Genomic DNA, 72,089 nt, shown 5'->3' on the forward strand with positions numbered 1-72,089 from the left:
CTGTGGGATTTAATTATTTCAATTTGACTTTACCATTACGTTTAAATTATTTTATTTAACTTGTGGTTTTAAAATCATCTCCGTTGGATCATTTTTGTGACCCAAGTTATGAGGATTGGACCTCATTTCTTTTTCCTCCATTTTTCTTTCCTTCCTTTTTCTTTTCTTTCTTTTCTTTTTCTCCTTTATTTTTTCCTCCCCGCGCAACTCCCTCTCCCTCCTTCTCTCTCCGTCCGTTCTTCCTCTCCCCCAGCCCGCCGCCGTCGCGCCGCCGTGCGTGACACTCCCCGGCCGACCAGCTCCCCCTCCCTCCGGCGACCTCACCTCCCAAATCTCAGCCCCTACCTCGCCGCCGGTAGCCCACACGCACCCCAGGAAGCCGCGGGCCACCTTCACGCCAGCGCCGCCGTGAGCCGGCCGTGGCCTTCACCGCCCAGCCCGCTAGCTTCCCCAGCCGCCGGCGACCTCACCCCACCAACCTCACCTCCATCCGTGCCGCCGTTAATCACCAGTAGCCCTTCGAAGCCGCGGCACTCTTTCCGCCGTTGCGCCGCCGTCGCACCACCATTGGCCACCATCTTCCTACCACTTCATCCCCGACCTCTTGGCAACCCATTGGACCCAACCCCAGCTTCGATCCGTCACCGGTGAAGCTCCACCGTCTACATTTTCGATTTGGGCATTTTGGTCTTCTACCGCCCATTTCGCCGCCACCCACGGCAAACCACCACCACCATTGACTTCACCGACCTCCCTAGGCCCTACCCTACCATTTTTGGGTCTTCATTTGTCCTCGTTGAAAAGTGGGTATCTGTGACCCACGGCCACAGTGTATTTTACACTGTAGTGTTGCTCAGACATCACCACTTGCAACTTCGTGATCCTTCGGAAATTGTTATATTGCACTGTAAGTATTTTCCTTAAAGAACTTTCGTGATTTAAATATATTTTTACACTAACACATATTATCTGTGAATTGGTTTGTTTTGCCGGACTGAGTCCGAGGAGTTTCGGGGGTCGGATGGATTGTGGATGGAGTTGTGTGTTTGTTTGCATTGTGAATTGTGGTTGTTGGTTGTTGGTTATGGCTTGTTCATGTACATAGCATATTGCATGCATGATCATGTTTGTAAAGAAAACTGGGTTTTCGCATGATTGCATACATGTTCATGTGTTTATTGGAATTGGATTTTCATGTGAGTAAAAGGAAAAGAGACTGTAGGGATGGTGGTAAGCAGGGATGGTGGTTGTGTCCCGCCTGTGATTCCCGCCTACAGTGCTCTGTTAAGTATTCATTGTGTGTAAAGGAACTGTAGGGATGGTGGTAAGCAGGGATGGTGGTAGAGTCCCGCCTACGGTGCACGCGATAGGGATGGTGGTAAGCAGGGATGGTGGTTGTGTCCCGCCTGTGATTCCCGCCTACGGTGCACGCGGTAGGGATGGTGGTAAGCAGGGACGGTGGTAGAGTCCCGCCTGTGATTCCCGCCTACAGTGTCCGATAAATGGGTTGTTTGTGTGAATCATTTTATGGGAAAATGTTTTACGGATATTTTGGGCCAAAATGGGATTTTTGGCGTGTGTTGGAAATAATCATTTTTCTGGGAAAAAATGGTATTTTATGGCTAAATGTATTTTGCTATATTGTTGGTTGCATTAATGTATTTTTATCCCGAGAGTTGTTTGGTTTATACTTACCTGTGGTACCATTTTATGGTATCGCAGATTTTGATGCAGATGATGATGACGAGCCTTAGCTTGGCTCCGTTGGAGGAGTGATCTGGGATTGCTCCTGTTTAGTGAGTTATGTTTTTATCAATTTATGTATTTACCTTTTGTATTATATTTGGGATGACTGTATAATTTTTAAAGATAAATTGTGTTGAATATTTGTATTTAAATTTCTGGTACTTAGTTGACTTATTTATACTATCCGCTGCGTTATTTTACACTGTTGCATGTACACACACACTGGCACTTCGTTGGGATGTGTGACCGTGTTGTCACCATCCTGACGTCTCGATTCCCTTGTTTTTGTACGTGGGAGTCGAGGCGTCACAATATTTATACATTCGAAGGTATAATATTAATTTCGGTACGAAACTCAAAATATAAAAAATATATATATATCATATATACAAATTCATTAATTAATTTTATGTAATTAATTTAAAAATATTTTAATGATTTCTTTTATGTTAAATAAGATTTTTAGTTAAATAAATATTATCAACCACACACCACATAATATAAATCAATAATTACTCCAGAAAAGATTTTATATTTAATTTACAAATAAAATAAATTATCAAAACACCATATATATTGTTCATAACTATAACAAAAGAAAATATAAATAAAAAATAGAAACTACTGTGATGCGAGGTCTCTACACACATCCTCGACTGTAGCTAATTGTGTCTCTACTTGTGTCAGTCGAGTACTGAGCGTGACCTGAGTTGTATTATTGGCATTAATCATTGTACGTAACTCATTAACCTCTGTACGTAACTCAGAGACGGCAGTCATAATATCTGTACGCAACTCAGACATGACAGTATGCACTGCATCAATCATTGCTGATGTGTGTATGCCGAGCTCAGCATGCAATATGTCAACCATCTCCTCGCGAATAGATGTGTGTGATGGCTTAGCATGTGCAGATGTCTTACCAGCCGATACTCCAATATCTCCCGGCTGTGCTTCTCTTTGAATCTCAGCCCTGTCAGGAACAGCCCCACGAAAATGAAATCTCGAGTGTCCCGTGCTCCGTGACAGTGTGGTGCTATTGATCAGTGCCATCGAAAATCGGGAACGCTCGGCAGGTTCGGACACGACCTCGGCATGTAGCAAAAATCGAGTGATGAGGATCCCAAATGGCCGTATATCTATCGTAATGAACCGTGCCTCTGATCGGATCCTCTCAAATATATAATCAACAAGGTCGATCGGGATGCCACGAGCGACCCGTATCATAAATCTCACTTGATTCATGCCGACCTCGATTTTGTGCTGCTGTTGGTCAATATTGTTGGCAATGATCAAATTCATTATCTTGAAGAAAGAAGATAAATCTGCCTGCCTAATACTCTTTGTCCCATTGTACACTGGAGCATCTGGACTAACAATCATGTCTCTGACCTCATGATCAGCAAGTGTATCAATCTCATCTGTGTAATCTGGTCCCTCGTCCTGAGACATAGTTGCATCACCTGAAGGATCAGACTCTCTAGGCGGCAGGTTTGGATAGACATCAAGAAGCCTAGGAATACCCAGATATGCAGCGAGTCTGTCTGCTGAAAATATAACAGGAGCTCTTCGGACACAGATCCTGTATGCCCCTCCATCATCTGGGCTGGCAGCACCGAGCTCTTTATAGAACTCAGTAACGATCTCAATGAAGGAAACGAGCTCAATTCCTTCTTCTCACTGATCTAAGATTGGTGCCCAACCACGATCATTGAATACTGATGGGAGGGAATGACCCTCCCATATAAGAGCTACAAAATCAGACAGTTTTACCTGTCGCTCAAGTAAAACAGTTCGCTCTAGAATTGTTTGGATGGAAGGCTCTCTTGATCTACTACGTTTACAACCCCGATAAGACATTATTATGAATCTGAAATTTTAAAAATAAAATATATATTAAACATTAGTGATAAAATCTAATTACGACGAAAATATTTACAAAATTATATACTTTAATAAATTAATTGATAGAACAATTCAATAAAACGATGAAAACAATTTAATAATCTAATATAAACAAAATGGTTCGAATTTAATATAAAACGTTCGAACGAATATAATATATGGTCGAACGGAAACTGAAAACCGTTCAAACTGTTAATATATGGTTCGATCGTAAAGGTTAAATCGTTCGAACGCGTTCGAACGGAAACCAGATCTAACTCGGCCATAGCTGAGTCAACTCAGCGGCCATGAAAACACCTAAAATAGCATCGATTCTGTGGTTTCTTCGACAAAATACATAATACTCTTCATTTCTAAACATCCTACGGTAGATTTATGGTGTTCTACGGTGACTATTGATGAAAAAATCTAATTTAAAAAAAAATGAATAAAACCATAAAATTATAAAATAAACGGTAAAATGAGTTTGAAAATGCATACGTTCACTTGGGAGGAAGAGTGTTTGACGTAGGTGCTGATTACGGCGGCAGACGGCGGCGATTGTAATACGTTCAAATGTTTCTTACTTTTTCAAACGGTGGGGATGGCGGCGTGAGAGAAATCTCTGTCCGAGATAACTTATATGTGCATAACCGTTCGAACGTTAAATATTAACGTTTAACGTTCGAACTGTAATATAAAACCTAATATTTTACGTTCGAACGGTAATATAAAACCGTTCGACAGTTAATATTTCACGTTCGAATGTAATTTGTTTTAAGTTTAGTAAAAATTATATTAAATGTATATTATATTTATAATCCTATAAATTAATATAATATATATACTATTATAGTAGATTATATATACTGTAATATATATGTAATATTATAATATATATTATGATAGTAGAATACTTTAAATGAAAACATAATAACTTATATGCATTTTTTTATAGTATAATAGTAATATATCATAATACTTTACTATCAAAGTGTTATATATGAGGTTGTAATATATATATATATATATATATATATGATAGCATATAGAACTATATGGTATGAGTTTATACTTAACTAATATATATCATACTATATATTCTATTATACTTTACTATATAAGTTATATATATACAACATGTATATATAGAGTATAGATTACTAATATACTATTATTTTATAAATTTCTCTATACTTTATTATGTGACCTTAGTATATTTGAGGCTATATATATGTTCTCCGGATATATTTCTAATACATATGATTTTATATTTTTCACTATACTTTAGTATATGATAATATATATGATACGATATATATCATATATAGTATAGATTATTATATATCATATCGTAATCATTACTAATATATTTTCCTTTATACTAATTTAGTATAGTATAATATATATGATACTATATATATGTTTTATATAGTATATATTACTAATATATATCATAGTATATATTACTAATAGATATCATCTTACATGTTTATAGTATACTCTAGTATACTATACTATATTGGAAGATATTTAGTATAGATTACTATATATATGATAACTAATAAATATGATCTTATAGTACTTTTCATTTAATGATGAAAAAAATTATATTTAAACATAAAGGTGATGTGTTCGAACGTCACTCGTAAACCGTTCGAACACATATTTGGCGTTTGAACATATAAAAAAACATTCGAACGGATTATTGTTATGGTGCGAAAACATCCCTCCAATTAAAGACTGCTGGACTACCATTCGAATGTAATTTGTTATAGTTCGAACGGATTATTGTAGTGGTGGAAAAATATCCCGCCAATTAAAGACTGCTGGATTACCATTCGAACGGAATTTTTAGTCAATCGAACGGTAATGCAGAAATTTGTGCGGCGAGAAATTGGTGCGCTGAAAAATTTCGCATTCGACCGAACTTTATGTACGTTTGAACGGTTGGTCAGAACTTATATCATTTCCGCACGCCGTCAGTCCCTCATTTTTCTCTCCTCTCTTTCACTCTTCTGCGTTTTCTCTCGAAAATTTTACATTTTCTTCACAAACTCCTTCATTCTATCATCATTCAAAGAGGATTGCTTAGTATATTTTGCTTAAAGGTATGATTTTCTTTATCATTTTACTTCTAAATCTATCATTTTTTATTATTGATTTTGTGGTTTATATATATATTGTATAGGTGTTTCTTAGTTTAAACACAAAATATATTTGTTAGAGGATTGCTATTGGACGTTCAACGGTTGTATGTTTGTTAGAGGGTGCCATTCGAAGTATATTTGTAGTGTTTTCTGAATATAAGTTTGTGAGATACTAATACTCGTCTGAACTGGCTGGAGTTTGTAATCAGGGTTGAGACCGTTCGAACGTGGTTATATACCGTTCGAATGGTATAAACATGTTTGAACATGATATTACCTTGTTCGAACGGTTGTAAAAACTATCTTAGATATCATATAAATATGTAATATTGTAGTAGATTATATATAGTATATATATGTAAGAATTAATAATATTTAAACTTATATTAAAATTTAAAAGATAATAGTTGTAAAAATTATTTTACAACTAATTACTTAATATGTCTTAAAATTATATTATAATTACATAAGGATTAATAATACTTAAACTCATATTAATATTTAAAAGAGAATAGTTGTAAAATTTATTTTACAACTAATTACTTAATATGTCTTAAAATTATATTATAATTACATAAGGATTTAAAAAAAAAAAAAAAAAAGCGTTAGGGTCACCTGTCCAAAAGTGACCCCTCCCAAGTTTATTAATAACCCTCACTTATGAGGGAAGAAAACCGTGGTTACAAGACAAGCATCTAGGATACAAACTAAAAAAGCCAGCATGCAGGAAAAAACCAAGCCAGGAAAACTAAAAATAACCAAGGAAAACAAAAAGGATACACAGACCGAAACTAACTAACACGAAATGAAGGCAACCCGGAGTAGTCCACACGGACAAGACCACGTAGCGCTCGGGGAGTCTCCATCAATTGAGAGACAATTAAGTCATTACCAGAAATCCCATGTTTGGCTAACCAATCTGCAGCCTTATTACCCTCACGAAAAACATGATGAATCGAACAAGTCATGGAGTTCATAATGTCTATAATTTCTTCCCAAAAATCCTCCAGGTACCACACCCCACATCTTTTGCTCCTCCACTAGGAAATAACAGTCATAGAATCAATTTCAATATCTACATAATTGAGAGATAAGCATTTACAAACCTGGAGTCCATGAAGAAGAGCTAAAAGTTTTGCCCGATTATTAAAACATGTACCAATGAACTCAGAAAAAGCATGAATTAGTTTACCATGATGATTTCTAATAATCTCCCCTATACCTGAGGCACCCGGATTACCCAAGTTACTGCCATCGGTGTTAAGCTTAACCCATCCCGCCGAAGGTTGTTGCCAAGCAATAACTTTGCAACGCCGAATTGGGGGAAGAACGGGCTGGACATGCAAACTTTCAAGTACCTGCAAATCAAAACTGGATACGTGAGAACTAGCATGCATATCTCGACAAATAAGACTAATCCACCGGTGAACAGAGTGAATAATGTTAGAGACAGGTTCAAAGCGACCCTCCATACGCGCCAAACAGCGCCTTCGCCAGATTCTCTAAGTGATAATCATCGGGAGAATTCCCACAATATTTAAAAGATTAATAAGGATTAATAATACTTAAACTCATATTAATATTTAAAAGAGAATAGTTGTAAAAATTATTTTACAACTAATTACTTAATATGTCTTAAAATTATATTATAATTACATAAGGATTAATAATACTTAAACTCATATTAATATTTAAAAGAGAATAGTTGTAAAAATTATCTTACAACTAATTATTTAATATGTCTTAAAATTATATTATAAAAACATAAGGATTATTAATACTTAAACTCATGTTAATATTTAAAAGAGAATAGTTGTAAAAATTATCTTACAACTAATTATTTAATATGTCTTAAAATTATATTATAAAAACATAAGGATTATTAATACTTAAACTCATATTAATAGTTAAACTCATAATAGCTATTGTAAAAACTATCTTACAACACACTTATAATGGATAGGATTATATTAGAAAAGATAATTAAACTATGAGGACTAACTTAATAAATAATAGCTGGGTGCATTAATATTAAACTATGAGGATTAACTTAACAAATAATAAAAGAGAATTAATATTAAATTATGAGGACTAAGTTAACAAATATTAAAAATAAATTGTTGTGTTTTAATATATGTTAGGATACTTGGCATATATGTTAGGATACTGAATATATATTGTATGTTTGTTGTGTTTTAATATCATATCTTCTACTTGGCATTGAAATAAACTTTAGACCCGTTCGAGAGTTATCAATCATGTTGAACGGTTGATTGATAACTCTTGAATTGTCCAAAGTGGACAGTTTGAGATTGTACGATCATTCTCGCAAACTATGAAACTATATCTGTTGCATCCGACATTATGATTTTGGTAGAGTCATCCCTTATGATTCTCCGAATATGCAGTTTCGGTGAATGTGCATTGATGTATTACTCGTCGATGTGCACGACCAACGAGCATATTTGGAGAATTATAGGGAGATGCTGCCGAAATCTTGTTGGAAGTGATCGATAATAGTTGGTAGGTTGTTGATTATGATCTTACAATCCCGAATGGGATAGGACCAACTACCCGGTGAAATGAAGAAATTGCACTACATGTTAGATAATTGATTGTTTGTTTATGCACGTGACTGTTTGCAATAGGATATTAGACATGAATAAGAGTTGGATGTGAGTAAGAGATCGGTTGGGTGAGGATTACAATGTATATGCTGAAGGAGTTAAGAAATTTTTGGAGTTCGCATCCTGTACAATTGGCAGTGACGGTCGTATTAGATGCCCATGTCTACTTTGCAAGAATTTACGTTCTCATAAGATAGAGTTAGTGAGAGAGCATCTGTTTGTCAAAGGTATTGACCAAAGTTATACCGATTGGGTCTTACATGGAGAACCGTATCCAACGTCATTTGAACTTCAAGATGAAGAAGAAGATATCGATGAAGATGTACATCCTGAGGTTGTTGGTGATGAGGCCGAAGAGGATATGGAACAAATGCTGGGCGACATTGGTGCGGGAATGTTTATGGATGAAAGTGGAACAGATCCATCAAATTCAAATGATTTGTGCCATGACACTTTTACCTGCTTGTGGAATAATTCACAGCGTGAGTTATATCCAGGGTGTAGAAGGCACAGTAAGTTGTCATTTACAGTTAGACTACTTCATATATGTGCCGAATATCTATTAAGGCTGTCAATATGTTGCTTGAGCTGTTTAAAGAGGCACTTCGATCAGATAATATTTTACCTCGCAACTTTTACGAAGCAAAACAGTTGAAAAAAGGACTGGGGTTTGATTACAATGTAATACATGCATGTAAGAATGATTGTGTGTTATTTTGGCAAGAGAATGAGCAGTTGAACGAGTGTCCCTTTTGCCATGAATCAAGATGGACAACTGAGAAGCAGAATGTGCCGCGGAAGGTTGTACGTCACTTTCCATTGATACCTAAATTACAACGGTTATTTATGTCACGTTCAACGGCTGTGGATATGACATGACACTCATTATCTAGAGTCAAGAATGATAATGTTTTGTCACATCCTGCAGACTCACAAGTTTGGAAGGAATTTGACTTGGAACACCCATGGTTTGCTGAAGAATCTCGTAATGTTCGACTTGGGTTAGCAACAGATGGATTTAATCCGTTTGGGAACATGAGTACTAGTCATAGTACTTGGCCAGTTGTACTTATGCCATACAATCTTCCACCGTGGAAGTGTATGAAAGATCCATATTTCATAATGAGTTTGGTCATTCCAAGTCTGAGATCACCAGGAAATGATATAGACATACACTTGCAGCCACTGATAGCAGAATTGAAAGATTTGTGGGAGAATGAGGTTTTAACATTTGATTCATCAACATGCAAGTCGTTCAAGATGCATGCTGCGGTGTTATGGACAATAAATAATTTTTCCGCTTATGGAAACTTGTTAGGTTGGAGCACTAAGGGGAAATTGGCATGTCCGACTTGTAACAAACATACCCAATCTGAATGGCTTACGTATGGGAGGAAACTATGCTTCATGGGTCATCGTCGATTTTTACCTAGTGACCATAGATGGCGTGGAAATGGTAGGATGTTTAAAGGCACTGTTGAATGGGAGCACCCTCCACCATTATTGTCTGGCAAAGGTATTATTGCACAGTTTGTGAATGTCGGAAGTAATGATTTTGGTAAGAAACAACAGAAGAGAAAACGAAGTGCGAATGAGTTCAATTGGACAAAAAAAAGTATATTTTTTGAAATCCCCCTACTGATCGATGTTAAAATTGCGACATAGTCTCGATATTATGCATATTGAAAAAAATATATGCGAGTCCGTGTTAGGAACATTGATGTCAATTGAAGGTAAAACGAAGGATAATATAAACTCACGGAAAGATCTAAAGCAGTTGGGAATGAGACCTGAAATGCACTTGCAATAAAGTTGTTCGTCTGTTTACATGGCAATTGGGTGGTATACATTGTCAAGGAACGAAAGGGCTACATTTTGCGAGTGGTTGCAGAAGATTAAATTATCGGACGGATATGATTCGAATTTAACAAGGTGTGTGCGAACAAATGACTGAAAAATTACTGGACTAAAAAGCTATGATTGTCATGTATTTTTACAACGTATCTTGTCTGTTGGGGTTGCATTAATTGAGCTAGGTGCATTTCTTAAAGATTTATGTGCTAGAACATTGAATGTAGAATCTTTGGATCGTATGAAACGAGAAATTGCAATTATATTGTGTAAGTTGGAAAGTATTTACCCACCGTCATTTTTCGACATCATGGTTCATTTAGCCGTTCATTTGCCTCGTGAGGCTCGACTTGCAGGACCAGTCCAATATAGATGGATGTATCCCATTGAACAGTTTCTTGGAAAGTTGAAACGCACAGTGGGTAATAAGGCCCGTCCAAAAAGATCAATTGCAGAAACATATATTGATGATGAGTGACATACATTCTGTTCCAAATACTTCCATGGTGTTGACACAAGGTTTGATTGGCCGGAAAGAAACTTTGATGTTGACTAAGCAAGACAACGGAACGGATTTTCTATATTTTCCCAACAAGTACGTCCACTTGGTGCTCAGCGTGGTTATGATTTGTGTGAAAGAGAGTTCAAGAAAGTTCAGTGGTACGTGCTAAATAATTGCCCAGAGATAGAGAGTCACTTGAAGTAAGTTCAAATTAATTGTTATTTAATCATTGAATTTACTTATTAAACAAACATACCGAATATGCTTATTGTTGATAATTTTTAATTTCAGTGATCATATTAACGTACTAAAAGAACTGGGAGTAAATGATATAGACCAGAGACATGAACAGGAGTTCCCAAAATGGTACGAACAACAGGTAATGAATATAATGCAGATGGAATTTTGCACTAACATATTTTTAATGTAGAGGATTGTTAACGGTTGAATGTTTATACTTTATTTAATATGTAGGTTGTACAAATGCATACGAGTAATCCGAACGATACATCAGACGAACTATATGCACTGGCGCGTGGCCCTTCGAGGCGCGCTGCTCGATATTCTGCATGTATTCCTTGAGGAAGTAGATATCACACAATTAATCGAGAACTTTATAGGAAAATACAAAATAGTGGTGTCTTTGTTGAAGGGAGTCATGATGGAGAGAATGTTGATTTCTACGGAGTTATCGTAGATATAATTGGAATGAGATATGTGGGGGAGCTTATGGTTTATATATTTAAGTGTGATTGGTGGGATTTAAGCAATCCTCGAACGGGAAAATGTCAGGATGAATATTTTTTGAGTATTAATACATCAAAAAAATGGTATGAAGATGATCCTTTTATTTTGGCTTCCCAAGTATCTCAAGTATTCTATTTAGACAATCCTCTGTTAAGAAATCAATGGCAAGTAGTACAAAAGTTTTCTCCTAGAAATATTTTTGACGTTATCCCTAAGGCGGAGGGACAAGATGAAGAAGAAGATGATCCCTCTACTCAAGAAGCATACCAAGAGAGTCAACCTGCTATTAACTTATTTGTGGTTTGAGTCAGAATGAGATGATCTCATTACATAGGGAAGATATTGAGGCTGAAATTGTTGAAGCTACAGTTGATCAAAGTGTTGACTCATCTAAAGTATCTACAGATGATGAGAGCGAATTTATAAATGAAACTGATACAGATGATTGATTGGTTTTGTGTTCACATGATATAGTATCTCGCAATTATGCCACCAAAGAGGAAAGAAATTACTTGTTCCTAGCTCTCTGTCTGACTCACCATTAGAGACTGACTCTACAGAACAAGGTAAATAGCTAATACTCATTTTTTAAATTAAGATATATGATAATTGATACAAGGTAAATAAGTAATATTATTTTATAGAGATAACAGTACAATCTCGTCATGGAAGAGGCACTACTAGAGGCGTGACATTGGAGAAATATTGTAAAGTAAGTAAGATTAAGGTTAACATTCCTGACGAACATACCGGATGAGAGAGACAACAAGCAGCTTGGCTTGCTTCGTATGTGGGTGCTCTTACATGGACTTATGCACCTTTGGCTACGAGTTCATGGCATAAAGTCCCGCAAGATGTGAAAGAGCTTATAAAGAAGCGTTGTTTGGTACGTAATATTTAAATAAATTTTTTTTTTCATATTATTTAATATTCTAAATGATCTTTGTGTATATACTTTTTTAAGGATGACTTCGAACTAAGTTTTGGTCGGAGAGAGGAGCGTAGGACTGTCGAAGAGCTTATGTCTAATGCATTCCACAAGTATAAGGCAAGATGTCACGAGCATTACAAGAAGTACGAGAACAAGGAAGATGCACGCCAGCATCCTTTTCAGGATGTTCGAGCTGAAGAATGGGGAACACTTTGCGACATGTTTGAGAATCCATCATATAACGTAAATTAAATGAATTCTTTATGTGTCATATTTGTAATTTTTCACTTACTAACTTTTACAACTTCTATGTAGGAGCGAAGTTCTATAAACAAAATGAATAGATCAAAGTTAAAGATTCATCATCATGCAGGCTCAAGATCTTTCCATCCACTATCTCAGAAATTGGTAATGTACTTTTTTTTAATTTTTTTTATTCTATGTAGTTTGTTTTTAATATAGACTTTATATCTTAACAATGTCTCTTGTAGGAAGAGTCAGACATCAATTATGATTTGACAAAATTATATGCTGCATCACATACTGATAGTAATGAAGAGTGGACTCATCCCGATACTCGTGAGAATTATGTAAGTATTATAATTTCTTTTAATTAATCATATTTAAATTATTGTGTCAATATTAATTTTATATGTTGTGTGTAGGATAAAATGGTTGCCATTCGTGCTGAAACTGCATTAGATCATAATTCATCAACAAGTGATGTTGAAATTTTTACACAAGTTCTGGGTCAATGTTCTGGCTACTTGAGGGGTTTGGGTCGCTGTGTAAAGTCTTCAGGCTCTTCATCAACATCAAGCACTACTGCCATTGCATTAGAGAATACAAATTCTAGGATCGAAGAAATGATGGCAAAACAGCAGGAGTTAGAAGCTCAATTGACGAAACAAGCAGACATGGAAATGCACATAAAACAACAAGAAGATCAACAAAGAGAGATGCAACCCCAAATGCAAGAACAACAAAGATAGATGCAGCTTTAAATGCAGATGCTTATGCAACAATTCAGGCCTCCAAACAATTGAATTTCATTATAAGTGTTTTTGCATATTGAACAATTATGTATAATGTACTGATAATTTTATTAGTATTATTAGTATTTTATTTATTTAGTTCTGAATTGTTAGATTAGTTTTATTTATATTGAACAATTTGTAATGTATTTTTAAAATATAAATATCTATTTGGTTTTAAATTCGTATTATTATCCAAGAAAATAATAACCGTTCGAACTCTTATCAAACATTCGAACATATAAAAATGGACACAACCGTTCAAACATTGAAAGTTAGAGTTCGAACGGTAAAAAATTCTGAGCCGTTCGAACAGGAAATTCACTATTTGCGTTCGATCGATAATTTTTTTGTTCGAATGTTTCTTTATGTGTATTTGGTCGAACATATTTGTATTGATCGACCGGCCATAAAATACCCGTTCGAACGTTATTTAAGGCGTTGGAACAAATTTTTGAGACGAATTTAAATCTTCCCAGAAAAAAATTCCGTTCGAATGCGATCTAACAGGCCAGCTTAATTTCATCCCAAAAGATATTTTTTGGGACGAATTTTTCATTTCATCCCAAAATACCTTTTGGGGCAGTTTTATAGGGACGAACTTGGGATGGTTTTTTTCGTCTCAAAAAATATTTTGGGACGAAATACTAGTCTTTTGGGACGAAAATTTTCATTCCAAAAGACCTAATTTGTTGTAGTGGTGTGTCGTGTGTGTGTGTGTGTTTTTTTTTTTTAAAGAGTTAGGGTCCCATGTCCAAGAGAGATCCCTCTCCAAATTTATTGAGAACCCTCACTTTTTGAGGAAGAAAACCTTGATTATTACAAAAAGACACTTGGGGTTACTAACTAAACTAAAAAGACCACCTAAGTATCCAAAAAAAAAAAAAGAATAAACAAAGCAAACAAATGATCCTAACAACCAGAACCCAAAAAAAACGTAGCACCAAACAAATAAAAAGATAATGAACGCTGCATTCACAACGCATCAGAACTCTACAACAAAAAATTCCTCAACATCTCAAATAAGGTAGACCCGATCTATCTATTCTCAAAATTCCTTTGAGCAAGTGGGGTACTTCATTAAAATGTCGCCACACTCTTGAACAATTTTTAGCAACCATCCGAGCAAGAAAATTTGCCCCAGAGTTACCCTCTCTGAAAGTATGTTTAAACTTCACCTGCATTTCGGCAATCATATCAACAATATCATCCCAATAATCCTCCAAATACCAAATACCACCATCTCCACTTCTCAAACCATTTTATTATGAGAAGCAAATCCATCTCCACTTCTACCGTAAGGATTTTCCAAATCTTTGCAATGCTTTAAACCATAATAAAGTGCGAAAAATTTAGCCGAGTTATTCGTCCCTTGTTCTAAATTTTATTATGTGTGTCTTTTTATATATAATGTTTTTTTATTATTTAGTTGTTAATTTCAAATTACTCATAATTAATGTTTTTTACATGCGATCTGTCCATGGAATTAATTTTCATAACCTATATATACATAGGTGGGTTCACCTTTCATGTATAAAGAAAAAGGGCGAACACGGGATCCACTTTTACAAGAAAAATAAATATCACATTTCAAATATTAATAAGAGTGGTGCTAGAACCACATTTCAAATATATATAGTTAGGAATTAATGCTTGTATTTTCTTGGCATGCTTGCAAGTACTGATAAATACATACATGTCTTGCTTAATTTATGTTTCAAGCAAGTATTAATATTTAATATTATTCAAGCTGCATGTGGTAGAACTCAGTTTCGGTAATCAGTATTCCCCAAGAGCCAATGCATAAGGGAGAAATGTCTCTAAATGCTGCGCAGTTTAGTCCACAATACCTATTACGCCTAGGGGGATTCTCGCTGAGGCTCCTGTGTTGGGAAACCACCATTTTCACTCTATAGTGCCAATTGAAAGAGAGTCGACTACTCATCAAGGAAGCCTTTTAAAGATGAAAACATGTAAAATACAGAATATATATATAGGTGGGCAATAGTACTTCTACTCAATGAGTGAGCCTCGCATGTTGAATATTTAATTAAATGAGGTAAAATATAGAGTCAGGATTCGAATTTAGAACCTCTATTTTGATACTATGTGAAATTGTTATATTTATTATAAATTGTGATATTAAATATGTAAACTTATTAAATGTGGGTTATTATTTATTTTTGTGAACAACTATCTCAAAACAATGCATGGTTGAGTGGTAAGGGTGTTTTGTTTCAAAAGATAGGGTATGGGTTCAAACCACCATAACTACACGATGCTTTAATTTTAACAAGGCATAAAATTAGCCCTGGGCCAAGCCCAAAGAGGTACCACGCATGGGCCGAAGAGGCACCATACATGGGCTGAACCGGCTCGTTTGAAGACCCACTTGGATGGGTGCAATGCTTCAAAATAAATTCAACAGAGTTGATAATCACTCATACCTAACATGCTTTACTAAGCAACAAAAGTTAGCTTATACATCAAATGAGACTCGACTTGCATAGAAAACATAAACCTGAAACATAGCATGCTTGGCCTTGAACATAAAGACTAAATCGTTGATTTACATGCAATAAAATCTTGAAAATATGCTATAAATCAAACCATAAACTTATACAAAAATCATTTCAAGACATCATGGAACCGAGATTTACAAAACTTTTCATCAAATCAATAAAAACTTCCAAGCTTAACACCAGACTCTCAAAACCGACCCCCATCACACCAAAATACGAACAATCAACCTCCAAACCTCCAATAAAATTAACCCACACTCTCTCACACATTAAAGACTTAAAGCTTAACAAAATATAACAACTTTGGGCCAGGCAAGGAGACTTACAAAGCTGGAACACAAAGAAAACAGCACTAGAAATTTTTTCTCCATAGCTCTCTCTATCTCAGTTTGCTCTCTTGGAAGGAAAAGAAAAAAGCTAAGTGTGGGAAAGATGGAGGGAGGCGTGGGGCATAAGGAGAGATGAGATGGGGGCTGACCTTGGGTAGTTGGTGGTGTGACGAATTGATGGGAGGGTTGCTTGATTGGTTGGACAAAACCCATGGTGGATGAGACTTGAAGCTTGATCGATTGAGTGGTGATGGGAGTGGGTGGCGCTCTTAGGTGTGATGGCCACTATTTGGCGGCTAGGGTACAAAGTTGGCCATGAGAGTGGTCATTCAAGTGGCGGTTTTTTGTGAGAAAGGTTTAGTGCAAGGGAGGCCATTCGAAGGACTAAAAATCTCTATACCCGATTGCCTCATTTTGGAGTTTAGTTTGGGTTTCATTCGGGGTTTCAAGTCTAATCCTAATTGGGCTTGTCAATTGTGTGTAACATGGTGTAAGAAGGTGGATGAGGGTGTAAGATGAAGTACATGAGTGGTTGGTTGCTTGTAGAATTGGTTTAGACCAATGAGAGAAGCTTGCTTAATCAAACCGAGTAGCATTACTCATGGGGTTTGGAAGTTTTGGGGTTTCATTAGTGTTGCAGACCTTCTTTGATGGTTGTCCATAGTTGTAATTGCGTGGTTGGAATAGTGTAGTGGTGTAAGAAAGTCATGGAGTTGTGAGAAGACATGTAGGTAGCTTAATTTTCACTTCTCCCACCCTACACATTTCTTCTCCACTTGACAAGTGTAAAGTGTTCTCTAAATGAAGGGTTGTGATGGTGCCATGTGTTAAAAGAAAATTCCTAGTGATCGTTGGCTGATTTGGACATCCAACATGGTGATTTGATGGCTGTTTGAACCAGATGTCATGTGGCGCTCTCCCGATGGTCTACTATTTACCAAAATAGATCAAAATTTTTTAGTGCACCATAAAATTCTAGATATTCATACGAGTCTAATAGTGCAATTCATTATGTTAAATTATACTCCTAAGTGCCTCAAATAAATAAAAAAGCAATCTATCTCCGTACCAAATCATAATCTGATTACATTAATGGACTAAAACCTAACTGATGGCTTGATTCATGAAATCCTTTCTGGTTTTCATGATGTTTCTAAGGTCTAAATAAATTATTTTCCATTGAATTTCTTTTGGGTCATTACATTTATTGTAGTTTGTGAGATTAAATATGTGGTTTTATTGAATGTCACTTATTATTTATTTTCGTGGAATTATTACCACGAGTAGTTGCATTGTCTCAGTGGTAAGGGTATGTTGAACCTGCTTGATTTGGATGCAACAAGTCTTGGCCCAAGGGGCGTCTGCTTGGCCCATTCGAACTGTTGGCATGGGCACACAACACTTCAAAAATTAATTCAACGAAAAGAGTTGTCGGGAGACTCTAGTTGCTAGTCTCCCTTGGGTTAGGGAGACACCTAACCAATTGACCAGGCATGCCATTTGGTCTTTAATTGAAACGTTATACCCTTGATACTAATAATTGTCAGTTGAAAAGTCACAAGTTATGGGTTGTGATCTTTCATAATGTGTCACTTCATTCTCTATGAATAGAGGATATAACTCACGAATTTAAACATTATATTCTCCCATTATTTTTAGTCACATGCAATTTTGTAAAAAAACTCTAAGGAAAAAATTTCAGAATTTCTATTTGTTGTTTCTCCAGTAGGTGAATTGCTTATAACCCGGTATCAAACTATTTTGAGTAGGGGCAAATATCATCTTAAAGATAGTATTCTACATATATCAAAGTCGCATTTAATTTTTTAGATTACTGTGTCCGCTCAACTTTCTTCAACAATTATGCCGGTAATAGAACTCGGTTTCGGTATTCCCCAAGAGCCCATAAGGGAAAAATGTCTCTAAATGCTGCGTAATTTAGTCCACCATACCAATAAAACACTCCTATAATTTCCTGCACATTGGCATAATAAATATAACATCCATTAGGAGAGATAAAACAGTTAATTAAGTAAATGTACGTGCTGAATGTTAAATAAAACATGAAAGTGTTAATACCTGTTGAGGAAAGTCACCGTCTTTAGTTTGGGAACCGATCAATATACCCTTACTCCACGATGAATTGGTGCTGGATCTGTCTCGTCCTGAGTTTAAATAATTAAAAAAATATTCACAATCTAAGAGACAAAGGGGTGAAAATATTTGTTTTTCCAAGAGCATGCACAGTTGCCATAATATCAATACCTCTCAAACTTCGAGTGATTCAATATGAACTTACATACTTCAGACTATGCTCACTGACATTTTTTTTAAAAGAAAGAAATTCAAAATCTGAAAACTTTTTGTGCTGATTGTCAACGCCAAAATTGTTCATACCTTGTACTTGTGGCTTGATAGGAAACTCTCTCCCCATTGGCCAACATGATTTGGTAACTGCTTTGATATAAAAAACTCACAAGCTTTTCGAAGTGCTGCACAATTTTTGTAGTTTCTTCCGCAAGCAACCAATCTTGCTATAGCAAACCATGTACCATACATGTGTACTTGCTTAAAGAGTCAATACATCATATATATATATATATATATATTTATAATAGAGCAGTTCTTTTTTTTTATTATATACATAGAGAAATATAATTTGGGAAAAAAGTATGATTAATTACCATAATCCATCAGTTTCTTGCACATCTGCAATGTATTGAGCCGCCTTTGAAATGCTACTGTCTATCTCTGTCATTCGGTGCTTGGGATAGAGTTTTCTAAAGAGTGCAAGTGCTTGAAGTGCTGATGAAGTGCACTCTACATACCTATATATAAGGGTGAAAACTCTGACGTAAGGATGAAAATACGTACGACAAATACTAAGGAAACCTATAATTACTTTTTCTTCTTGTAGTGCAATTGTATATATAATTACTTCTTAGGTTTAACATTTTTTGTAGGCCCAAGGTTTTGTTTTGTTTGGCAACAGAGATCTTCTTATCTCATCTCAAAACTTCTCATATTTTTCTTATCAAACATTACTAAACATAAAATACTTTTCAATTCTAAATTTTTAAATTTTTCATCCAATCATTATCTAATCATTCTCCAAACACAAAACCCTTTACAAAATTTTCAAATTTCAAAACAAAACACAAAAAATAATACAACTTTTTCAATTTCAAACAAAAATAACATTAAAAAATATAACCAAACAATTTTTTAACTTTACAATATTTTTACTCAAAATGTTCTCTCCCATTTCTCAAAATCATTAAAGCATCTTAACTCAAGTCATTTCATTACTATTTACAAAACTCTCACAATTTCTAATCTCATCTCACTACTCTTAAAAATAAAATTAGGCATCGTTCATTTTTTAAAAAAAATTAAGGATAACTTTGAAAAATATTCCAACCTATGAAGCCTTTATAAAATCGTGCGCTTTATGCAGTTCTTTCCCGTACTCCTCGTTTAGATCACAAGCTAGAATAGCTTGAATAGCAAAAACAACAACCCATGTCTGACAGTCCAAGCTCTGCATCACACAAGTCAAGCATCATTCCTTACATTTCGTGTAGAAGATAAAATCTTCAAATGAATCAAAGTTTTGGGTTCAGGGTGGAGTACTATTGAGCAATGATTTAAGTATATAATAATTGTAAAGGACGTGTTTCACAACACCAACCACTTGAACAACTTGCAAAGTTAGAGAACTAATGTCAATATATAATATCTCAATAATACTTAAGAGAACATTTGTTACCTTTGTGTACCATTTATAGAGATGCACAATGGAGTGTCCAGGAAGTCGATAACCATCTGTTCCCTGCATTTATCTCTAATTATCCCTTAACAAAGGAGGATGAAATAACTACTTTTAGGGTTATCCATCTCAGGATAACTGCCTTCATCTTTGCATAATCACCTTGCGAATGATGTTGCCCCTTGTTGATATCATGCTCCCGTGGGCCCTTGGGTTGTAGGCCTTGTAGGTCAAAATGGCAATCCGGGCCTGCTTATGGTCCTGGTAACAAGATGACCCGAATATCCCCTCCAGTTACTCTGTAATTCTTTTTTTTTTTTTTTTTTGGTGCCAGCACATAGGAAATTCACTAGTTTTGCTCCTTATATGCCTACGTGATATTCCAATCCCCCCCCCCTCGGACTTGAAATACGTAATTAGATAGCCAGGTTTTGACCTTTCCTACCCCACCTGAGGGTCCATGAGTGATAATGTATGGGCTTAAGTTCAAACCTATTCTTCGAAACGTAACCCATGTCAGCCATAGATGTATGGGCTTAATTTAATGTCTTTTATTTGAAAGAAATGGAAACTGTCAGCGTAGCCAACCATTTGGATTCCCAAGAACCCTCATGATTATTATTGCCCATACTCCTTTTTGCACTTCATCTTCCTTCTATCTTTTCTTATCCCTGCTCAAGCCCTCTGTTAGTGTCATCTTCAAGAACGCATTTTTCTTGCAATGGCTAGTTGTGGTTCTTCTCATACTCTAATCCATTCTTTCGTTCCAACTCCAGCGAGGGGTTCTCCTTCCCCTATCATTGAATTTTCCCTTAGTCGAATCCCTACCTCTTTTGAGGGTTATTCTTGGCGTTCCACCCTGTCTAAGCGGGATTTGGTGAAGCTTAAGTCCACTTATCGAATCCCAGATTCGGTGAAGCTTTCCATTCCAGGGGCGAGATGTACTGGCGAAGAAGGGTTCACCGGCGATGTCGCCCTTACAGTGAGTGTCGTGACGCACGGGCTGCAATTCCCTTTTTGTTCATGACGTTTTGGATTTCTTGGGGTTAGCCCCCGTCCATCTTCACACGCATGCTTGTGTTCTTATGTGTTTGTGCGTAGTTTTTGCATGGTTTCGGAGCCCTTGGGGGATACTTACCCAAATTTGACAGCGAAAGAATTTCTATCATTCTACAGGGTGAAGCCATTGCCGAGCAATGTCTGCAGTTTTCAATGCCAAGCAGTGGCAAAACAAATTATTTTTTGTTTCTAGTAGTAACTGGGAGTATCCCATCAACGAGATGAATCTTCGGGACTACCTAGTCCGTGCTAATTGGGGAAGGGTCAAGCTTCTCCGGTAAGGGAAGACCTTCACGCCCGTTTGTTTGCACTGCGGGTTAGACTTGACACTAGTGGCTAACTGTTGGGGGTGGTGGGGTTGTTTTACCTCCATGCTCCTTTTTTTGTACTGTGAGTTAAAATCGACTCTGGTGGCTAACTGTTGGGGGGTCGTGGGGTCTTTTGACCACTATGCCCGTTTGTTTGTACCGTGAGTTAGACTCGACACTGGAGGCTAACTGCTAGGAGATCGTAGGGTCTTTTGACTTGCACACCCGTTTTTTTGAACTACGAGTTAGACTCGACACTGGTGACTAACTACTGGAGGGTTGTGGGGTCTTTTGAACTCCACGCTCATTTGTTTGCACCATGAGTTAGACTTGACACTAGTGGCTGAATGCTAAGGGGTTGTGGGGTCTTTTGACCTCTACGCTCATTTGTTTGCATTGCAAGTTAGACTCAACACTGGTTGCTAACTGTTGGGGGGTCTGGGTCTTTTGACCTCCATGCCCATTTGTTTGCACCGCGAGTTAGACTCGACACTGGTTGCTAACTACTGGGGGGTCGTGGGATCTTTTGACCTCCACACTCGTTTGTTTGCACGCGAGTTAGGCTTGACACTAGTGGCCAATTGTTGGGGGGTCGTGGGGTCTTTTGACCTCCACACCCTTTTATTTGCACGATGAGTTAGACTTGACATTGGTGGCCAACTGCTGGGGGTGGTGGCGACTTTTGACCTCCACGCCCATTTGTTTGCACCACGAGTTAGACTTGACACTAGTGGCTAATTGTTAGGGGTCATGGGGGTCTTTTGATCTCTACGCTCATTTGTTTGCACCACGAGTTAGACTTGACACTAGTGGCTAATTGTTGGGGGTCGTGGGGTCTTTTGATCTTTATGCCCATTTGTTTGCACCACGAGTTAGACTCGACATTGGTGGCTAACTGTTGGAGGGTCATGGGTTCATTTGACCTCCACGCTAGTTTGTTTGCACCGTGAGTTAGACTCAACACTTGTGGCTATCTACTGGGGGTGGTGGCATCTTTTGACCTCCACGCCCATTTGTTTGCACCACGAGTTAGACTTGACACTGCTGGCTAACTGTTGGGGGGTCGTGGGGGTCTTTTGACCTCTACACCTATTTGTTTGCACCACGAGTTAGACTCGACACTAGTGGCTAACTCTTGGAGGGTTGTGGGGTCTTTTGACCTTCACGCCCATTTGTTTTCACTGCGAGTTAGACTCGACACTGGTGGCCACTTGTTAGGGCGTCATGGGGTCTTTTCACCTCTGTGCCCTTTTGTGTGCACCGCGAGTTAGACTCGATACTAATGGCTAACTACTGAGGGGTCGTGGGGTCTTTTGACCTCTGTACCCATTTGTTTGCACCGCGAGTTAGACTCGACACTGGTGGCCAATTGTCGGGGGTCGTGAGGTCTTTTCACCTCCACGCCCTTTTGTTTGCACTACGAGTTAGACTCGACACTGGTGGCTAACTGTTGGGGGGTGATGGCGTCTTTTGACCTTCACGCCCATTTGTTTGCATGACAAGTTAGACTCGACACTGGTGGCTAACTGCTGGGGGGTCGTGGGGTTCTTTTGACCTCTACGCCCATTTGTTTGCACCACGTGTTAGGCTCGACAGTGGTGGCTAACTGTTGGAGGGTTGTGGAGTCTTTTGACCTCCACACCCATTTGTTTGTACCGCAAGTTAGACTCGACACTGGTGGCTTACTACTGGCGGGTCGTGGGGTCTTTTGAGCTCCACACCCTTTTGTTTGCACAACGAGTTAAACTCGACACTGGTGACCAATTGTTGGGGCGCCGTGGGGTCTTTTCGCCTCGACGCCCTTTTGTTTGCACCACGAGTTAGACTCGACACTGGTGGCTAACTGTTGGGGGTCGTGGGGTCTTTTGACCTCCACGCTTGTTTCTTTGCATTACGGGTAAGACTCGACATTGGTGGCTAACTGCTAGGGGTTCTGGGGTCTTTTGATCTCCATGCTTGTTTGTTTGCACCACGAGTTAGACGAGACACTGGTGGCTAATTGTTGGGGTCGTGGGGTTTTTGGACCTTTACGCCTGTTTCTTTGCACTGCGAGTAAGACTTGACATTGGTGGCTAACTGTTGGGGTTTGTGGGGTCTTTTGACCTCTACACCTTTTTTTACACCACGAGTTAGACTCGACACTAGTTGCTAACTGTTAGGGTGTCTGGGGTCTTTTGACCTCCACGCTCATTTTTTTGCACCGCAAGTTAGACTCGACAATGGTGGCTAACTGCTGCAGGGTCGTGGGGTGTTTTGTCCTCCATGTCTGTTTGTTTGCACTACGAGTTAGACTCGACACTGGTGGCCAACTGTTGGGAGGTCGTGGGGTCTTTTCACCTCCATGCGCATTTGTTTATATCGTGTGTTAGACTCGACACTGGTGGCTAAATGCTGGGGGGTTGTGGCGTCTTTTGACCTCCATGCTCGTTTGTTTGTGCCACGAGTTAGACTCGATACTGGTGGCTAACTCGGATCTACATCTGCTTTATGATTTGTATTTTGTTAAAAACGTACATTCTTGAAAAGACAAAAATAAATGCTTTAAAATAACCTCCCAGGGATAAAACTTCTTCAAGTGTTATGTGTTTCATGGGTGCTACTATTCATTTCCCTGACTGTCCTTGAGGTGGTTGGAGCCTGGCTTGTTGCATGCTACCACTATGTAGGCTCCTTCCCTTCGTGGGCCAAGCTTTCACTCACCCTGGGTTGTCATGCATGTCTCCCTAAGCACTAGGTCGCCGACTCTAAAAGATCTGGGCTTGACCCATTAGTTGAAGTAGTGCTCGGCCTTCCTTTTGTTGAGGATATTTTAGACTTCCGCCTCCTCTCTCACTTCCTCTAATAGGTCGAGATGTTCTTCAAGCATTTCTTGTTGTTTGCTAGGTTGAAGTGATTGGTTCGGGGTGTTTGCAAGCCAACTTCTACCGGGACGACCGCTTCACTCCTAAATGCCAAAGTGAACGGAGTTTCTCCCGTTGGGGTTTATCAACCCATTCTCCTTTCTTGTCGCCGAGTTTCTTTTTTAATATTCCCAGCAAGGATTTGTTCATTGATTCTGCTTGTCCGTTTGCCTGTGGGTGCCCAGGTGACGAGTATTTTACTTGGATGCCCAACTCTCAGCACCATTCTCTATAATAATATGAATTGTATTACTTCCTATTGTCAAAGATTATGTTGTTGGGGATGTCAAACCAACACACGACATTCTTCCACAGGAACTTTGTCACGACCTTCGCTGTGATAGTCATGAGGGGCTCTATTTCTGCCCATTTCTTGAAATAGCTTACCGCCATGATTATGTGCTTTACCCCGCCCTTCCCTGATGGGAAGGGTCCTACCAAGTCGACTTCCTATTGGGCGAAGGGCCACAGGACAGTGATATAGGCTAGTTTTTCTAGCAAATAGTGTGGGACCGGGGCGTAGATTTGGCGTTGTGTATACTTCTTTGCAAAAGTCTTAGCATCTCTTAAGACGTTGGACCAATAGTATCTTGCCCTAAGAGCTTTCGTTGCCAAGACCTTCCCGCCCAAGTGGTTGTTACAGATGCCTTCGTGCATCTTCGACAAGACATACTATGCTTCCTCAGATGAGATGCACCTTAGTAAGGGAGCCGAAAAACCCTTCTTATGAACCGTGCCACATTCCTTCTCACTTTCCTTGCTGCCTCCTTCCCTTGCCGAAGCTTGCCGGCTTCTAAGTATTCCAATATCTCTTTGGCCCACTTTGGCCCTGATGGGCCTACATGATTCACATGGTTTCCAATCGCTGGAACTTCAATCACCTTCTTCTGTACTTCCCACGACAACTCTACGTCCTCCTATGCAGAGGTGGCCTTGGCCAGCCTATCGATTATCGTGTTATTCGCCCTCGGGACTTGTTCCAGTTTGAAGTAAGTAAACTGGTCGCGGATCGCTAATACTTGGTTTAAGTACTTTTTTTAATTTTTCCCATTTCGTGGCGTAGGCTCTAGTCACTTGGTTCATGACTATCTGGGAGCCGACTTTTGCTTCGACCTCATTGGCACCAAGAATCTTGGCGATTGAAAGTTTTGCTATTAAGGCCTCGTACTCTGCTTCGTTGTTAGTAGTCTTGAATCAAGTGTGGTTATATAGTAGTGATCCTGTCCTGTCTCCCCAATGATATAAATCCCAATACTTTGTCCATTTTGGTAGGCTGACCCGTTGATGAATACCATCCAGGGTCAGGCTGTAGGTGCTACTTCAACATTTGTTGGAAAATTGGTGAACTCAATGACAAAGTCCGCTAATGCTTGCCCTTTAACTGCACTCTTGGGCATGTAGTCAAGGTCGAATTTTCTGAGCTCCATCGACCATGCGACTAGTCTTCCTGAGCTATCCAGCTTCTATTGTATCTTCCCAAGGTGGTGCTCCGTCAGTACCCTTATAGGGTGGGCTTGGAAATATGATTGCAACCTCTTGGAGGCTGTTACAAGTGCAAATGCTAACATTTCCATTCGTGGATACTTGGCCTTGGTGTCTTTCAGCACATGACTCGTGCAGTAGATTGGAGCCTGTGTTGTGCCCTCATCCTTGCATAATACAGCTGAGATGGCGTGATGTGATACTGTGAAACACACGTGTAGGATGTCCCCTAAGCCCCAAGTAGGGCTGTTTTAGTAAAGGGGGATTGGCCAGGTACTGCTTCAATTCCTCGAAGGCTCAGTCGCAATACTCATTCAACGGATGTGTCTTACTCAAGACCCTAAAGAAAGGGAGGCACTTGTCCGTGGACCCTGATACGAACCTATTTAAGGGGCTACCCTTCTAGCCAGTCGTTGGGCGTCATTGATACTCCGTGGCGGCACCATATTCAAGATGGTGTTAATCTTCTCTGTGTTTTCCTTAATGCTTCTCTTCGACACTACAAATCCCAAAAACTTGCCCGAGTTGACCCTGAAAGGGCACTTAGTTGGGTTCAACTTCATTTTGTACTTGCATAGCACTGCGGAAGATTCTCTAAGGTTCGCTAAGAGCTACGTAGGCTCCTTGCTTTTCACTAGCAAGTCGTCAATGTATCTTGCCAATCTGGCACTTGAACATTTGATTTACCAACCTTTAATATGTTGCCCCAATATTTTTCAACCCAAAGGGCATTACTCGGTAATAGTAAAGGCCTCTGTCGGTGATGAATGTGGTTGTAACACCCCGTATTTTAGTGTATTTTCACTGAAGGATTATTTTTAATAATTCAAAAATTTATTCTCTTCTTTTATAATTATCAGATATTTTAAATGGGTTACTTTATGATCTTTAAATTGTAAAAATTAAATTGTTATGTTTTCTTAATATTTATTTACTGTTGTACATTTAAATTGTTTTCCTTTTAAATTAATTGATTGTGGGATTTAATTATTTTATTTTCATTGTATCATTACGTTTAATTTAATTTAATTGATTTGCTGTTTTAAAATCATTTTCGTTGGATCATTTTCTGTGACCCAAGATGTGAGGATTGGACCTCATTTCTTTCCTTTCATTTTTCTTTTTCTCCTTTTTCTTTTCTTTCTTTTCTTTTTTCTCCCCAGTTTCCCCCCCACCCCGTGCGACGCTCTCTCTCTCTCTCACCCCGTCCGATTTCATCTTCAACCCAGCCCGCCGTCGTGAGCCGCCAGTGACCGACATCGCCCCCTCCCTACCGGCCGGCGACCCTTCCCCTTAAATCTCAGCTCCTCCATCGCCGGCGTTCTTCTCCACGCACGGCTTGAAGCCGCGGCCTTCTCTTCCTTCAAGCGCAGCCGTCGCGCCACCTCCGGCCACCATCTCTTCACCACTTCATCCCCGACGTCTTGGCAACCCAATGGATCCAATCCCGGCTCCGATCAGTCACCGGTGAAGCACAACCAAGCCCATCTCCGATTTCGACTTTTTGGCCTTAAAACCACCCTTTGCGCCGCCACCCACGGCAAACCACCACCACCATTGGCTTCACCGACCTCTCTAGGCCCTATCCTATCAATTTCGGGTCTTAGTTTGTCTCCGTTGAAAAGTGGGTTTTTGAGACCCACGGCCACAGTGTATTTTACACTGTTACGTTGCTGAGTCACCACTTCTTGCACCTCTGTGATCCTTCGAAAATCATATTATAGCGCTGTAAGTATTTTTCCAAAGAACTTTCGTGATTTAAATGTATTTTTGCACTAACACATATTACTGTGAATTGTTTGGTTATGCCGAACTGAGTCCGAGGAGTTCGGGTGTCGGATGGAATGCGGACGGAGTTGATTGTATGTTTGGTTTGTGATTGGATTGTGTTGACATTGTTGGTTGTTGGATATTGGTGTCGTGTTTTATTCACTGCATTTGCACGCATGTTCATGTTTGTAACTGAAAACTGGGTTTTCGCATGATTGCATACATGTTCATGTGTTTATTTGAAAACTGGGTTTGCATGTGAGAAATAATTTTTGGGTGTGTTTGAAACGACTGGATTGACTGGTTTGAGAAAAAGGAAAAGGAACTGTAGGGATGGTGGTAAGCAAGGATGGTGGTAGAGTCCCGCCTGCGATTCCCGCCTACGGTGCACGCGGTAGGGATGGTGGTTGTGTCCCGCCTGCGATTCCCGCCTACGGTGCACGCGGTAGGGATGGTGGTAAGCAGGGACGGATGTAGAGTCTCGCCTGCGATTCCCGCCTACAGTGTCCGACAATTGGTTTGTTTTGTATGAATCATTTTCTGAGAAAATGACAGACTATGTTTTTGGGCCAAAATGAGATTTTGGCGTGTGTTGGAAATAATCATTTTTGGGAAAAATAGTATTTTATGGCTAAATGGATTTTGTCGTATGAATGCATGTTGGTTACATTAATTTGTTTTTATCTCGAGAGTTGTTTGGTTTATACTTACCTGTGGTACCATTTTATGGTATCTCAGATTTTGATGCAGATGAGGATGACGAGCCTTAGCTTGGCTCCGTTGGTGGAGTGATCTGGGATTGCTCCTGTTTATCGAGTTTCATTTTTTATCAATTTATGTGTTGCCTTTGTAATATATTCGGGATGACATTTATAACTCTTTTAAGGTAATTTGTTTTGAATATTTGTTTTTAAATTTCTGGTACTTAGATGACTTATTTATATTATCCGCTGCGATTTTTATTGTGCACTCTTGCATGTTCCACACACTTGAGCACATTTCGTTGGGATGCGTGACTCATGTTGTCATCATCCCGACGTCACGATTCTCTTATTTTTGTACGTGGGAGTCAGGCGTCACAGGTGGTATCAGAGCAATTCGGCTCTGGGTAAAACCACATGTCCCATAGGTGCAGTACCAGAACATTTTAAAATCGTGATTTGAAATTATTTTGTTGGGAGTATATTATTTTAATTGTTTTATTTATTTTATTGTACGTTATTTGTTTGTTTATTTATTTTATTTTATGTTATTTTAGTTTATTTAGTTATTTTATTTTATGGCAGGCAATTTTACTTGTTTCAATTATTTTCTTGTGTACTATTTCATTTGTTTTATTCCTTTTGTCTTATGATATTTTATTTTGTTGGTTTTATTTTATTTTATTTTATGTGATATTGTTGTATTTTAATTTATTTTACTATAATTATATTTTAGTTTGTTTTAAGCTGATAGTGGGGTTAAGGGTTACGCTATGGCAGGAAAATGGTACGACCAAGAAGGCAAGCTAATGTGCCCGAGGATGAATTACCGAGGGGTGATGGAAATTATGCCATGGCGAGGGCGTTGAATAGGATGACAGAGTTTCTTCAGCAGAATTTTCGTCCACAGCAAGGAGAGCAGAATAGGGTGGTGCAAGTCGGGTGCACCTATGAGCGTTTCTTGGCACATAGGACTCCTGCCTTCACGGGCGAAGAAGATCCACTTCGAGCTGGGAGGTGGATTGAAGATCTCGAGAGGACATTCGAAGTCTGTAGTTGTACAGAGGCCCAGAAAGTGTTGTATGGGAGTTACCTGTTGCAAGGTGAAGCAGCTAATTGGTGGAAGACTAAGCGGGAACTCCTAGAGATGGAGTTGGGATCTTTGGCGGCTGTGTCTTGGCAGCGCTTCAGAAAGAGTTCGACGATCGCTTCTTCCCTGTTTTTGTGAGACGGCAAAAGGCTCGGGAATTCAATAACTTGGTCCAAGGGGATATGACTGTCTAGCAATATGCCAGAAAATTTATAGAGCTTGGGCGATTTGCGTCTCATCTGATAGCCACCGAAGAGTTGCGGGCCAAACGTTTTCAGGAAGGGTTGCGCTCTCAGATCCATAGACAAGTCGCATGCCTGCAAATCCAGAACTTCCAGAGGTTGGTTGAGGTGGCCTGTATTGTTGAGCGGGAGCGAGGTGCTGTGGTAGGCTCCCCTCCGGGTAAGAAGCGATTGAACGTTGATGGTGAAGGGAGCAGCTCCGGGTCGCCGCAGAAGTTCGTGCAGAGGATCGGGTCTCGATCGCAGGCAGCCTCCGGTGTACGTATTGGAGGCCAAGCTCCAGTTTGTGGCAGATGTAATAGAGCTCACGAGGGTGAGTGCCGTCAGGGTTGGAACCAGTGCTTTGAGTGCGGTCAGACAGGACACTTTTCTCGTGAGTGTCCTAATCGGACTCAAGGGAATCAGGGTGGTCATCGCGGTGGTAGAGGTAATCAGAGGCAATTAGGTCAGGCTCGGATGTACGCGTTGACTCTTGGTAGTGCTGACGACGAGGTTCCAGAGACTCAGGACGCTGGAGTTATGGCAGGTATGGGTCTAATCTGATCTTTCATAATGGATGCCTTGTGTGGTTTATTCTTGGATTTTGGGAAAAGTTATGCAAGCCGTACCCATACCCGTTGGGTGTTGGAGGTCGTCTAATTTTTCTTAAGCGTGTTCTGGTTGTGTCTTATATCCTGCTTAGCGTGATGTTTGGCTCTACAAATTTCGAGGACGAAATTTTTTTTAAGGGGGGAGGATGTAACACCCCGTATTTTAGTATATTTTCACTGAAGGATTATTTTTAATAATTCAAAAATTTATTCTCTTATTTTATAATTATAGGATATTTTAAATGGGTTATTTTATGATATTTAAATTGTGAAAATTAAATTGTTATGTTTTCTTAATATTTATTTACTGTTGTACATTTAAATTGTTTTCCTTTTAAATTAATTGATTGTGAGATTTAATTATTTTATTTTCATTGTATCATTACGTTTAATTTAATTTAATTGATTTGCTGTTTTAAAATCATTTTCGTTGGATCATTTTCTGTAACCCAAGATGTGAGGATTGGACCTCATTTCTTTCCCTTCATTTTTCTTTTTGTCCTTTTTCTTTTCTTTCTTTTCTTTTTTCTCCCCAGTTTCCCCCCCACCCCGCGTGACGCTCTCTCTCACCCCGTCCGATTTCATCTTCAACCTAGCCCACCGCCGTGAGCCGCCGGTGACCGACATCGCCCCCTCCGTCCACCTCCCCACCGGCCGGCGACCCTTCCCCTTAAATCTCAGCTCCTCCATCGCCGGCGTTCTGCTCCACGCACGGCTCGCGGCCTTCTCTTCCTTCACGCGCAGCCGTCGCGCCACCTCCGGCCACCATCTCTTCACCAATTCATCCCCGACGTCTTGGCAACCAAATGGACCCAATCCCGGCTCCGATCCGTCACCGGTGAATGACAACCAAGCCCATCTCCGATTTCGACTTTTTGGCCTTAAAACCACCCTTTGCGCCGCCACCCACGGCAAACCACCACCACCACCACCATTGGCTTCACCGACCTCTCTAGGCCCTACCCTATCAATTTCGGGTCTTAGTTTGTCTCCGTTGAAAAGTGGGTTTTTGAGACCCACGGTCACAGTGTATTTTACACTGTTACGTTGCTAAGTCACCACTTCTTGCACCTCCGTGATCCTTCGAAAATCATATTATAGCGCTATAAGTATTTTTCCAAAGAACTTTCGTGATTTAAATGTATTTTTGCACTAACACATATTACTGTGAACTGGTTGGTTATGCCGGACTGAGTCCGAGGAGTTCGGGGGACGGACGGATTGCGGACGGAGTTGATTGTATGTTTGGTTTGTGATTGGATTGTGTTGACATTGTTGGTTGTTGGATATTGGTGTCGTGTTTTATTCACTGCATTTGCACGCATGTTCATGTTTGTAACTGAAAATTGGATTTTTGCATGATTGCATACATGTTCATGTGTTTATTTGAAAACTGAGTTTTCATGTGAGAAATGATTTTTGGGTGTGTTTGAAACGACTAGATTGACTGGTTTGAGAAAAAGGAAAAGGAACTGTAGGGATGGTGGTAAGCAGGGATGGTAGTAGAGTCCCGCCTCCGATTCCCGCCTACGGTGCACGCGGTAAGGATGGTGGTAAGCAGGGATGGTGGTTGTGTCCCGCTTGTGATTCCCGCCTCCAGTGCACGCGGTAGAGATGGTGGTAAGCAGGGACGGAGGTAGAGTCCCGCCTGCGATTCCCGCCTACAGTGTCCGACAATTGGTTTGTTTTATGTGAATCATTTTCTGAGAAAATGACAGATTATGTTTTTGGGCCAAAATGGGATTTTACCGTGTGTTGGAAATAATCATTTTTGGTGAAAAATGGTATTTTATGGCTAAATGGATTTTGTCGTATGAATGCATGTTGGTTGCATTAATATGTTTTTATCTCGAGAGTTGTTTGGTTTATACTTACCTGTGGTACCATTTTATGGTATCGTAGATTTTGATGCAGATGAGGATGACGACCCTTAGCTTGGCTCTGTTGGTGGAGTGATCTGGGATTGCTCCTGTATATCGAGTTTCGTTTTTTGTCAATATATGTGTTGCCTTTGTAATATATTCGGGATGACTGTATAACTCTTTAAAGGTAATTTATTTTGAATATTTGTATTGAAATTTCTGGTACTTAGATGACTTATTTATATTATCCGTTACGATTTTTATTGTGCACTCTTGCATGTTGCACACACTTGAGCATATTTCGTTTGGATGCGTGACCCGTGTTGTCATCATCTCGACGTCACGATTCCCTTGTTTTTATACGTGGGTGTCGGGGCATCACAGTGGTCTTCTCCTCATCTGTCTTGTTCATTCGAATCTGACTATCCGCTGAATATTCATCCCTGAAACTTAGAACTTTGTACCTTGCAGTGGCGTCTACAATAACATCAATCTGTGGAAGCGAGAAACTGTCTTTTGGGTAGGCTTTATTTAAGTCGGGGAAGGCCACGCACATTCTCCACTTCCCATTTGTCTTTTTGACCAGTACCACATTAGAGAGTCATTCTAGATAGTGAACCTCTCTTATAAACCCCGCTGTTAACAAATGGTTTATTTCTTCAGTTATGGCCGTGCATTTCTCTGTACTAGAAGACATTCTTTTTTGGCATACCTTCTTTGCCTCTGGGTTGACACACAAGTTGTGTTCTATGATTGCATTGTCGATTACTGTTATTTGTTCCCTGCATTTATCTCTAATTATCCCTTAACAAATGAGAAGAGATAACTGCTCTAATTTATAATAGTTATCCATCTCAAGATAACTGCCTTCATCTTAGGTCGTTATCACCTTGCAAATGATGTTGCTCCTCCTATTGATATCATGCTCCCGTGGGTCCTTGGGATGCGGGCCTTGTAGATCAAAATGTTAAGCTAGGCCTAGTTATGGGCCTTGTAGCAAAAGGATCCAAATATCCCCACCAGTAATGATTTAGGCCATCTTGATCTGCAACCCAATAGTAGTCTAGAAGTCTGGCTAAATGAAGCTTGTATGCCTCCAATTTGGATCTTTAACCCAATGGACCATCATACACAACACCTTTCAAAGGAAAGCAATTAACTTTACGAAATTTATGTAGTTCTTTCATAACACATGCAACAAATATTTTGCCCTAGAAAATGTGTTTTCATATTGATTGAATTGGAATATATGTACGAATTAATATTTACCTTTTCAACGCATCCAATGCATAGATATCCGTTCATCTCATCCTCATAACGAACATGACCAGTGGCAGCTCTAGTGCCTTATCTCTCAACATTGAATAGGGCTTACGCTTCAAGAGGTTCGGTTAAATGGTGAAGAAAGCCCCACGCCAAATCTTGTATCAGTGGATGTGGATAGTATAGATCCTCCTATATTAATTATCAATAGCACTTTGAATGAGTTTTTCTGGTTGTTTATGCAATTAAATGATAAGTAATTTTATCGATGGATAACCTTAGTTATGGTGGAGGATTACCTTGTTACAGAAGAAACAAAGACTTTTGAAAGTCTATGATCTAGCTACCCATATTTGTCACAAAAAGAAAAGGAAAGACAAAAAAGATGAAGATTATTGTCCTTCGTACAAACCCTTGCAATTGAATTCAAGCTTGAGTTGGAAACATTGTGCTGTGACCAGCTAAATGGAAACTCCATCCTCCATCTTCGTTCTGTCCAACAACCACAAACAAATATGGATATTTTCTTTCTCAGAATAAATTTCCTACGCCATTTTTGTTGGCAAAAAACAAGTAAAATTGAACAAAAACATGAAGATTATGCAAGTATTGAATAATTTCGATCCTGTAATTTAATGATAAAATACGACTTAGATCCCCAGTAATGTACGTAGAACGCCATTACCTGCACGCATGTGGTAATAACATCAATATCAAATTAAATTAAGAAAATATCTTAGTTAAGATATTATGTTTATGGAAATTATATATTTAATTATGCTTAGTGAAAGTAGGGAAAAAGGAAAAAAAATAAAAAAGATTAAATTAACCAACCTTGTATTAAAAATTTAAAATTAAGGGTTTGATAACGTACATACCAAGGGTGGAATGTAATACAAGGAGCCAGCGAATTCAGCAAGCCAGTGGCCATCATGTGCCCAAAGGGATGAAAGGGAGCTTAGTGCACTTCTGAGTGTAGATGTCACTGTTTCATCTGCTATTTCTTCCGTTTCTTACAATTTCACTGGTGGTGGAATTGGCCCATTTTGATTCTTCTTTCTAAGTTGTGAGTTCATGTAAAAGTTGACTCATCACAATTGGACTTTTCAAAATTCCATCTAGAGCGCACAAATATCGCATGATTCCAACATTTTTTTAAAGTAAAAAAATCAGTAATGACATTTGGGTTTGACATCAAGATAAAGGTCCCCTCAAGTTCAAATACGAATTTGAAGAATTCGAGTAAAAGATAGATAAACATATAAGGTGGATCTTATGTACAATACCATATTGTCCATATAAATATTTGATCATTACTAAACGAGCAATAAATGCTGTAGGACAACTTACTTTATATATATGTCTATCTCTGTTCCCCGTACTTGTATCAAATTCTTCACTTTGATCAAATCAAACCTGTTTCTACATAATCTGTTTTCAGCCAGAATACTCATCAAAACCTTTAACAATCACAAAGTACTGGTTTGCAAGTGGAGGTGGAAAGATCAGGCTTTTGCTAAAATGAAATCAATCGAGTTTATGACGCATATTGTGTAGAAGGCTACAGGTATCTAATGGACCAAGTACTTGGATTGTCATATTCTGGGAGATAGTAGAAATGTAAAAGCAAGCTTCATCTCTAAGCTAGCCAGTCTAGCTCAACTCTCCCTCTGCAGGTTGCTGGTTAACTCAATATTCCATAGATAAGATCAAATGTCCAATACTATATATATGGTATTCTAGAAACAACATGAGAGTGATTAAGGTTGTATTTGGATGTTGAGTTGAACTCAGTTAGTTATGAATAGTAGTGAGTTGAGTAGTGAAGAGAGTTATGTGGGGCCATCTAAACTGAGTTTAAAGTGTGTTTGAATGTTAAAACGAGTTTAGTATTTTTTATGAAAAGTTGAAAACGGTTATGTGTCTCATGTATAAAGATGTGTTAAGTTGAAAAAAGTTGTAGGTCACACGTGTAAGGAGGTTTATAGTTGAGATAAGTTTAGTAATTTAAGAGTTGAGTGTTTGGATGTTAGACTTAGATTAAAATTAGATGAGCTCATATGAGTCTCGTGACCAAATGTAATCTAAAAGGAAAGAGAGAGAAACCTGCATCCTCATTAAAAGATCAGAACTTTGTTTGTTCTTAAACCTATTTTTCTTGTACTCTTCTTGAACCCTTTCAATTTCAGCACGTTCTTCAAGAGTGCCAGCATCAAGATCGAATTCCCAGTGTTTCCGCCCAATGAAGTTGTTTGTTGTGAGCAGCCCTAGACCTCCTTCGGCTATCTTCAGCTTCCACATCCTCAATCTGCCCAACACACACATGAAATTATTAAATAGGTAATAGTTTCAATGTTCTAACTAAGTGTCGTTTTCACTAGAAATTTACCCTACTAACTAAAACATATTCTTTGTTTTAATGATATCAAATTAACAAAAATTTTATGTGCTATTACTTTTACGTATTCTTTATGCACTAGGATAATGTAAGTGGCCGCATTATTTTTTTTAATGACTATATATAGCAGAAAATCATCGATTGGAAATGATATTTAATATCAGAGATCAACGGATATCATTTCTAAAACAATGTTAGTATCGTAGAATGGGATGAGGTTGATTTTGGTATAAAAAATAAAGTTTTGAATACTGTTTCAGTGACAGTTTTGGTCGAGACATTGAAACGAAATATTTTGATACCAGTACTATTTCGAGATAGTTTATATATGAATAAATAAATTATATATATATAACATATATTCCAAAATTACTTATTAAAACTATAAATTATTGTTATATATATTATTAAAAGAAAAAGAAAAGTCTCGGAGAGCCTTAGCCTCTGTGTTTCACGGATCGATCTTGCAGGCATGTGTGGATGGTATCAATGCTATCTACTTTTCTTTTAGTGTGAAAAGACTAAACACACGCTTTTTATCAAGTCTGACGTGAGGTTATGAAGAAAATAAAAAATGAAAAAGCCCTTGATTTTGAGTTCAACTTTATAGAAAAGCTCTTGTCAGTAACTTTAATTACAAAATTGCCATGCCACTGGGTTTTACATACCGGATAGAAATTTACATACCAGGCGAAATACTGGAAACTGGCCGGTATTGACGATAAAGAATCGAAATGGCGGTATTTGACCTAGTACAAAACGTATACCTCCGCATGCTGATTACTGTTCTAACACGGTAAATTCTGGTCATTCCAGTGGTATGGTATGGTATGATATTTAAAATTTTGGTAAAAAATGGAGAGTGATCACAATGAGCAAATAAAAGAGGCACAAGTAATTGGAGTTAGGAAGGAAAATATATTTTGTGTTTTGTACCTCGATCAGATCAATGGTAAGAGCTTGGTTGAATTGTGTAGAGTAAGAACATTAGTTATTGGGATGCAATACAAGAGGTCTTGGATCCCCAATGCATTTATATATGTGTGTGTACTAGTTAGAACATTAGCATTAGGACCGGATGAAAACAATTATCTTTGCTAGTTTTGGTTTTGTATTTTAATATCATCCGAGCTAAGTTAACTCGAATAACTTGCAAAACTTTTTTCTTTTCTAAATATTCTTATGATGATGTATGGTATATTGTAAAAGTTAATATATAAAATAAAAAAAGTGAATTTTGATAATTTATTTTAAAGAATAAGATAGAAAAACCATTGAGAGTTCTCTTAGGTTTTATTTTATATTAAGAAAAATGATAACTACACATCACTTTTCACAACACATTACACATCACTTTTCAGTCTATCAGTTCGGTTTGGCATACTATTAAGAGTTGGATGGGTTCAGTAAGTCAAGACATGAATAAGATTACTTAATGTTCTACGTACGATTCGTAGATTTTACAGGCTTTGCAAATCCCGCCTTTGGTTCCCACTAGGCAATATTTAAAGCTTGTGATTTGGCAAAAGCCTGCTCAAGGATGGTTTAAGTTGAATACAGATGATAATAGTCTAGGAAACCCAGGCTCTTCAGGGGCGGGTAGTATCATTAGAAATGATCGAGGACATTTGGTTCATGCTTTTTATTCTCATATTGGTTTCGGTTCAAATAATAGAGCTGAGTTGTTAGCTCTGATGCAGGGTCTCAAAACCTGTAAATATCTGGGGATTAATTTTGTGGAAATTGAATTAGATTATCAAGTAGTAATCTCATGGTGGATTAGGCGGAGATGTGGCATATGGTACTTGGAGGATTTTTGGGAGGATATTCTTGCTCTTATGGATTCTATGGTTTGCATAGTTCGGCACGTTTATAGGGAAGGAAATAAAGTTGCTAATTGGTCGGCTCGGAGTGGGGCGGCTAGTCTTAACACGGAATGGAATATTATTGGGAAAACACCTAGGATTTTTTGAGAATTAATTCGTTTGGATAAACTGGGTTTTCCATCTTTGCGTTGCTGTTAGTGTCATCCCTCATGTGGCATTTGGTTGTCGCATTGGTTTGGTAAGATTTTATTTTCTGTTTTTGTTGTGTTAACGTCTTTTTTTTTTTTTTTTTTTTTTGCAGGTGTGGTTTTTGACTCGTATTTTTTTCCTTTGGTTTGTTGTTTTTTTGTCAGCATATTCTAGGCTCTTTTGACACCTAATTTCAGAACTTTTTTTGTTTATCTTGTAATCCCAGGTGTCGATCTGTAACTACGATTTTCCTCCGCCATAAGTGAGGATTTATAAATAAAATTTGGACGGGGTCACTCGTGGACAAGTGACTTTTGGCTCTTTTTAAAAAAATATATATTTTTTAAAATGAAAAAAAAAAGTGATTTTTCACAACACATCACTTTCTCTTATATTAATGGCATGTTTTATAAATGAAAAATAATCCATACAGTGTACACATTTCTTCTAAAACATATGAAATAAATCTTAAAATCATAAGAATAGCCTACATTTTCGGACTAATTTGGTTATATAAAACTAAAGAGAATATATTTTCACCGATCATATTGTAACAGCCCTCAATAATTTTTTGCCACGTAGCACATCCATGGGTTAATAATGGATGCGCAACACACAGTAAAAAAACCCATGAAGGAAATCAAATCCCTCACCTGCTTGATCACTCTGCTCTTTGCTCGATCAATCACTTTGTCATTGATACACTTTTAATTATATTGAACCCGTATCAATACAATTATCCCCAATTATCATAGGAAATGCTAGGTTTGTTCTTGATTGTCTATGTTCGATAATTCCTTGCATCTTTTGTAATGCACATTGTCAGATTTGGAATTTTATTTGGGTTGGGAAAATAAAATCACGCAGCCCATCCTTGTTTGTTCCAGAAAATGCCTTGCATTTTATTTGGGTTGGAAAAAATAAAATCACATGCAGATTTGGCATAGAAAAAAAATCACAGTGTAAGGGTATTTTTTCCATTGCTTTAAGCCCAGTAGGCCTCGGCCCAATACTAGGCCCGAGGGCTCCCAAGTCCACGCAGTGGATGGAACATCTGACAGGAAGGGGCACTGAATAGTCAACAAGATAGATAAGCCTAACAGTCTGCAACCGCTTTCATAACGTAGAGACTTGCACAGAGCGTAGCGGGAAATACAGAGGACCCTTGATCTATCGGCATCAGATCATTTAAGGCTCACGTAGCCCACACGTGAGGCCAAAGAACCACGCTGCATTGATGACACCGCTACTGAGCTAAACGTCACATTTATGAAACCGTCGCAGAGTCATGCCGCATTAAAGAAGGTATGACAATAAAAGCAGAAAGAAGGAAGGCACGGACTTTGTGGAGATAGACAATTTGCACCCCCCAACCACGGTATAAATAGCCAGCTCCAGGTACGAGAAAGCTATATGATCCCTAAACTCCTTTACTTATTTATATACTTCCAAGAATATTTACTGACTTTAGCATCATAGGTTACCCAGCCCCAAGGCCGCCCTCTCTAAGTTACACTTTTCTCCATCATTTGCAGGCCCATTCCCAAAGACTTAAGTTTCCAGAGCCTAGCCAAAGGTGTGCGAAACACGACGTTAACATGTAGAATCTGCAGTTTTAACAGAAAAAGAAATCACAAAAAAAAATTATAGTTGTTTTGACAAGGGACAAACCATTTATACAATGCCAAGAGGATGATGGTAGGACGGTGGTAACTGTGTCAAAGTGGGTGGTTGCACCAGTTAGTTGGAGTCGGATTGCTAGTGGCGATAAGGGTTGGTGGAAGCAACAAGCAAGAGACATAGTTGGGGGTAGCGATTGGAAAGGGAAAATGGCTGAAAGGATTTTAATTCCAGTAGAAATCATATGTGGTTGTCCTCATAGTCAAACATAGTCTACTGCTGAGGTGTCATATTTTAATTGGATGCTATTAAATGGCTGAAAACAGCCTTACCTATTCCAAAGCAGAGCTGAAAACCAAACTATTTCCTCTCATCTCATATAATCATTGCAATTTTTTCAAACTCCCACATAAAATATAATAAACAATTCAACTTTTTCAAATACCAAAATAATAATAATATTAAAAAATAATATTCTAATAATATTTTATTTAACTTTTATTTAAAATCATCTCATCTCATCTTATTATCCAAACGGGGCAAGTCAAACAACTTTTACAAAACTAATTTGAATCACAAAGGAATTCTTGTAGTTATAGATTATCTTGGGCATAAGAGAATTGTAATGCCTCAATGGAAGGCCTAAATCACATGATCTATACTCTAAAAGGACTAGTCAATGATACAATTAGAACTCCATTGAAACCTTATAAAGAGCAAAAACTTCTCATTCCCAAGCAATATGGGATCTCATACACCACCCACCCTTATCCATATCATATGGGGTATTACAATCTATCCCCCTTAAATTCTCGACGTCCTTGTTGGGTCTGTCTTTGTAGGTGGCATGGCTCAAGTCCCATATTTCTAGTTGAGATAGGCTCTGATACCATTTGTAATGCCTCAGTGGAAGGCCCAAACAACATGGTCTATACTCTAAAAGGACTAGTCAATGATATAATTAGAGCTTCATTAGAACCTTATAAAGCGCAAGAAGTTTTCATTTCCAAGCAATGTGAAATCTCATACACCACCTACCCTTATCATATGAGGTATCTCAAGAATTGTTAGGTATATAAAAGGAGTAATGCTGCATATAGTCGTAGAATGCCCAAGCACCGCTCAATAGTTTTGAAAATAGTGGAGTCTACTATTAAAAAATTAGTTTTTTTTTCTATGTGAGTCTTGTATTTACTCACTTTTTCAGAATTGTGAGGCGATTGCGCACTTCATGGTTGCAAATATCATTTCTCATATAAAAGTGTTTTATAAAAGAAAATTGATAAATTTACAACTAGTCTACAATTAATTTACCTCTCTAGTTAAAATGAATGGTAGTTAAGTAAGATCAGAATTATCATTTAATAAAATGTCATAATTATATTAGTTGATTTAAAATGAGTTGTAAACTAATTGTGAAATTATTATCATTGGGTATAGAGCAAATTTGGGTATAACTTTGCTCTATACCCAATGACTTAGTTTTCTTGCGGGGGGGTTTTTGTTGTGATTTTTTTTTTTTACTTTGTGATTAAAAAAGTATTTTTAATGATATTATGATTTCTTTTTATTTCTTTAAAATATTAAAAAATATTAAAAAATATATGTAAAAAAAACACATAAAATACATTAACAAAAACCCTAACGGTGACTCTAGTGTTACTTAATAGAGTAACTACAACAGAGCCGGGTTATAAGTGACTTTGTCCACTAGCTAGAAGCTAGCAACACCTGTTTAATTATTCAGAAGTCCTAGGCTCTCACTTTTTTATATGGTACAACTTATGCCATTTACCTTAACGATGAATCTAAAGCTATCTACAATTTCATGAAAGTAACAATGCCTTTCTTTTTTTAAAGGTTCTACTCATTATTTTCGTATCACATATCACATATAATTTTTTATTTTTTTATATTTTCTTACCAAATATATAATGTATAGATGACGAGTGAATAACTCAATTAGTTTAAGAAGAATAAAACTAAAAAAAAAAAATTAGCATATAAGGATGATGAGTAGCAAAGCTTTTATTTCTTAGGGTGGATTGTCATGGAATTTACTTCATTTGGTTCTTCAAGTTCCCAAACTCTCTTGATTGGGACATTTTTTGAATGATTATTGTTGTGTTTGGTAAGTGTAAGACTACTTTACTACTACTCACTGCTATTTATAAACAGTTTATTATTATTTATAAATTATTTATTATTTTTTTATTACTATTTACTATTTTTTTATTTCTGTTTATAGATCACATAAGATCATATCGATGTCTAAACATAGTCATATCTTAGTTTAGTAGGTGGGTCAACTATTTTGGAACTAGCTAGCTTTAGTCATGTACCATATATAACTCAGACTTTCAATGGAATTAGGGTGGGGTTGGAATATTGTGGCTCAAAACCCTGAAAGAGGTGATTAATTTTTTTTATTGGTCCCCTCTGCTGACTTATACAATATCTTTTTCTCTCCATTTTACTAGCTTATAGCTACTGCTCGAGCATGCATTTATAGCTGGAAGAGTTTGCACCAATTAATTTTTAGATAACTTTGTGCTATCACTTTGCAACAAATGACTTTAAACCCGAGTCTTTCTTCATCAACTAAGTGTAATAGTGACGTAAGTAGGGGTGTAATCATTCGTCCTAACGCATTGGACTTCTTGCCGGCCTACTCCATTTTTATTTTTCTCGGGGCAGTCAACCCCCGTAGAGTGTCCTCGGCATTAATGAATCTGTCCTCATTGTCCATAAACTCCCGCAATGTCGTGGGGGGTTTTTCTTGCCAACTCTGTCACGAATGGGTTTCAAGGCCACATGCCCTTGAGAAGTGCTGCTAGAGTAATTTTCTCATCCTAATCGTTTGTCGTCATGCGTTCCTTATTAAACCTGGCCAGGTAGGCCTTTAGGCTCTCATCCTCCCATTGATTAACAATCATGAGGTAGGCCGTCGGGTGTCTTCTTCTTCTACTTTCCATGAACTGTGTTAGGAACAGTCTGGCCAACTCGCCAAAGTTGTCGAATGAGCTGGGCTGCAATGACTCAAAAAGCCTCTCACGACCCTTCAAGGTCAATGGGAGAGCTATGCAAACTATCTCTCTAGGAAACCCGTGCAAGGTCCTGTGGGCCTTGAAGGTTTCCAAGTGCTTGAGGGGGTCTTTATACCCATCATACATTTCCATATGTGGTACTCAGAACTTTGGGGGCAGTGGGGCAGTCATCACCTTTGCACTGTAGGGCAAGTCTGTGCCAGTGAGAAGCTGGTTGACCGACGATGAGGCCCCCAATCGCCTTGCCATTTCCTCGTACTTATCTATAAGGCCACGTAACTCATGGTTAATCTTGTTTCCTTTCTTTTTCCCTAGTGTCTGCCCCTCCTGCGCTTCGAGACTCTTCTTGTTCGTTTCGACTCAGCCCCTTATCATCTTGTACCTCAATGTTCTTCCTTCTTAAGGCTTTGTTTTCCCCGTTAAGATTCTCCACTTCCTCCGCCATCTTCCTCATGCACTCTTTCATTTTTGCAAACCTTCCTTCCATGTTTGTCGATGTAGCTTCCTGTCTGCGAGTTGTTTGTGAACGCATTGTGGTCGGAATACGAAGGACACGTTATTTTAAATCTCTTTAGATTCCACAGATAGTGTCACTGTTGACGACATATTTTGCACACCGGTTACCGGGTTCAACAACCTGCAACACACCTCAGATGTCTAAGTCAATGTTTCCCTTACTACTTGGGAGAGTTTCAGTATATCAAGAGAGGATGAGGCAATTATGACCTGAGGTTTGGCTTTTATACCATTAGCCGAGTTGGTCTCCAGTATCTTGTGTCAAAGGGATCTCTCTTTCGAACATAACATTACTCTGCTTTTTCTGACGGGACATTGCCCTCTCATGTCACGTCCTTGCAGCCAGGTTGGTGGCATGGACTCTGCTACGTACTCTTACCAATGATAGGGGTCGCATCACGCGCACTATTGGTCCTGAAAATGGAAGGCTTATGCCAACACTTACAAGTTCTTCTTTGCAGTAACTGAATATTTGGTTGTTTATATATATCCAGGATGGGAAGTTATACTCAAATGAAGCTGGGAAAGGTCTATTGGGAGCTACTCAAATGATTAGCATATGGGGATGCAAGCATGGAGCTGTTTTTTCCGATTTTTCACTTTTGATCAAAAGAACACTTTCATTGCATTCTGTTGTAAACGATATGTTTGCAATAGTGTAATGAGGAAATGTTGATGTTTACAAGTTGATCTTCTATTTTGTGCCTTATCACAGTGATAATGACCTGCTTGATGTTTCTTGTTATCTGATGTTTAAATAATTTTGCCTCTAGGTGCACAGTCTCATCGTAAATATTGTTCCAGAATTAACTCAACATAGATGAGCATTCTTAACACTAACTTAAAATATTTAAGTAGAGGTTCCAACACACAAATACAAAACATAACAAATAGTTCTCTACATACAATGTACAAGTTCCAAAATACAGGTTCCAGAATCGAGGTTAAAATGTATTAAGTACAAGTTCCAACAAAATACAAATACACAACAATAGGTTAAAATGTATTAAGTACAGCTTCTATCTTTACAAATTCTTTCTCACGGTCTTTACTACTATATGCACATTTGAAATAGTTGCAGTATGGTAATCTTTGCACAAACAAACAATAGGTATGTTAGATAAACAACCACCATCCCGTAACTAGAAGACATTGTACTTTGCAACATAGGTTACTTCAAGCAAAAATGCTTGGCCAATCCAAGTTACTTCAAGAAGTCGATGGTGTTATTTGCAGCACAAGTTTCATATACGTCTCAGGGAGCAGTATACTAAATAAGTTTTAATATTTAATATTTTATTACAAAATTGTGTATTGGTTTAATCCTTTACCATTTTTTAATTTCAAATCTCCTGCAACCGGATTAGATTGAGATTATTTGCTCATAGAGAATTGAAAATAAAACTCTAAACGTAATATTTAAGAGTAAATAATTAATCAGATATGATTATTAATTTTCTTAAGTTATAATAGAATTGTTTCAAATGTCAAGACTTCACACTTCTCTCTTAACAGACATGGATAACTTGTTTTTAAAATGGTATAAAAAGTCAAGATTTGTTTTTTGTCCTAATTATAAAAAAGTGGGATAAAAATAAAATATATGAATTTTATCAAACAGTATTTACTAAATATATAACAATAACGAAATTTATAATCGTATAATTATTTATCATCTATTGAAAACTCATAATAAAACTAATGTATCTTTATCATTGTTCTTTGTGATAAATTTAGAAAAAAAAAAATTAGGGTTGTTGTCAGCCTTATGCAAGAGGGTAGCAAGTCTTTCCGGCTCCGGCACCCACTTGGGAGGGGCCTTATCTTTGTCCCCGCGACCCACAGTGGGTAATGGCTTGCATATTGTGGATGAGGTTGCCGTTGCTGTAAGGGATATCGGCCACGATTCTTGCACCGCCAGCGCCAGTAGTATTCTCAAGGAAACCCCCAAAACTCATCAAAGAAGTCCTTTTTCTCTCTTTTCTCTGCTATATATAGGAGCTTATCTTTCTCCCTCTCCTCTCTTTATAGATTTGCTTTCTTTTTCTTCTCTCTCTCTACACAAAATTTACAAGCAGCCCTACAAATCTTATCGAGTGATCAGCAGCTTCCTTTTCTTAAAATCACGCTCTTAGTACACCAAACCAGAAATCACAAACAAAATAGGGCTTAGAAAAAAAAAAATGAGCTGGGTCACAGCTCTCAAAATAACCTTTTTAAGCAAACCAAGTACATAGGAATTCAAGAAAAGGAAAAATAAAAATGGGAGAGGATAGAGGAGACAAGAGCTGATTAAAGGCCAAATGTCTCCAACTCCCTCTCCGCAAGATTTTTAGACTGGAGAGAAAGAAGGCAAGCAAACTCTCTATTATTTACTGCTTAGCTCTTCGTTCTCGATCCCTCTCTCGCTCTCTCTAAAAGTCTGCTATTTTTTTTTTTTAGTTAATCCCTGGTCTGCAGAATCGTCCAAAGAAGGAATGAAACTGACTGTTTGGGGGTTGGGAGAAACCCTAGTTTTGAGTGAGAAGTGTTATCTCCTTCTCTGCATGCATGCTTGACTAAAAAACGCTGAAGCTCCGGGGATTGAAAAATGAAAATAAAACGAGAGAGAGAGAAAACGAAAGGCTAGCGAAGAGGGAGAGAGAGAGAGAGAGAGGGTGGAAGATAAAACGCAAGTATATGTGGAGACTTCGAAGCCTTACAAACGGATGCCTCCAAAAAGTAGGGTCGGTTGACTCTCTCACTCTTCTTCCGAAAGTCTGAGAATACCTTTTTAAACCCGTTGTTTAGAGGACTGTAAGAAAAAGAAATTACAATGACAGAGATTCAGATCCATGACTCCCTCCCTTCCTCCTCTTGTCTTGCATCTCTCCCTCGCTCTCTCCCATGCCAGATTTCGATATGATAAAAACAAGTAGCAGGAGGTAGCACTGGTGTAATATAGGAAATGCCACATTTGACAAAGAACTCACTAATCAAGTAAAGGGGATTAAACGTCGAGAACAATGAACCAAGTCAAATGAGAATGCAGGAAATGGGAGTCTGCGAGTTCCAAGCATGGCAACAAAAGCTGGAATCTCTCTCTCCAGTGCAAATTGTATTTGGGATTTATGTGAATCTCTCAGTGCAAACGACATAGTTAAAATGTCTATATCCCCCAAAACTGGCCACCTGCAAGAGGATTATATCTTGCGAAATCAAGAAGAATAAATTCTAGTAAGGTCTCAGAGAAGTACAGTGATACAGATCGTACCCCACAACCCATATCGAGAGCGGTTCTTAGAATGCCACCACTTATAGGGACGTACTGTCCAAGCTTTTCAATATACTGTACTGCACCATCTGAGACCATCGTGCCTCCACCAGGGAAAATGAAGTATGGACCTTCCCTCTTCATCCATCCCTGATGACCTTTCCTATCCGCAATTTTGTTGCGAGGCATGTTGCTGTGCCATATCTACACATTAATATTACACTCGATAATTATAAGAGTTATGCTACTTTCAAGCCAGTGTGGAAACACATTGCTTGCTGTGGAACTCATTATAGTTATAACAAAGACAATACGCGAATGCTTTTTTATGTTAGCTGATGTCGCAGGTTTCCACATGAGTGATATGTTTGGTGTGTCAAGAGCTAGCAAATAGATTTTTTCTTAGAATAGATGGGTAGATAACTAATCCATTTCTGATAAAGCATAGTATCGTATATCAGTTTCTCTGCATCTGAAACAACATGGAACAGATTCTAATATTGGTTTGTAGAAGACTACACCATGCAAATCCTTTCATGTGTGTTGGATTTTAAAGAGAAAAAAAAAAACACAAGTTTACTTCACATTAAAGACTGATTACTTCGTGACTTGCGAGCAATCTTCGTCTGGGTACTTTTTCCTTCACTGGCCTTTAATTTCGCAGCTCATTAACAAGCTAGCTCTACGGGCATGGTAAATCATACCCGCTAAAATCTACACATCCAAAATTCGAGCATTATTGGCTAAGCTTCCATTCATTTTCAGAAATAATAAAAAGCTAAGAAACGTATAATTTTACAACCAAAGGCTTTTTCCTTTCTCTTCTATTTCAACTTTCTCACAACCAAACAGTATGAATTAAGAGATCACCTTGTGCAAGCTCTTGGGCCACTGCACCGGAATCTTGTACCCATCGGGCGGTGGAATCAGACAAAGCAGCGTCTCGTTGGGCAGCGGGCAATGCCGCTCCCGGTAGAAATTCATTTCCCGGCTCAACTGGCTATTTCGCCGGGGATCCTCACAGGGCATGTGGTCCGCGGACTCAGCCGAGCAGGCCTCAATGGTGGCAGACTGTGTCTCGAGCTCTAACACCGCCACGAGGTGATGATGCTGACGTGGATCAGCAGTGGAGACGAGGAGCGCTTGGCGACTGGAAGCAGTGAGAGAGTCACCGAGGGGAGTGAGGACGAGGAGGAAGAAGAGTAGGACAAAGCTGAAGAAGGCCGCGGAAACAAGGTCCAAGAGCTGCCATTGTCATGGGAATCGCCTCGACGTGGGAAAATTCAGGTGAGCCGTATCTTTTCTTGAATCGGATGAGATGGGCATATATGGGTTCTCAGTTATTTCCTGATGAAAAATTTAAACATAAAATTCACATCCTGCACATCCACTTAAAAATATATCATTTTACTTTTTTACCCACGTAATGAAAATGATTTCAAATATATTTGTACGTAAAATTGGATGAAAAGGTAAAATGACATATTTTTAAGTAGGTGTGCAAGGTATGAGACTTATGAGTAACGCGACTCTTTGCTAATTTTGGGTGTATTTATGGAGAAGTGATATACAGAAGCCTCATATTCTATACACTACTTTAAAAACATGTGATTTTACTCATTTATCCTCATATTTCATATTTCATATTTTATGAAATATGTGAATAAATGAGTAAAATCACATATTTTTAAGTAGCATACAGGAGTGTGAGGCTTATGTCTAGAATTTTTCGTATTTTTAGTTTAACATAGGATCACGCAGAGAGAAACTCCATGTATTTAGAAAATATCGGATGAAGTGGCATATACCACGTCTTCTATAAATATCTCAGCCGATGCCACAGGGTTATCTATAGGCGGTTGTCTATAGAAGAACTGATACATGTTACTGTTGCCGTTGAAGCAAATGTTTTGAGGAGGGGAGAGAGAGTATGGCGTTCTTTTTTTTTCATGTAAATTTACAAGGTATACTATCTATTTGTTTGTACAATTTTTAAATTTACAAGCTATCATTTGGATAATAAGATAAGATGAAATGATTTTAGATGAGTTAAATCAAATATTGTTAGAATATTATTTTTTAACTTTATTATTATTATTTTGAGATTTGAAAATTTTCAATTATTTATTATATTTTATATGACAATTTGAAAAAGTTGTAATAATGAGATGAGATGGGTTGAAAGTGTTTATGTATCACGGAAAATTTTTTTACTAATTTATCACAAAGTTATAAATCATTAATATTCATAGTATAAATGCTAATTTTTAATGGCATAAGAACCTATTATATGATTGGAGTCTCCTGTGTCTATTTCATAAGACTATTTAATAATGAGAAATTTTATATAGCAGTCTTATACTATTAACATCTACTTAATTAATATGTAATTTGTCATTTTTATTATTCTATCTTAATGTTTAAATATGTTAGATCTATTGATTTTGGATAGCGCCAAGTAAGATTTGGATAGTATATGAATTTGTATAATTAAATGGGTTAAACAACTAAATTTTATTCCATTAATTTTGTGTTTGATTCATACCAAAGTCGCTGATCATTATAACAAAAGTTTTCAATCAGCATAAATGTTATCTTGTCTAGGTCTTACATTGCTCAAAGGCTAGGTAACTTAGGTAATTTTTGTAACATTAAGAAATCCTAGAACATCACAACTGCACGCCTATGTCAAACCAAGTTAGGTACACCAAAACCCTACATTTCTCCTACCCAAAGCTCGCTTCCCACCACTCCCAAACTTGATATGGAAGTTCTTTGCATCACGTATTTCTCTCCCTTAATTCCTCAAGTTCCTATCATGCAGGATGGTCTCTCTCAAGTAGGGCTATGCGAAAAATTGAAAATCCAACTCCACTCTATTAAAATTCCGATAAAAGGAAGTTGGAGTCAGAGGTTTTTTTTTTTTTTTTTTTTTGCATTTAAAGTCGAAGTCGGAATCAAAGTCAAATTTGTTATATGACTGACTCCAACTCCGCCGACTCCAAATTGACCTCTGACTTCTACTTCAGCTTTAACAAAAATATCTATTATTTATATATTGATCATATATACTCCCATATAAAAAGTCTAAAACTTATATAATTAAATTCAAGAATATTAGCAGACTAATAATCAATGTGATAATTATTAAAGAATAATATTAATAGACTAATAATCAATTATATGAACACACTACACATCATAGTATCATTATCATACATATTACATATTTAAGGTAGATGAAACTTGACTAGCTAATAGCGAGTCATGTACCATGCATAATGTATATATTGTAAGACTATCAACTTATTATCGAGGTTCTAATATAGTAGTATGTAACTAGATTCTAATACAATATTTGGCTTGTATTTGAGTGGCTGGTTGTGTTTCCTATTTATAACTATTTATTCAGGAATGAATGATTCAATGATGGACATTGCCATTGGACCACGATGGCTCATGGTTGCTCTTACTTGTTAGTTGTTATTTTGGGCCTTAGGTGTTAATTTGGATCTTGGCTAGAAGGTTGAACAATCATTTTATTTTTTCAGTTGATTTGGGAGTCTGAAACTCTAATATGAAATTATGAATGATAGTATATCAAGAACGACCTAAAGGACCTACCATATATTTTTAATTTTTATATTTATTTTTCATGTTTGCATAGCATATGAAACAGTTTTAGTTATATTTTTGGTTTTTTCATATCTAAAATCTATTTCTTTCTTTGGTAATGTTTTTTTTTTTTATAGAAAGTTTGAATTTCATTGCAAAGAGGTAGTAAAGACCTCAAATCTGAGTACAAGGCAACTGATCAACATAAACAATATGTTCAATAAAAGTAGGAACAAAGTGCCACCAAAGCTGCACTTGAGAATTAGTCCATGCATGTCTGGCCAGATGATGTGCAGTAGCATTAGATAGTCGACCACAATGCTGCATCTTGCAGTTCCTAAAACCTTGTATTAATCTTTTGATTTTAGCAATAACAGTTCTCATAACTATAAAAGAATCAGTTTCACTATTAACTTCCTCAACCAAATTCTTACAATCACTTTCAATCATAAGGTTTTGGATGCCCATGTTTAGACAAAACTGCAATCCCCTCAAAACAGTAGTAGCTTCCACAATTTATGGTTCAAGAAATTCCTTTTCCCCTCTACTTAGAGCCAAGATAACAGAACCATAGGAATTTCTCAGAATTGCCCCAATACCAGTTTTGTTTTGATCAAAGAATAAGGCTCCATCACAATTAAGCTTAACCCAATCAGCTGGTGGAGGAGACCACCTATAAGTCACTTTATTGGAAGCAACAGTATGCTGCAACCCAGTACTCTACATGCCATTCTTTGAGAAAACAAAATCCATCACTTGCAGGGGTGGTAAATTAACTTGTTCATGGAATCATCTTGCTTCTCCTATGCCAGAAACCCCAAACCATCAAAAGAAAATCAGAAAAGTCTTCTAATGATCCTATTGAGAAAACTTGCATTGCAATAGCCATGAAAGAAGAAAACTGATTCATCTGTTGAAGGTTAGAAAACTTTCTCGACCAGTATTCATGAATGGAAGGACAGAAAAATAAGGCATGAGTTAAGTCTTCTCTACTATGTGCACAAAAATAGCAGGTCCATCCACATCCACCCTTTTACTAATAAGATTAGCCTTAGTAGGAAGTATCTCTTGACATGCTCTCAAAGCAAAGATTTTAACTTTACGAGGGATTCTTAACTTCCATAAACCATTCCAAAACTTCTTTGTGGATGCCCCATAAGATGTTTCCCCCCACATTTTCAGAAATAAGTGACTTAACAAACCTGTAAGCACTTTTTACACTAAAATAACCACTTTTCTCATGCTCCCATATCCACATGTCAGCCTTATCTGAATAACTTGGATGCAACCTCAATATTGCCTCTGTAATCTTTGGATTGAAGAGAGATCTAACCTTAGAAAGGTTCCACCAATGAGTATTGCAATTTATTAGAGAAGCAACCTGTCCTTACAGTTCCTCAGTCATCCATTTTTGTTGAGGAGTGTGAAACCTGATTTCCTTTCTTAATTCTCTAAAAACAGGCAACCATACATCATCAAGGGTGTGTATATTTCTCTCATTCCCTACATTCCATCTCCCTCCTTTTGAAAGCAGATTCTTAGCCTCCCATATTCCTTTCCATGCATAAAAGGGAGAGTTGCCAAGAGAGGCCTCGAGCAAGTTGCAAGTTGGGAAGTACCTTGCACTATAAATCTTATGGAAAAAAGAGTCCTTGTGTTGCAGTAGCCTCCAACCCTGTTTAACTGGTAATGCCATGTTAAAAGTTTCCAATTCTTTGAAGCCTAAACCCCCAACAGCTTTGGATCTACACATCTTGTGCCAACTAACCCAGTGAGTTTTTCTCTCTTCATTTTTTTGCCCCCACCAATATTTGGCCATCATACTCTCAATATTAGAACATAGTTTGGAAGGGAGTTTGAAACAACTCATTGCATAGGAGGGAATGGCTAAAGCCACAGCCTTAAGGAGTACCTCCCTACCACCTTGGGAAAACATGTGGCCTTTCCAACCTTGAAGCTTCAACTAGACTTTATGCTTAATCTCAGCAAAAGCAGCCTGTTTGGACCTTCCCACTACAGAGGGCAATCCTAGGTACTTATCATACTGCTAAATCTGATTAGTACCCCACATATGCATATTAATGGTCATTTTTTGCACTGCATCAATGTTCCGACTGAAGACCATGGCAGATTTGTCTTGGTTAATAAATTGACCAGAAGCCTCCTCATAGAGCTTCAATAACTCTAGTAATTTGAGATTAGTATCCACACTGGCATCATAGAAAGTGAGACTATCACCAGCAAATAGAAGGCGGTTCAGTTTTGGGGGCTGCTCTACATACTCGAATTCCAGAAATTGCATTTGATATAGCAACATACTTTAACAGACCAATTAGACCTTCTGTGCATAATAAGAACAAATAAGGAGAGATAAGATCTCCTTTGTCTCAAACCTTTGGAAGGAATAATATGACCTGTTGGGGACCTATTAATGAGAATTGAAAAAGAAGCACTTTGCACACATCTCATAATAAGATAGATTACTCTATCATGGAGACCAAGTTTGCATAAAACAGCTTGAAGAAAAGTCCATTCCATCCGATCATAGGCTTTGCTCATGTCGAGCTTAAGGGACATAAACCATTTCTTACCCCTCTTTTCCCTTCTTAGAAAGTGGGTTACCTCATAGGCCATTAAAACATTATCAGTTATCAACCTACTAGGCAGGAATGCAGATTGAGTTTCTGAGATAACAGATGGCAGCACTTGCTTAATTCTATTAGCAATGACTTTAGAGATCAGTTTGTAAATAAAATTACAAAGGCTAATAGGTCTAAGGTCATTAAATTTGCTGGGATTCTTTTTCTTTGGAACCATAGTTATAAAAGTATGGTTTACTGCTTGAGGGAATTCACCCAAGTTGAGTGCATTTACAACTACAGTAGTGATAGAGTTACCAATTTGGGGCCAAAACTTTTGAAAGAACAATGGAGGCAAGCCATCAGGACCAGGGGCTTTCGAGGGATGCATTTCTTTCAAGGCTCGACACACTTCCTCTGCATTATATTCTTTAGGGAGGTCTTCATTCATCTCTGCAATAACCTTTGTATCTATTCTGTCAATAATAGCAGAGCATTGTGAGAACCTGCAGAAGTAAACAAAGAGGTGAAATGATTAATAATAAGAGTTTGGCATTGCTCCCCTTCATGCCAACTCCCACTTTCATCCATAAGTTTGTCAATGCTGTTCTTTTTTCTTCTTTGTGATGCCTTAGCATGGAAGAACTTGGTATTTTGATCCCCTTCAACCAGCCAAAAGGCTTGAGATCTCTGTTTCCACATGATTTCTTCCCTTGCTAACCATGTTTGTACTTCCTTTGATGCATAACTTATTTCTTTTGAACTTAATACAAGAGGATCCTTCTGCTGTACAGCCTTCAGTCTCAATCTTGCTTCATGCAAATTGGCTTGAACTTTTCCAAACTTGGATTTATTCCATAATTGCAGTTTAGAAGTGCAACCAACAATAGAATCCATAACTCCTTGTAAACCATTCTGACTTCCTTACATTCTCCATGAATCTTGCACAATCTGAGCACATGCTTCTTCTCCCAACCACATAGCCTCAAACCTAAATGGTTTAGGCCCTCTTCTTCTGGCTTGAATTCCCATTACATCCACCCAAATTGGTAAGTGATCAGTATAAGATGTAGAGCCATGGGAAACTGCAACCCTCTCAAACATATTACACCAAGCTAGATTTCCGAAAAATCTATCCAACCTTTCTGAAATCAAAGTTGATTCCTTTTTTTTGTTGCACCAGGTGTATCTAGGCCCTCTAAAACCTAGGTCCTTTAGTTCACATTCCCCCAACACATTTAGGAAGTTCCTAATTTGATGGTCAGGCTTATCTTTTCCTCCCCATTTTTCTTCTTGTGAAAGTATTTCATTAAACTCCCCAAAGACAAGCCAAGCTTCTAAACTTCCTCTATTCAATCTTTTGATCAAATTCCATGTTTCAATTCTACAAGAAACCTCTGGTTGGCCATATATCCCAGTTATAAACCACCTCTTTGAATCTTCCTCTATCACAACATCAACATGAGAGGATGAGTAACTAAGAATAGTCAACTTTATTTCTTCCTTCCATAAGAGGGCCAAGCCCCCACTATGACCAGAAGCATCAACACAAACAGTTTGCATAATGTAATTTAACCCTATAGATTTCCATTTTTGCAGCTAAAGTTTTGTTTCTTGCAAGAATAAAACTTCGGGATCTTCTCTTCTGATCAAATTAGAAAGAGTTCGAATAGCACAAGGGTTCCCAAGCCCTCGTGTATTCTAGCTTAAGAGCTTCATTGCTCTCAGTGGGGCTGTTCAATAGCCTCCGCTGATAACAATTGAGAAATCTCAACACCTTCATCAGTTAGTTTAGCCTTATTCTTCAGCCTCTTAGACACTCTGGGGGCCTCACCACCATCAACATCATCTGTACGTCGTTTAGAACCATGAGCAGCATCAAGACAGATATTTCCTTTGACCTGGGATCTTGCAATACGCTTCCATGTTCGAGTTCTATTATGTTGTTGGTTAAGCACGTGCATGGGTGTAACATTTTCATTCCCCCCAGCTGGTATACTCAAACACTCCCCTTTGTCAATGACTAAAGTACCCCCAATTGAAACTACACACTCAGAGGCCTTCATCAAACAGTTACCATTTGAATTTCGAGGTTTATTGGCAAGAACTTCTCCATCATCAAATCCCGATAAATGCTCCTCATGACGATCAGTTTGTAACGGTAGGATTAGCATTATCCCCACATTTTATTCGTTCCGAGTTTTGCGTAGAAATCGAGTTATCCACCATAACGGCATTATTATGGATATTCACTAAATTCCCGGCAGTCATAGGAGGCTGCTCCGATGACCTCTTCATCTCTTGCCGCTGGAAGAAACGACTTCGCATAGCACGCTCATCTCCACCAAGATTCCCCGCTCGTAGCCATGGCCTATAGGGAAATTTAGATACATTCAGATTAGCCGTAGGTTCAGACCACCGCTCATAGTCACGATGCAAATGCCCTAGTAAACCACATAAGTAGCATAGATTAGGGAGACGTTCATAGGAAAAACTTACTCAAATGGGATGGGGTGAACCTACGCATACTTTCTTACCGCGTAATACAGGTTTCGATACAACCATGCATACTCGGATGCACATAAATTCTCTCCATGCCATTTCATCATGCTCAAGATCCACTTCAATCACCTTTCCCAAAGCCTGACCAATGCGTCGGTCCATCAAGTTTAACATGATCCTTGTCCTTCATATCTTCAAACTCAGCGATAAACAAAGTAGGATTCAAGTCACACATGATAATATCCTTACCAGAACACCATATATTCTTCATAGTCGATTTCAATGCTTCTTTGTTAAAGTGCTTTGTTGTGAGTAACTTGAATAACAAGCAGCGTTTAGCACCAACCAAAGCATCTTCCAACGAGTTCTCTTCCACAACAATGACTTCCTCTTCTTGTTCCGTCAACAACAGGCGGGCACACAAGTTCTCAATACTGTGATCCATGCTAAAACAGCATACACAGAGAAAAAACCTAAAGACGTGATAGCAAGATGACCATCCAAACCTGCACTAGGTAGGAGAGAAACCTCTGCGTTGAGAGGAAAAGACGTATTATGCTTCTACAAATTTATGATATGATTGATTTAAGTGAAAACATAAGCTGAGTTTTCCATAAATCTTCCAATCTTGTTGATGCCTTGCATTATTTCATACATTTTATAACTTCTTAACTTTACATTTTAGTCCAATTTTATTTATTTTTATTGATTTTAGGCTTCATTGTTGTCATTTAATTTTATTTCAAATTTGAAGAAAAGGAAGACCTATATTCTAACAGTCTATCGTCTAGAAACTCTCATTTAAATGAAGATTTATTCGAATATGAGAGCTACTCACCAGATCAGCTATTTGGAGGTAAAGATTAAGATGAATTTTTGAAAGAACATAAGAAATCGGGACCAGTTAAAAGGCAGATTCTTAAATACAACAAGAAAATTTCGAAGTTGATTTTCGGGCATAAGAGATAGCGGAGAATTGGAGAAAGCTGAAGAGAAATTGAGAGATTTTCGGAAAGTTGACGCACTACAACACAATTGATCTTTAGTGACGGTTGAGAAATTGTGACAGTCCCCAAACCGTCACTAAAAGGCCTTTTCTGTGACGGTTTTTGGAAACCGTCACTAAAGACAGATGAGTTTTTTTAACGTTCGAACGTATTGAAAATTTACGTTCTCTGGTAACTTACGTGCGAACGTGAAATATTTTGGCGCGAATGTTCGAACGTTAGTAATTAACGTTCGAACGTTAAATGTTTTGCGCCAACGTTCGACCGTTAATTAATAACGTTCAAACATTAACTGTAAATTTAAATTAAATGACTCTAATTTAAAAATTATGTGATTTTTATAGTGCATAATTTGTGAACAAGTCTAAAAAATTTACTTATATATATTTATATATACACAATTTGTAATATATAAATATTTATTTATGTTTATATATATTTGAAGTGCAGCAATTTAGTATTAAAATTGGAAAATATAACATTAAAAAAGATTAAGAATTGAATGGTGAAAAACCATAGAAATATTAAATAACATTTTTCTTTATAAATAATAAAAGCAAAATACAAAATATGATCGAATTTCTTAAACAACACTCAGATGATAGCGTTGTTCGCGAAATTCGAACTCCGTACTTCCTCAGTCAAGGTATCAACCTTGTCGTTGAGGATACCTACACGATGGGCGATCTCAGATACAGACGTCTCTATAGCCGCGAGCGATCGATCGATCTTATGATCGATATGCGCAGTCAGCTGTGAGATCATCGCATCAACCCAAGTAGGCCGTGCATCTCCCGTAGATATACTCGGCGGCTGCTGACTGCTACTCCCTACATGACCTGGCTTAGGCTGCTTCAGAGGAACTAGATCCTCTACAGGAGGTGGCTGACGCCCCTAACCTGTCCAATGCTACGTCGATGCGTGGTCATGTCGAGTAGGCTCATCTGATCTTTCACCCGCTCCTCTGGCTGAGTTGGCACTCCTCGTGTAAGTAATAGACAGCTGATCAGGACACCATATGGGAGATTATCCGTGGAGACGATGCTCGCCTCATAACGGATCCTCTCAAAGATGTGAAGTGGCAAATCTATAGGATCTCCATGTGCCACTCGTATAAAAAACTGTGCCCGAAGCCGACTAAATGTGGTTTTATGTGCCACAGGATCTACATTTGTTGCAACAATAAGGTGCAACATGTGAAAGAAAGGTAGCAGATGGTTCTGGTTGAATGCGTTCTTCCTCTCGATCTGCATGCAGTCCCTCCCGGTGAGGATGTAGAAATCCTCGTCTCAGTCATCATCTCGAGCCTCGAGGCCAGTATCCTCGGCCTCTGATCGGTCTGCATCTCTGGCTGATGCTGGCTCAAATGGGCGGCCAGTAGATGATGCAGAAGTCACTACATCCTCACAGGATGAAGCGTGTGCAGATGTCTCAACTCCTCGATGAATCCTGAGGTGCTCGGCGATGACATCTGGTGAAATATCAATGGAAACACTGCGTACAGTCACGATGTGAGAGGATGTGTCATGAGGCATGGCACACATCCCCATATAGAACTCCTGAACCATTAAGAGGTATACATTCCCCCTCAATGTTCAGATATTTCCCCAGCCTCTACTGAGGAAAACATCTCTCAGGTTCGTCTGCTCCCAAATGAGTTCGTCGAACTCATTACTCAGGACCTCTCGCTCTACCATAACAGTACGAGCCCCGATACGAGCAGTGTCCTGAGTGGCTCTTTCCCTCTCTCGTTTCCTAGTATGCAGAGGATGAGTCATATCTTGAAAATAGAGAAAGAAAAAAAATTATTTACATTGAGGAATTTTTTTTGTGTTAATTTTATGCTGCTCTGCATTAACGTTCGAACATAGTAAAATATACGTTCAAACGTTAAGATAAAACGTTAGGACGTGTTTCCTTTACGTTCGCAAGCAAAACACATACGTCCGAACGTATAACATACACGTTCGAACATAAGCAGTAAATAAATATTGGTTGACGTACGTTCGAACGTTTATGTTATACGTTCGAACGTATGTGTTTTACGTCCGAACGTAAATAGGAACGTCTGAACGTCCGAACGTTCAAACATAAATATTGTAACGTCGTATGTTCGAACGTCTTGGTGAAACGTTCGAACGTAAACAGCAAATAAATCTAAACGACATACGTTCCAACGTGTATCTTATACGTTCATGGTATTGTTTTACATGTGAACATAAAGAATTTACGTTCAAACGTTGAAGCTTAAATAAAGTTAAAAAAGTAGTACGTTCGGACGTATTCATTAAACGTTTGGACGTAAAATTTATGAAAAATAATGTCTGAATGTAAAAAATTAACGTTCGAACGTATAAGCCTTAACGGCTATGTAATTGAAACGTCATATGCTCGAACGTCTTGGTGAAACGTTAGAACGTTACGAGACAGAATGTCTGAGTCGACTCAGTCATTATTGAAATCTCAAAAATTAATCTACAACGTTCTAAATGCCAAAATGATACCGTAAAAATGAAGTATACACTTCAAGAAACATTTCTACGGTAACTATTTGGCCAATGGTAAGCCGTGGTGGCCGGAAAATGGAGTTGAAAATTCGGCCACCACTTATCCCTTTTTAAACAAAACTCAATCCAAATCTCAAATAAAATACATATTATTTGATTAAAAGATGAATGCCTACCTTTTAGTGATGGTTGTGGCGGAGTTTGATGACGGCGGCGATGGAGGAGAAGCGGTGTGCAACAGTCAGACGATGATAACGGTGAAAATGACATGGATGTTGTTCTGTTTCCACCTTATATACACAAAACGTTCGAACGTAATTCTTAGTACGTTCGAACGTGTTTCGATTTATTTTCCTAAATATTAACTATAATATATTATATTATTAATATATGTTATATATTATAATGTTATATATAGCATTATAATATATAATATTATACTATAATATATATAGTATATTATAGTATATATACTGTGTATTATATATATAATGTATTATACAGTATATTATATATACTGTATTATATATATAGTACAATATATATCTAATATTATATAATATATTATATATATATAATCTATTATAAACTAATGAAATCAACATTAGAACCACATACTCTTATTACTTGTCTAAAATAATATATTTTATTATTACAATCTAGTACCCAAAATTCTAGTGTACAATTTCCTAAATAATTTGATTGGAATCAAATTACTCTCCCTAATGAATGACAATTAGATTAATTGATTTTTTTGAATTTATGAGTGCTAGTTATATTTTTAAAGTTTAGCAATATATTTATATATGTTATTGTGATTTTATGCTTACTCTTGAAATAATTGTGATTATTGTTTGTGAATTTTGTGAATAGTTTGTGAGTTTATGGTGTTCATTGATGAATTAATATGTGTATAAATATTGTTGTGAGAATATTGTGAATATGTTGTGATATGGATTTAAAATATTGTGATTATTGTTTTTGAATTTTTATTGAATATGTTTAACAAAAAATTATAAGTTTATGATCTTAATTTAAGTAAAGATTAAAAACATTTAATATACAGATAATATGAAATTTAATATTTAACATGGAGTAAGTATATATAATATATTCATACTAATTTAGTTAGAATATAATTATTATTCAAATTATAAGTATAGTGTAAATTATGTCTTAAAAAAAATAAAAAATATATATATAACTTAACTATATATAAAGTATAATTCTTTTTTCATATAGAAGGAGATCAAAGACAGGATTGGCCATTGGATCAGTAAATAGCAAGGTGCTTTTTTTGGGGAGGATCGATCCATTTTGTTTTCAAAGTAACGTTCAAACATCCTCCATGATTGTGCATGTTACAAGTAATAAATATATAGAGGACCGACTAGCTAGCTAGCTTAGTGATCACGTTGTAGTTGCGTACCTTCATTTGTTGCGTTTGTGGCTATGAAGTGGGTCGTACGAATCTTCAGACATCAAGATAGGTGTCCATTAAGTGGTAGCCCCAGCCGTATTGCAACAGCTGATAATCGTTGAAAGTCAGGAATATTTATGAACGGTATGGAACTGGGTTGGATGAAGTTGAAAGTCATATATTTGGATGCAGTTGAAAGTCATACAAATTATGACCCTCCGATAATGTGATTCAAGAAAATCATTACTATATAGTATTTATATAGTGCATTATATATATATATATAAGTTTTGTTGTTCGTTTTATTAATTATATATTATTGATTTAATATATATGGTATAGTATATATACTATATTAATTATGTTTTTATTTATAAAGTGTTATGCTATCATATATACAACACTATAATATAGTATATAATGCATAATTTAATAAGTAATAAAGAATTATATATTATTGATTTATATATATGGTATAGTATATATACTATATTATTATATCTTCATCTAAAGTATTATGCTATCATACTATATATATATATATATAAAATATAGTATATATATTATACTATAATATAGTAATATAATGCAGAATTTATGGAGTAACAAAGAATATCCCGAACAACTAGGTTGTATGAAATAAGAAAATAGTGAGAAGTAGTTGGTATTTTTTTCAACATTTTAAAAAAAAAATTATAATGAAGAGAAATATTGTGAGTATCTAGAAAATAATATGTATATATAACTATTATATTAAGGAATATTAACTATTGAATAAAAATTTACGCCCGACCATGATTTTTTAAAGTTTGAACTTTAATAATGTATTCCCACTGTATTTTTTATATCTGTTAGGAAGGGTACGTTCGAACATTTCAATTATAACGTTCGAACATTATACTAAAAGTGCGGAAAATTTCCCGCTCGATTAAGGTGATGATCTAAACGTTCAAACGTTTATACTGTACATTCGAATGTTAGTGACTAAAAATCACTTGAAAATTATAACATTCGAACGTCAAATTTATGAACGTTCAAACGATAGGAAATTAGTGCGGGAAATTTCTCGCTCGATTATGGTAACTCTTTGATGATATGAACGTTCGGCGTGCAAGTTGTACGTTCGAACGTTAGTCGGTGAAAATCTATGAACGTTCGAGCGACAAATTCCTTAACGTTTGAACATAAAAATAAAAGTGCGGGAAATTTTCCGCTAGATTTCATGCTCTATCATACGAAGGGTACGTTCGAACGTTTATATAAAACGTCCGAACTTTAATCGTAGAAAAATTATCCTATTTTCTTACGTTTGAACATCATATTAAAATTGGGCAGGATAATATAACGTTCGAATGTACAACTTAAACGTTCGAACGTATGGTCTAATAATTTTAGACTTAATGAATAGTTTGTGAGTTATTGTGAATATGTTGTGATATGAATTTAAAATATTGTGATTATTGTTTGTATAGTTTGTGAATAGTTTGTGAGTTATTGTGCATATATTGTGATATGGATTTCAAATATTGTGATTATTGTTTGTGAATTTTGTTTGAATATGTTAACATGTTTAGAAATATACTGTCTTTACATGGTTATTGCTTACTCAAGTTTAGGAATATGTTAATACATATTGTTATCATTTTATGCTTACTCTTGAAATAATTATGATTATTATTTGTGAATTTTGTGTGAATATATGTTTATATGGTTAGAAATATATTGTGTTTAGTTTTTCGTATTTATGTGAATTTTTTATATAATAATGTTTTTTGTGTTTTTTAAATTTGTTCTTTGACAAGAAAATTATAAAATTAGGATTTTAATTTAAGTAAAGATTAAAAACATTTAATATAACAATTAAAATGATACTTTAAGAATGATAATAATTAAAATGTTATAATAACATTTGGAATTAAGTATAATAATTAAAATAACTCTTTAAGAATTATAATAATTAATATTATATTATAACCTTTGAAATTAATTATACCAATTAAAATAACTCTTTAAGAATTATAATAATTAATATTATATTATAACATTTGAAGTTAAGTATAACAATTAAAATTATACTTAAAGAATGATAATAATTAAAATTATATTATAACCTTTAAAATACTCTTCAATAAAAAAGTCTTGTACCTACCAAATAAGTAGAGTTGGAATAAATATACTTATTTATTATAAACTAAAGAGTAAGTAAATAAGGATCAAATAAATGCTTATATAAATATTAGATACTTATTGTCTATATAAATAAATAACTTACTCAATTAAGTATAACAATTAAGATTATAATTGTGGAATGATAATAATTAAAACTATATATAACAATTATAATAACAATTACATAATAACAACGAGGCAGAATGATCTTGAAGAAATGTCTATCAATTTGCTTGACTGTCATTGTCTCTTCGGCCTTGACTACTCTCTTCCGGTCTTGACAATTACTAATTGAGAGTTGTCAGGACTGGAGAGTCTATGACAGTTAAGCAATTAGACTAAAATATAGACATTTCTTCAAGATCATTCTGGCTCGTATCTACTCATAATACTAAACTTGTGAATATATTCTTCCATCTCTCTCTAGTTTAACAATATAACATACAATACTATTTGTTTGACAATCTAGACACAGAACATGAAGATATTGTTTGTAGTATTTTTTTATAGATGCGTGTGACATTACATAAATAACCTTAGACCCGTTCGGTAGTATGTGCTAAATAATTGCCGGGAGATTGATGATTATCTCAAGTATGTCATTCCATGCTTCGAATAATTATAGTTTTCTTAAAATTAACTATAATTGTTGTGCTGAAAATATACTTCTTTTGCAACATGTTATAACAGTAAGCACATGGACAAACTTAGGACGGAAGGCGTAGAAAATATAGATGCAAAATACGAGGAAGAATTTCCAGGATGGTTTGAAGAACGTGTATGAACTAAAATTAAATATATGTTATATTTTGAAATTTTTAACTCTGGATAATGAAATAATAAATATATATTATTTCAATTTTTAGATTTTGGAACAACGTGCTCGTGATCCCAGATCAATTTCTTCTGAATTGTTTGCATTGGCCCGTGGTCCCTCAAATAGAGCACTTCGATACACTGCATGCACGGTTCAAGGTTATAGATTCCATACTCTGGACCGTGAACGTAATAGAAAGACTCAAAACCGTGGTGTGTTGGTCGAGGGGAGTCATGGAACAGATGATATTGACTATTATGGTGTCATACGTGATATTATCGAATTTAAATATCTGGGTGGGTCTGTAACATATGTCTTTAAATGTGATTGGTGGGATCTAGGTGGTGGTCAGGTTTCGATACATAGGGATAATCATTTTATGAGTGTCAATACTGCATTTAAATGGTACGAAGATGATCAATTTGTATTGGCTTGTCAAGTTACCCAAATCTATTACTTGATTGATCCAATGAAAAGTGTTGATGAAGATAGTGGAGAGATAACTTGGCGAGTCGTACAAAAATTTGTCCCTCGAAATATATATGAAGGAGGAACGAGTGCAGATTATGAGAATAATGGAGATGAAGATCATGACACTTTGATTGTAGAGGCATACTAGGAAGATGGAGAGGGTATAAACTTGTTTGTTGACCTCGGTGCACTCGAGTTGCTCCCCTTGTGTAGAGATGATGTCCCACCCGTCCATCTCGACCCGTCTGTATTAAATGATCATTCAATTCAAGTAAGTGAGGAGGAAGAAGAAGAGGAAGAGTCGGAAGATGAAGACGAATCATAATCCGGATAGGAGGTGGATAAGGACAATGAAGAAGAGGTGCATGATGATGATGAATATGTTATTGATGGAGATTCTGAAACAAGCATGGAAAATTCATCCGAATATGAAGAATTAAAGTACTAAATATTTAATTCATATAGGTGACAATAAAATATCTTGAATTTTCATAATTTCTTCTAATTAATTTTCTTTGATATAATTAATTATTTTCAAGAATGCCGCCAAAACGACAACGAAGAAATGTGCCTCCGCCAAGTCCAAGTCCTGAACCCATTGAGGACTTCGCACTCGAGGAATCCGTTCCTGAAGATCAAGTTAACACAGAAGAGAACAACAGCCCGTCGACACCTACCAGTAAGGAAATATTGTCGTTGATAATACAAAATATAGTTAATACTTTTGTCTCAATAACTATATAATTTATAATTATACTATCTATTATCATGTAGTTGACGCATCTGCACGTCGCCATTGTGGCTATACACGTGGCATCTCTCTTGAAAAAAATAGAAGGCATGGAAAACTGAAGATCACAATTCCTGATAATTCTACTGGAGGAGTGGATGATAATGCAGCAGCGCTTTCCTCCTATATTGGCACAGTAGTTCGAGCTTATACTCCATTTTATGTGCGCTCATGGCGAGATGTTCCGAATGAGATTAAGGAGCACATTCGAAATCGTGTGCTGGTGAGTTTACTTTGAGAGTACATTTTTTTCACCTAGATTAGTATATCATATTTTTGACCTGATTCCCTTGTTAGGATGAATTCGACCTCGACTTTGGCCGTAGCGAGGATTTGAGAACCATGAATGAGTTGATGGCTACACTATTTCGACGTCACAAACGACGATGTCATGACCACTTCAAGAAGTTTGAGACGTTGGAAGAGGCTACGGAGTCTCCTTTTCAGCAGATGAAGTTAGATGATTGGAGAAAGTGTTGTGATCTTTTCGCATCTCCAGATTATCAGGTATTTTACATTTATATCATTTAATTATTTACATTCATATTTGTTTTATATATTATATGTATACATATTACAATTAACATTCTTAATATATTTTGTAGCACTTAAGTTCTACAAATGCACACAATAGATCCGCTCTGACTGTCCACCATCATGCCAGTTCAAGGTCAATCCACCGTCTTGCTGAAAAAATGGTAATTAAAAAATTATAGATTTTATTTATTTTCTTGATATTCTTTTATTTAAGTATTAACATTATATTTTTAAAATTGCTAATGTCGCTTTGTTAGAAACGTGATGATCCTGAAGACTTTTCCCTCATTCATGTCTATGCTGCTGCTCACACTAATGAGCATAGTGAGTGGATGGATCTTGTCGCCGCAGATAATTATGTAAGCAGTGTTAATTTTGTTATATAAATTATTTATGTAACATTTGAATAATTTAGTTTTTATTTCTATTTCTTTTAATACGTTACTAATTATTTACGATCATTACCTTTTAAATTACAGGAAAAAATGATGGAGATGCAGTCGACTTCTGGGGAATCCTTTCCTAGTGACATAGACATATTCAAGCAAGTGCTCGGGCCGCAGTCTAGTATGGCAAGAGGTTTGGGACAATCTATCAAGCATAAATGTTCATCCTCCTCAACTTCATCGACTTCACAAATTAATAATCTTACGGTAGATTTAGAAGCTGCACGGCGTGAGAATGAATATATGAGGTCGAGACAGTAAGAGTTAGAGTCTCTCTTAGAACGACAGTCTCATTTAGAGACGCGTTTGTAGAACCAACAGAGAGACCAGGAAGAAAGAATACGCAGTGAAGTGCAAGAGCAAGTGCAACGGGAGATGATGGTGCAAATAGAGCGTCTTATGTCGTTGCAACAGAATCGTGATGGGCGAGAAAAAAAGAAGAAATAAATTTGTCTTTTGTAGTGGTGGCTTGTTTTAATATCTAATTTTAAAATTTTATAAGACATTGTTACTTTTTAATTGATGTTATGTAATATGATGAAACAAGTAATATGTTTTTAAATTTTATGAAATTAGTATATCTGATCTATACATTCGAATGTAAAGTAAAAACGTTCAAACGTTTGTTCCTATTCGAACCAACGTTCGAACGTGAATACATATTTTGTATCGTAACATTCGAATGTAGGCCTCTACGTTCGAACGTTCTAACCCTCAAACGAACAAAACGTTAGAATGAGTCAACGATTAACGTTCCAACAAACCTTCGAACGTACCATTTGCATTCGAACGCTCATTCGTTTATATTCGAAATAACGTCCGAACGTTAACGCTAACGTTTGAACATTAGTCCATTTACATCCGAACGGAATTTTGAACGTTTATTCTAATTAACGTTCAGACGCATGAACGTTCGAACGTAAATATGATACGTCCAAACTATATTCAACGAACGTCAACTTCTCTCATTCGAACGCCAATCGGTCGGGTTACCGTTCGAACGTTTAATTTGACATCCAAACGTGACTTTTTGTGACAGTTCTCAACCATCACAAAAAATGAAACGTTCGAACGTTCTACCAAGCGGAACACCTCCAACGGTCACTAAAAAATTTTTTTGTGACGGTTGAACAGTAAGCCGCCACCAATTGTTTTCTGTGACGCACTTTAAGTGACGGTCATGATGACGGTTACAAACCGTCACCAAATATCTTTAGTGACGGTTTCTCATTTTTTTGTGACAGTTTTTTCTATCACAAAAAACATATTCTGCTGGAGTGACGCTAAATCAAAAAAAAAAAAAAAAAAAGGAAGATGAGGCTGGACTTGATAATTGGAAAAGTTGAAATTAAAAAATAAAGTGACGTTGGAAGTTGGAGGGAAAAAAAAAAAAAAAAGAGGGAGCCGTTGGAAGTTGAACCTGGAAGGATGCGGAAGGAATTTGAAAAGAGAAGTTAAAAGAGAAAAATCTGGAAAAGTTGAAAGAAAGACGCCGAAAAAAAAAAAGAAAAAAAAAAAAAAAAGGAGGATAAGACGAAAACGGAAAGAAATGAAGAAGAGGCTTGAAGAAATTGAAAAAGGACGACTACGAGAAAGTAACGAGGACGCCGACCAGAGGAAAATTGAAGAAAAAAGTGGAGCACGCGGCGGACTGCGCTGAGTATCTATTTATTATTGATTTTCTTATGTTCTTCTCAGAAAAATTATGATGAATTCGTTTATGTTAAATTTAATTTTTAATATAAATTAAATTTTCTCCATTCTAAAAAAATAATGTAATCTAATTTCAAACTATGTCTATCTTTCTATGTTAATTTGAAGTAATTATCTTCTATGATTGTTTGATTTATTCTGAACTTATTACTTCTTATTAACTAGTCAGTAATTAGATAATTTTGATCTTGTGATTTGTTATCGAAAGAGGGAATTATAGGATAGAACTTAGATAGTTCAGCATAGGTAAATATAGAGATCGAAAGACTTATATAAACATATGTAGTCTTAAAATCGTTAGTCTTAATTTTGTCTTGCTTTATTAATTTGCATACTCTTGTGTAAAATAATGAACAAGAATATTTCCAATTGACTATTGAAAGAAGTCTTTAGATGAGTTTGGAGATTTTGCTAAGGAAACAGAGAGAATTAAATTCAATTAGTTAGATAAGAAAAACATAATGATGGGCTAGGTGAAATCAGATTCCTAGAAGTTCTTTTTTCTCATTAATTTGATCATTAAACAACAACTTTCCTTTCCTTTGAATATTTTTTTTTGAATTGATTTCATTTCAAATTGCAATTACAAAAATCTTAATGATTTTTCTAAATAAAGTCAAGGTTAGTATAATTTTGGTACTTGTCAAAGTGAGATACTAATCCTTAAAGACGGCACTCTTCTTATCACTTTACTATAAAACTACGATACTGTACACCTATAATTTTGTACCGATCAAGTTTTTGAATCTTGTCCATTCACTTTTGGACGAAATATGGATGTAAGTCAAATTTTAGTAGGATTTAAGGCAAAGCCCTTCATAGAGTTGTGAACGAATCTTCTCTTTGACTGAGTACGCAAATGTTAACAAAATATAAATATTTTCTCTAAAACATTTTTATAAAATTAAATTTATAAATTGGTGTGACATAATGTAATAAATTAGATTTTAAAGTTATTTTTATTGTAAAATAAATTTAACAATTCAATCAAGTTATATCAGTCTATATGCTTAAGTTTATGAATTCTTTTTATAAATCTAACACTTTTCTTAATGAAAAGGAATGCTACTTAATTTTTATAATCACTATCATGTATCTCAACTTAAAATGAAATGGAAGAATGTAATTAATTGTTATATTACTAACTCCGAATGAGTTCACTTATCTGTCAGGCCGCTTTGGGTGACTTGGTAGAGCCTTATCTGGGTGCATGCCATTCTTCTTAGATTCAGGGTTTAATCTGGAGCTTGTGTGGACGATAATGCTTTCCTTTTTGGATCCAATCATGAGGTTCTCCAGTTTGCAGCTTAGTCCTTTAAGGGAACTGCATGCAAGAACTTTGCCAATCTTATAATTGGGTACAATCCTGATCCAGTTTTGTTTTGTTTTGTTTGTTTTTCCTTTCATTTTGTTTGTTTCCTTGTGCTTTTGTTAATCCTGAAACTTAATTCATCTATAATGTTCCTACTGCAGCCACACATTCACGATTGACATAGCTTTGCTAGCATATGATCCTAAGTACTTGGATTAGTAACCAATATAAAATATTAAGAGCATTAACACAATAATTTGGTTACGAATGGAAACCCTTTGAAAAATTCCTCAAAGGTAAAACCCTAGAGGGCAACCAAACCCAAGAAAAGCCAATTTTATCGATTGAGAGTTTACAAGTAAAACGTTTTACAAAACCTTTGTAACTATATACGTTTACCCAAGACACACGACCCGCTTGTCTTCTACCGTAGTAGGTAGTCAGAACCTCTGACACTTTTCAATTTTTGTTTTTCCTACTAGAACCTCCAGTAGTTGAACTTGAAAACAGTAACTCCCCCTTGAAGTAAGCTCTCACTCAATCTCATGAATTAAGTCTTTTTTGGAAAACCATTCTCTCAAGAATTTTCTCTTGCACGATCTCTTGAAATTCTTCCCAGATCTCCAAGCTCTCAAAAACACTTGTGAATATGTGCAGTTCAAGTGTTTTATAAACCCTCAACCAACTCCTCTATAAATAGGCAATGAAGTTATTGATTTGGAGAATGATTCTGCTGACAGGTTTATCCAGAATCTCAGTCAGATACGTTGCTAACTATTTGCAAACATTTCGAACTAGATCACTTCTTCTGGATTATATTGAATTCAAGTCTGTTTTAGTTTCTTCAATAAAGCTTGCATCTTTATCTCTTCAACTGACTCTTAGACTCGAAACACACATATGACTCTTGTTGACTCTTATCTTATAATACAAACAAGATTTGATAAGAGCTACAATTCAAATACTTATCCTTATCGGATCACTGCAGTCCTAGAGTCCAATTAAGATTACATTTATTCCTAACAATATACACATCTAATCCTAGCCGAACATAAATTACATTTACAATCTTCCCATTTGGCTGATTGATAATGCCAACATATATTTGATGAATGTAATCAAACATGCAAAAATAACTAACCAACCACTAGCAAAGATCTCATATAGATAGTCATACTCCATATCATGTTTTATCATAGCAAAATATGTGAAGTGACAATACATCTAAACCTAAACACACATATATCAGTTTAATGTAGTACACAAAATAAAACACACAAATCATTGTTTAATGTACAAACCAAACTGAAATAAATTTAAATAAGAACCCTTTTTTTCAAAAAGATTTGAAAAAAAAGGGATGGTGGTGGTGGTGGTTGCATTCTGTCAGCACTGCCCAGCTCCCTCTATCTGCCATCCCTTCTCCCCCTATGTTTGCCAGCATCAGTCAGAGTCAGATTTGTCTTCATCCTTAGGTGGAGTGACTATTTTTAGAATTTGATCCACATCCAATACAATTTGTTGCAGCCTGTCATTCATCTTTTCTTATTCATCCTGCTAGTCTGCGAGCATTTGGTCAATCTTCCCCATCTTTTCTTCCTATTTGTCCACAAACGAGTCAAAGTTTGATTGCAAAATTTGAAGCTGTTCAACTACTTTAGTGGATTGTCTTGGGGGAGGATGAGAGGATGTGGATGCCTCAGCATGGCTCATTTTCTTTCCACCAACTACTACTTCTGACTTGGTGACAGTTTTGGAGGAGATCTTCACATACATTTTGACTGTGGCCTCGGTGCTTCTTAAAGGGACTTTAGCTATTCTTGTCAGTCTTGTCAGTCTTGTAATAAAGCCTCTAAATGGTAGACTTTCCTTGCCTGTCTTGTCAGTCCTGGCTTTTGAAATCACATCAACAATATGAGAAGGGAGATTTATAGGTATACATTTCACTAGAGCATACATAAATTGGGTTTTCTCAACTATTAGCTCAGGACGCCTAGAGATGGGCCAAAGATTTGTCAAAACCACTTTGGCAAGGAACCTATATTCGGGGAGCATTGGTTTCATAGAGAACCTTTGAATCTTTAGGAGCTATGCTGGTGCACTAGGCCCAGCAAACAGATCTTTCATTTGTGCTTTCGATGGGGTCCCCATGCCCTTGTATGGAAAACCTGGTTTTCCACACTCGAGAGTTCATAGAACTCTTTAATGAGCTCGGGAGAAATAATCATGTCAACTCTCCTAACAACAGATGTAATGAAATTGTTATCAACACTTAGTAAGGCATTGGCATAAAATTTCCTAACAATTTCAATATAGGGAGCAGGAGCTCCCTCAGTGATCTTCTCTCATCTTCTGTCAGCAAAAATATGGGCAATGAACTCAAACTCAGGGTCATTTAAAGTTACCTCTCTTTTTCCAAGTACATTCCTCTTAGAGAACACGGTTTTGTATGCAGTTTCAACTTCCTCATTAATGAACTTGGTTGGTTTTGAGCCTTTGGAGGAAGGCTTTGAAGTACTCCCTATTCCCTTATTAGGAGCTGACCCTTTGTCTGTCACCTTAGACTTCTTTGGTGTTTTCTCAAGTGACTCAGATTCCTCCTTACTGGAAGAATTTTTCGGAGGTTCCTTGCAGTCAAATTTGGCTTTCTTTGCAATTGTTTTGAATTTTATCTAAAAAAAAAAATCCTTTCTGAGTATGATAAATACATAGTGTACTAAGATACCCAGATTCACTTTTCTCCACAAATATTGACGTAACTAGAGCCCGAGATGAAATAATACCTCCTCAAATATTAATCCAATCATACACGTATTTCTAGTAAATTTTTAGAAATCACATATATGTTGAGCAATTTTTATCATATGGGAAAAATATCTAGCCCTAACCACAGAGTCATTGCAATACAGAGTGGAGGATAACGACATTGATACTAACCAAACAGACTCACATGCAAATTTTAATCGTCATCTTTCTTAACAAAAACCACCATGCATGTTTTTCAAAGCAGTATCTAACCCCTTCCAACAGATTTTCAAGTCCTAAGCCAACTAGATTTTTGAAAACTTCAAACATTTTAGAGAACTCTTAAGGATTTAAGGACAACAAAACCCTAAGCAGGGTTTTCAAGTAACGTAAAACAAACTTTAAAGAGTGTATTCAGAAAACAAAACCCTAGAACGTGCCATGCATGCGGGCCCCATTTTCTGTCAGCATGTAGAGTATGCCTTAGAGGCAACTCTCCACATTAATTCCAGTTATTCATGCTCCTTTTTTTTACTCTCTCTCTCTCTCTCTCTCTCTCTCTTTTCTTTTTTTTTTTCTTTTTTTTATAAATTTGGAAAAGAAAAACACTTTTAAAGAACCCAGAAAAAAATATGTATATTTCATCCACTAGGTTTGAGCCTTTTTGAGTAATTTCTTTGTCCTAACCTTTGTTCCACTCAACACTTTTTCATTTATTTAGGAGAATTATTTATAACTAATCAGTCTTCACCATTGAGCATTTATTCTTAATAAATGACCTCCCAAGAATTCGTGTGTGTGTGAGTGAGACAAAGAAATCTTTCCACTGTTATTATTTCCTTCCCCTTTTTATTTTTCTTACTCCCCATTTCTTTAAAATGTTCCAATAAATGAGGGCTTTCTTTGAAAGTCAAACTTTATGTTAGGGCCTATATGCCCGAAAAGCCATTTCCCTCCAAGCACAAAGTCATAGGGCCTATATGTCCATTTTGTATTGCTCATCTTTTTCCATAATGAATAAGGCAATGATTTTATTTTCTTACAAGGACAATTAGAACTTATATCCATGCATGAGTGTTTGTCTCTTTCCTTAATGACTTTTGAACACCCGACGTTTTCTATAATGATCAACATGTGTGCATGGCAAGAGAAGACATTTTTCTGTTTGGGCAATAGGTTCAACTAGTTTTAGTCAATTCAAAGGCATAGACTCCCCTTTTCTTGGTGCATTATATGAGTATATGCATGTTG

General features: G+C 36.9%; 1 pseudogene; it reads right to left on the bottom strand.

Annotated features, from left to right (window-relative positions):
* Positions 1-19,744: 19,744 nt before the first annotated feature.
* Positions 19,745-35,660, bottom strand: LOC121246566 (annotated as a pseudogene).
* Between the last annotated feature and the right edge of the window lie 36,429 nt (positions 35,661-72,089).

Source organism: Juglans microcarpa x Juglans regia, chromosome 1S, assembly GCF_004785595.1.
Source record: "Juglans microcarpa x Juglans regia isolate MS1-56 chromosome 1S, Jm3101_v1.0, whole genome shotgun sequence".
NCBI lineage: Eukaryota > Viridiplantae > Streptophyta > Magnoliopsida > Fagales > Juglandaceae > Juglans > Juglans microcarpa x Juglans regia.